The 72089-nt window shown below is 41.4% G+C and overlaps 1 protein-coding gene across 1 annotated transcript; it reads right to left on the reverse strand.

Annotated features, from left to right (window-relative positions):
• Positions 1–498: 498 nt before the first annotated feature.
• On the reverse strand, positions 499–41278 carry LOC109462122 (ephrin type-A receptor 8-like). Its single transcript, XM_019758620.1, has 15 exons — positions 41067–41278; positions 18829–19052; positions 18322–18391; positions 16583–16697; positions 14490–14545; positions 14160–14300; positions 11483–11668; positions 10392–10453; positions 6279–6377; positions 5033–5143; positions 4453–4602; positions 4288–4332; positions 3815–3957; positions 2911–3065; positions 499–2500 (listed from the first exon to the last, which is right to left on the reverse strand). The coding sequence occupies exons 1-15, from the start codon at positions 41173–41175 to the stop codon at positions 2265–2267; spliced, it is 1902 nt and encodes a 633-aa protein (XP_019614179.1). The 5' UTR covers positions 41176–41278; the 3' UTR covers positions 499–2264.
• Positions 41279–72089: the final 30811 nt, after the last annotated feature.

A 72089-nucleotide genomic window follows, 5' to 3' on the forward strand; every position in this document is an offset into this window, starting at 1 on the left:
CCTAGAAGCACAAAAGTCAGCCACCCCAAAATCAAGAAGTACCCAAAAGTTACACACGAATTGACAAAGCCACAGTTCGGATAGAAAACTTTATTCTCCATTTATAAGTGTACAATTCTGTACAGAACAGAGGAATCATGATTCCTCACGAGAAGTCAGCAAAACATGCACGCTCTTTTATAAATTACATCTTTTTTTTTAATCATTACATTTACATTGATGTTCCATCAAAAATATATCGACGATTCTTTGGCCACAAGGCTTAAGTTTGAAAAGTACACAGCGAGAAGTTTAAGTTCCACAATACTTGGCTAAATACGTTACTTAGGCCACACCAATTTAATTTGTTGGTTCTCGGATTCGCCTCTTGGTTTTCTGATTGGCAAAGAAACAACAAGTGAGAAAAGTCATTTTCCTCCTAGTTGTTACAGTTTTTCTATCTGTCAATGCAGTAAGTTCAAAATTCATTGTTTAAATATTATCCAGCCTTTTGTGTAGACTTCATGGCTCCTATTGTAGCATTTGGGGCTATAATAGGATGCCTAGACCTGCTTTTATTTTTTTCTGAAAATATCTGAGAACCAACAAATTAAATTGGTGTGGCCTAAATACGTTACTGACATACAAGCGAAGCTACGGGCACATTTTTTAATGCCCTACAGGGAAAATTATGCGTGTCAAATCATTAAACCAAAGTAGTGACCAAAATAAATAGTGCGCAAAAACAATATATACAGTAGACAAGACTTCACAATAAATAATAAGGCTATCACCTAGCATCAAAACGGAATAGAAATCTTTACTTTTTCGGAAAGAAATATTGAGAGCAAACTTGCCACTGATAAAACACTTGGATTAGCTTCATTTTACACAGCCATATAATCTCCAGAAATATTTCCTCAAGTGCATAAGTAGTTTTTAGTTAAGCACCTTTTTTTCAATTTACATCATTTAAACTGTCTATCTCTGTTCATTACACTGAATATGAACTCAAAAATTCTGCTGTTGGAAAATATATTCAGTGGACTGTATGTGTGTTAACAACATATTTCTCTCCTTACTATCTACAGATTTCATAAACGTTCTTTGCATTTACAGAGAATACAGTACATTGTGGCACTCCTGACTAGTACTTCATTTTGATATAATTTTAATTAGTCACCATGGAAACAGGCTAATTAGGATGCTGTTTCCTAATAAGGTGGTCAGTAATAAACCATTTTTGTGATGTTTCTATAATTAATGCCAATTAGAGCAAAATAATTAACAAAAATGTTGTTAGGAAATTGCAGCGCCAGATGTTGTCATGGTTTTCCGTACAACTGCCGATGTGTTAAATTTTCGGCAGGCAGCCCTTCAAATTTCATCTTTCTCACATAAATGCAACTCTGATGAACATATTTACATATTAGGGACATAATCTAGTTACCATAGTAATAATTGATTGACATGTGCAATTATAATCTTTAATTAAGCAGCTTATCTTAAAACAAACGACTAAAAAACACAACAACAGCACAAATTCACCAGAATTCCTAAACAAACTAAACCGAACTGCTGTATACTTGTGACGGCACACGTGATTGGCTACAACACTTAACTGTATTTCAAAATCAACCAATCGTGAGACACAGTGCAGAGTATGTGCAGTGAATACTTATCAAGGCTGTATAGTGAATGTACAAAATGTCTCTTTCTCTACTCGGAGCTGTTGCCGACAGCTCTAGTCACAAAACTACCTTCCTCAAATCCACGGAGAATTTAACACGTCCTACATCTGAGTTGTGTGTGGTGAGAAAGAGAATCTTTCCACGCACACACAGATACACAAACTCAAGAGTCAAATGTTTGCATCAGTTAGTCATACATAGTTGTATTCCTCATTTCTTGCTGTCATGGTGCCCTTCTCTTGCACTTTAACTGCATTTTTCTTCTTTCCCCTTCAATAGTACGTTAAATTTTGTATCTTTCCAGCGTTCCCCCGTCCGAAATTGCAACATTTTAAGTAGCAGCATCGTTGCATCATCGGTTACCCAGCATGCCTCAGCCTTCCCACGATGCACTGCATCCCGGGAGCAGCGGAGTCCCGCCACCACCTTCCCATCATGCTTTGCGTCACGAGGCCCGCTAGGCCACTTCATGGTCCCAAGATTCTTTGTGCGTGAACGGCACTTTTTAAGGTCGAGGGGTGACCTTGACCCCTGACCTTCGACCCTGCCACTGTGTCAAACAATGGGCAAAGGATCCTGGGAACGTGAACTGGTCTATACGGGCAATGCGTGAGCCATGTGTCTGGCGTTGTGGTGGGGGTGGGGGTGTAGGTTGGGGGTGCCGTGCAGGCTGCCCCCCACCCCTGGGGAGTGGATGTGGGGGAGGGGCTGGCCGTTAGGGATGGGGGAGGGGGTGCGCAGGCTGGCAGCCGACGGGCTGGCCTGGGCTCGCAGTAGCTGCACGCTGTTCATGATCTTCTTCTGGTGCCCGATCATCGTCACGCCAATGCCTGGGGAAACACAAACATGGTACATTAACTCACGGTATAGTTAACACATACATCATACAATACATCAACTTTGAAGATCAAGCAATTAAAGGAAAACCAACTATTCTAAATTAGTGTAGTTAGTATTTTTATTGACGTCAGAGAAGTAATTGTCTCAGAAATGTATTAGATAATGACAAAGTCAAAGCCCAACTTGGGAATTTTTCAGACAAGGAGACACAATTTCACTAATTGTCTCTTTATACATGTATGTTGAAACAAACAGTAAATCTGAACTGGAAAGATGAAGAGAAACTATCCATTGCTTAAACTTGATGGAGCGCTCTGTGACTGTTTCATGCATCAGAAGATCTTGGAGCTCTTAAGTCAAAGTTATATGTTGAAAATAAAGTGAAAGTTAGAAAACTCACTCTGCAGCTCCCTGAGTGTGATCTTGGCGACACAGTCCAGGTTGGTGAAGCCGGCCTTCAGGAAGTTTTCTGTGTACCTGCCGAGCGACAGGCTGTCCAACCACTCAGGCACGGAGCTGTACAGGTCTGACGACGTCGACTGGTGGTGCATCGGCCTAAACAAACAAACAAACAAACAAACAAACATTAACCACTTGTCCATGAGAAAATGTACTAATTTTTTTGGTCACACCTATAATATTTCAATGACTGAACATTGTTCAATTTGTACAATTATCTTATTGTAATCATTCTATAAAATCGATGGGGTTTAAGACCAGTTTGGGACCCATTTGAGGGTACACTGTGCAGCAGTGCTACCTGCCAGATTTGTTCAGAACTGCATGAACCATTCCCTGTCAGTTTCACTTTTGAATTCAAAGCAACTACATTACAGATTGACTATTCCATTTTGCCCTAATCTGTACATACAAAACTACTATGTTTAAGAAGAATCTACTGTTACGCAGTAATTATACAATGCCACTGGGCATACATATTAGACAACACAATTACATTAGAGTCAATGCACCAGAACCCTTTAACACCAGGCTCAGCTATCAACACCATACAATGCTGCCATGCAAGCTGCTTTTGCCATTCCCACACCTTACCGCAATCAAAAATTTGTCCGTTTTTCCCCATTAAGCTGTTAAACCATTGGCATGCCGACTTGACTTTATGCAACGCAAGCCTGAAGACATTAAGCTTCGCTTTTTTGCATGGTTAATTGCAAACTTAAAAGTCAGTCTTGGCATGCGAACAGTTTAACTCACCAAAGTCCGCCCGAGGAAGGACCCGGTAGATTGTTGTCACAGCTACGTCTACAAGCAAATAAAAAAGCGCAACATACTCAGGCAAGTACCTTGGCTGGGCCAGCACCCTCAGCACCATGGGGTTGCGGATCAGCTTGTCCAGACTCGCTACGATAGCCGTGAACTTCGGCCGAGCGTTCCGCTCCTTCTGCCAGCAGTCAGACATCAGCTGGTAGATCGCTTTAGGGCAATCCTGGGGAAACGGAAAAAGAGGGGTTAAAAATTATTGTATCTAGAACTGTCCTTGTCTAGTTCTAGGCTTGAATGGGTTAGGATTAGGGGACAGCCGGTAGATTGCTTTCGGACAACCCTTGTTAAAACAAGTTTTAAAAAGGGTTAAAAACTCCCCTTAAAAATCATCCTTTGTTTTCCTTTGTGATTAGGCTTTTCTTTTCAAAATTTCCGGAAGTTTCTCAACTATTTTTCTGACTTTTGCCTGGGAGTTTTCTTGTTGTTCTAGACAATTCTTGTATTCTTTGCCATGAATGTTATGAAATATTTACCGAAATGAAGTTTTTCTTACCATAGGCGGCGGTAGCCTGTACCCAGCTTCCACAGATTTGATCACCTACAGAATAAGGTAAATAAAGTCAATCAGTTTGAGGAGAAATGTGTGCATTAATCAGAAATAAACAAAGCAAATGACAAATGTAGTTTTGTTTTTACAAATTTTTAGATAAAAACCTACGTCTTGGTTGGACCAGTTCCAATATGGCCGCTCCCCGTATGACATCACTTCCCACACCAAGACCCCATAGCTCCACACGTCGCTGGCTGATGTGAACTTCCTGTATGCGATCGCCTCCGGAGCTGTCCACCTCACGGGGATCTTTCCTCCCTGTAAGGACGGGTAGAAAATAAATTATTTTACTACTTTCAGCTAATTTGAAATTTATGTTTTACAAAAACATTATTCACAAGACTAGTTTTCTGTGGCCTACTGTCTTCAAACTTAACATGTACCCTGGTAACATGAAAATTAAAGCAAATGCATAATGTTTACTTTCAAAAAAATTTCTTATGTATGGATTGGTGACCAGCCCTCAAACTCTGTCCTGCCACTTGCTACATAATCTAACCCAATACCACAGGGTGTCTGCTACAGCACCACTTACCATAGTAACAACCATCTGTTCCTGGTAATTGTTTGGAGAGGAAGAAACAGAGAAAAAGTACTAGTATCCTTCCAGAATGTTTTCCCTCTACAAAACATACTGGAACCTTCTACGAAGATAACATAGAAGAGTGAGAGAAGTGCCATGTCTTACCCTGGTAGTGTAAGCTGCGTCTGGGTCGTCTTCCAGCACCCTGGACAGCCCAAAGTCCGACACCTTACACACCAGGCTGCTGTTCACCAGCACGTTACGCGCAGCCAGGTCCTACAAGGACAACAGAAATGGAGAAAAACTCTCAACTGCTGATCTTGCAATGGTCATAACATTTTTATTGTAAGTTCTTGCCTGAGGGCTAATTGCAAGTACATATAACAAGGGATGACAAAGGATTATAATTATACATTATATAACATTTACTAATTTACTAATAGAATATTATGCTAATAAAATTTTTTACTTATTGGGTTAGACTTCTTTTTCTGAGACAGTAGAAGACAAGAGATTTTTTCTGTACATTTGTGATATTGGGAGGAGTACAGCCATGTGCCACTAGACCAAACACAACACTACAGTTAACCAATGCACTGAGGGTGGGAAAATGTCCATCACTCTGTGAGGAAAGTTTAGTTCTGGGTTGGTTCCAAGAGGATTAAATGTTTAGAACTTCCTGCCGAGGACAATCGATAAGCCTTTATTATTGCACCATGTAGGTGCAGGAAGGTGCAACAGAGCTGCCAGTTACAGAGGTTGTTCCTGGGATTTGGGTAGTGTGGGACCAAGAATGAACTAAGAAAATGGCTTCAGCCTCCACAAATATTGACATTCTGTCAAGGCAAAAAAACCTTACATGCAACAAAATAGTTGAGAGAACGAGAAAGATTTTATTGCATGTCATTTGCTGTCTATTTAAGGTACCTAAATAAAGGTAAACCTTTGGATAGCATTTCAGCACTAAGGACAGGTAACATTTTTTTTAAATCAGATTTTGGAGGTACTTAGATCAAAGTATGTTTGTTTGGACCTTTGCTTGTTCATTTGAAGCTCAAATTGTAGGTAAACATAAAACTTTGGATGGCATTTCAGCACTAAGGACAGGTAGTATCACCAAAAATGTTATTGTTTTTTAAAATCGTATTTAAGTAACTTTGCTTGCTTGTGGTTAAGATACTGGAGTGTTCCAGTTACCCTGTGTACATAGGAAAGTGTTTCAGCACTAAGAACAGGTGATATTACCCAAAATCATATCTTTAATACCGTGATTTGGGGTTAAGACAATGGACCGTTCCACTTACCCTGTGTACATAGGAAAGTGTTTCAGCACTAAGGACAGGTGATATCACCCAAAATCATATCTTTAATACCGTGATTTGGGGTTAAGACAATGGACCGTTCCACTTACCCTGTGTACGTAGTTCATCTCTGCCAGGTACCTCATGCCTGAAGCCACACCCCTGATCATCCCCACCAGCTGGGGCACTTGGAATCTTCCATCGTGTTTCTATAGCAACAACAAACAAACAAACACATGGTAAGTTTGGAGTGGCAAACAGGTCCCAATAAGGTTGAACCAATTCAAGGCTGTAAACATAAAAATCATTGCAAATATTTGAAGACTTACAGTAACCAAAATGCACGAAACATTTAAGAATCAAACAAAAATCAACACTACAGACACTAGTGGCATAGTCTAAACCTAACTTAAGCATCCCATTTGGATTGGTACAACTTGTCATTTATCAAAGTGACATGTCTGGTCTAGGTTCCAATACATACAAACACAGGCAATAAATCATATCCACACAACAACACTCCATTACTGGATCTCTATGCGTGAACACAAGACACTCTAAATCCCATCCCAACAGTCTGACATCCCTTTTAGACTGCGTCTCTCTAGTAGGGTGGTTTCTAAGAAACCTTGCTGCTGACAATTTGACAAGTATGTCTAACAGATAAACGTACGACTAAGCTGTAAGTATCCAGCCATCCTCGCAAAGTGACCTCGCGTAACCCCGCCCTACCGTATTGATCCTTTTCTCGCTCATTAGCGCGTCCCTTGTGTCGTTCCGCTTTCGTACGCGACACGACAAAACCCAATACCAATCATCGGAGCTGCAATGCTGGGGAAAAATGTCTGATCCCTCGAACCTTTGTCCCTTCTGACTCTATACATGAAGTAACGCATCAGAACTTCAGTTGGATCAGCTCTCAACGGAAGGAGTTTTCCATCTAAGGTGACTGTCCTTGTAATATATATTTCTTTAATCTTTTCACTGGTCTTATCATATGATCAAAATACATATTTCAGTGTGAAGGAAGAGCTGAGTTAAAAGGTCCTTTTCTATAAGTTTTCAGATGGAATACAGAGTACTTCTTTTATTTACAAAGATCACCTGTCTTGTTCAAGTGTTTGATATCTTTACCATTAGAAATTAGGCCAATCTTACAGAGTTTACTAGCTGTATTATCTAATTTTAGATTAATTTTCAAGGCAGAACAACTTCATTCCATCAGTTATATGCCTGTTTCAGTTATATACTGCCACAGGTCCTATTTTAAAAGATAAAGCATGCCTACTTCATAACAACAACTCCTAAGCACAAAATCCATTTGAAAGTTTTAGAAAGACTGAATCACTATTGATGTCAATGACCTGACAAGGTCACCCCCCTCCCCCTTAGAACACAGTGTTCTGTAAGACTATCCCTGTCAGCCATGACCTGAAGTTTGCATTGGGACATGGTACTCAGTGTAAGTACAAAATCTTAAGCACAAAATCCACTGGAAAGTTTTTAGAAAGACTGAATCAATATAGATGTCATTGACCTAACAAGGTCGCCCTCCTTAGATATAGTATTCCGTAAGACTATCCCTGTCAGCCATGACCTGACGTTCACGTTGGGACATGGTACTCATGTGTAAGCACAAGTACAAAATCCTAAGCACAAAATCCATTTGAAAGTTTTTAGAAAGACTGAAACAGCATTGATGTCATTGACCTAACAAGGTGGCCCCCCTCCCCCCTTAGAAGCAGTGTTCTGTAAGACTATCCCTGTCAGCCATGACCTGAAGTTCACGTTGGGACATGGTACTCAGCGTAATCCCCTCATTACGGCACTGTCCACTGATCCAGGCATATCCCTGCACTTATCTATTCCTGCACTTAAGTAGGGAACAGTTTCTCCACCCGTCTCACGAGTCTTGCCCTGATTGTTCACATCAAGGCGTCTGAGTGCCTTTCTTAAGACAACTCATCACTCACACGCCTTCAGACGGTCAGCCGGGACGTCTTGGGGAGCGTCCCTTGGTTACTTTAAGACTCGGTTTCTTGGAAGAAAGGATAATGTGCTTTGTCTCAACAACGGTTGGCTCTTATCAGAGACTTAAACTTTTGTGGGAAACGAAAGTCGACAACTAACAAAGTTACTTTGAACTGAAAAAACTGCCAACAGTATTACACAGTATTACACAGTAACACTGTAATGTTTTTTTTTTGACCAATATCATGAATATATAGACTTCCTGTCTCCTACAATATGATTTTGCGTGCTGAATAAACAAATATAATAAATGGTGAGCTTCTATAGACAATATCTTATCTCTAACAATGAAGGAAAAAAATGGAATTCCAAGAAATGATAAGTAACTGTTTGTCGACCGATAAGATGCCTAATAGGGTATGGAACAAGGTGGCAAAACTTTCTAAAAATACTGGACATCCTTGGGAAGTTAGTTTGTATATGACAGTCTAGAGTCTAGACTCTGTGCACAGTTACTCTGGAACATGCACTCTAACATACATGCACACAGCCTTGCCAAACTACATTACTGAGTAATTTGATTGCCCTCCCTGGTCGCCACGCTTTTTACATGGGGGTGAATCGGGCCTCAGAGGAGACCGAATTTCTTCTGCAAAAAGGCTTATTATTGATTCCATTTCCATCTGTCTGTGTGCCGCTAACAGTGAACACATCCGTGCTGATTTTGTTAGGTCCTCGGTCCAAAACCACTTCCCTCGGATTAACACCGGAGAAGCGGGCGAGCTCAGGCGATGATTGCCGATCGACCAAAACGCCGTAATCCCAATTATGCTGAAATTCCGCTTTACAACGTCGAGATAAGCGGAGGAAGCGAAGGAACATCCAGACTTAACGCGATTTGTATGGAATGAAATCATCCTTAGCGTTTTACGACGCTGTAAATTTGCCGACAAATCCATTTCATCTGCTGGATTACATGCAGGATGGCCTGGCTTCCGGCCGTGCAAACTCTGCCACACACCAACAATCAAATGTGACAAACTTTGCAACGACTTTAGGCCGAAACAAAATCATTTACAATTACAAGTACATTTTTCCAAACTTTAGGAGAAAACTTAAATCTGACTTTATCCACTCCCCAAAGCTCTGTGCACAAGGCCCAGTCTTCTGTAAAATACAAAAGATGCTACCTGCAAACATCTAACTATTTAGAAAACTTGTCCAGTTGCTTGCCAATGGTCTATTTTGTACATAATGACTGCTAGTAGGTAGTTTTCAAGCTGTGAGCACCAAGCTATAGACTTCTATGAAAGACAACGGATGCTACTAGTATCTGATACATTTGAGTCTTCAGGAAACTTGTCTAGTTGCTTGATTGACATTCTGTATTACTGTATGTAATGACTGAGAAGTTTTTCGTCTGAAAAGTTCAGCACCACTGGGGGAGCCAACATCTTCAAGTGTGATTATTCCTACATCTCATATCAATCCCTTCAATCAGATCTGATCACGAGACAGCGGAAACCGGCGGTAAAGTTACAACGCCACACAGTCCGGCCGGACAGACGTCCGAACAAGATTGGGCGCCATCGCTACAGCCATTTCACCCACACAGACTTCCTGTTTTTGTCCCGTTACTGGCTTTAAAACTGCCATCAATACGCAGGCAGATTCTCTAAACTTTTTTCTTCAATCTGCAATTTGTAGGTCCAGTTCCCCATGGGCTGATTGTGATGTGTATCTGATGGTACAAGACTGCCGGTACATTGGACATGACGTTTTTATAAGCCAGCTCTGATTGCTTCATTTATGGGGCCCCGAGTGATTGGACGGTCGTTTGAGTTTCGTGTCTGTCAATCTGCGAGAGTCAATACAGAAGGCAGGTCCGGTCTCCTGACGTCGGGCCGGGCCAATTCAATTTTCCTGTTCTCGGATTTTTTATTTGCAATAACACTGCACTAGCTCAACATGAAAAGCTTTGGGGGCAGTCGGTAAATGAGGGAGTGGATTCAAGTTTTTCTTCTAGACTTCTGTTTTCAGATTGTCCTCTTGTTTAAAAACCTTGTACTGTTGAAAAATCAAGAAAAGACACTGGAGTGGATTTACAACAAAATATGTCCGCTATATGTATTACCAACCCTTCCAATGAGGCAGTAGTAGTGTTAACCTTCTCCCTGCTGCCCAACTCCATAACCAATACCGATTCGGTGCTAACCGGGTACCTTAGCAGACTGAGAGTTAAGAGTACCTACCCTTAGGAAGGTATCCAGCGATCCGTTCTCCATGTACTCTGTCACTATCATCACTGGACGACCTGATGGCAGAAAAGGATCGGGTTACATTCAGAAAAGTATCAGGTCACATTAAAGCGTAACAGGCTACCCAAGGACACACTAGGCTGAAAAAAGTTCTCAACATTTTGATTTTTTCATGAAAAAAGGATCTTAGCAAAAAATTATCTTTCTTTTTTATATGAAAAGGCAACCTATAATGGCAGAAGAGTATCGGTTTACATTCAAACAAGCAAACTGAAGGACACACTAGGCTAAAAAAGTTCTTAACATATTAATTTTTCCCCCAAAAAATGGGTTTTACGAAAAAATATCTTTCCTACATGACATGACGAGGTGACCTAATGGCAGAAGAGTATCAGGTTACAGGAAGATGATGCGACATTCAACTCTGAACGACCTCCGGCCCGAAATCTCGGCAAATGGCCCGTCCGTTCAGAAGACTTATAACGCAGGATTGCCGTAACAGCTAAAACCGTCATTAACGGTACTTTCCCTTTCATTAGTCACTCTCCTTTCTTCTGGGGTTTAATCTGCTGATGGAGCTAAGAGGCCATCAAGGGTCCATCAATAACAGTTGCCACGGAAACCCGGCGACGTGCGAAATGTCGGCAGGGACGATTCGTCAGGAAATACAGCATTAAGAGTTGCCACTTTTCAACAGACAATTTCTGTTCATGGACGTCAGTTTGTACGTGTGCCTCGTGCCTGGCATTAAGTCCAAGGTAGTTTGCTACTAGTGCAACAAGCTACTTATGGTGATCAAACGTGTTTCTCACTCCTTCAACATCTGTAAAGGTAAGGTAAAGGTAGTCTCATAGCCTTTTTTTTAGGCTGTAAGGGCAATGGGTTGTTGATCATTGTGTCAAAGGCAGGGTACCTCACCAACCAAAGTCAGGTACACATTTTATAACTGGGTGGAGCAAGGAAAGTTGTGTTAAGTATTTTTTCCAAGGGGAACAGACTATGTGTGACATTACAGGTTCAAACCAAGGACCTTTGGGTTATAATTCATGTGGTGAATTATAATACACACAAAAGAAGTAACTCACTCTTGGTGATGACCCCCTGCAGCTTGATGACGTTAGGGTCGGTGAACTGTCCCATGATCGACGCCTCTGTCAGGAAGTCTCCCTTCATCTTGTCGTTGGATCCCGCCTTCAGTGTCTTGATCGCCACGTCCAGGTACTGTCCCTTCCCCATCTTCAGCCGACCCTTACACACGTCTCCAAACTCACCTGAAGGAACAAGACAGTTAAGAAGTTTCAAAATAAGGCCTTCTACGATTCTTGTAAGAGAACTAGAAAGCAACAGATGCAAACTAAATGCATAATGTTTACCTTTACATGGTCTAGCCTAACAAACTACAGTACCGTTCGCGTTATAGTTAACCGGGTACCCCGTTACTAACGAGTTATTTTTTCGTCAGAAAATGGTTAGAAAATCGTCAGTATTTGGTTAGATTTTCGTCAGAAAATGGTTAGAAAATCGTCAGAAATTATTTCTAACGCGTTACCGTTTGCGTTAATGTGATAGGGTCGGATTTCATGTTTGTTTTGCGCGCCGACAAGACAATAGCAATTTGCCACCTCCTGGGGCGTCCGCTAATGTGTTGCGATGTTGCCCCTTGAAAAATAACAGCACCAGAGGCAAGTGGACATGTGATTCGTAAAATAACTTTGTGGTTTATCCATGTGTCGACTGTGTGAAGCGAATTGTGCTATCTTTTAATGCTATTCTATAGTTATTTCTAGCGGAAAATTACGTTGTGTAATACAATGTATGTCAACAAAGTGTAGCAGTGGGCAGACGATGTCTTGTACATTTTGTACCAGCGGCGGCCTACCGCTCTCACAGGACGTCATGGGACGTGACGAAACAAGAAATATCTGCCGTAGAAGAAATATAAATCGTTAACTCATGCCTTAAATTCACGGCGGTTTTTGACTCAAAAGAAAAATTATTATAATTTTTGTAAGGAGCGCGGCTTACTAGTACTAGCGGCTTTAATACTCACGGTAAAATGTACCGTCACTCCCGGCGCAAGGACTCGGTTCGCCAGCTGAGGACTTTCCACAACCATGATGATATCATAGTTAATAAAGGAATATATAATAGATCTATCATGTTGAAATGATAATTGTAATACATGGTTCTATTTAATAGCGGTAGTTTTGTTTCTTATTTTGAGGGGGGAAACTGTCAAAAATCGAGGGAACGCAAACTGAGATCGGCTCACTTCCGGGTGCATAACGCCAAAATTTCTCGACGATTATATAAAAATGACCACTCATTTGCCGCCTACGGTAGCGTGTACATGGTAGTGCGATCATATCGTGCCAAAGTCAGCGTCAAACGTCAGAAAATCTCCGTAAAAATATAGTTGCAAAACACATTTCCCGCGCACTCAGGGCCGGTCGCCCTGGCCGCTGCCTCCCTGTGTGCAGCATGCTCATTATAATATGCAAGTAGCTACGCTCTGATTGGTTCACCTTAGATGACCTGCGCTGTGATTGGCTAGAACGAAGCCCGTTGCATGCTGGGGCGCCCTTCCCCGCGCGAAATGATCTCGAGAGAGCCACATTTACGCTGGTTTCTACCTTATTTCTTACGACTAATTAGCAACATCCTAGTGACGAAATGCGTACTCAAAGAATTTTCGGGAAAAAAATATATGTACATGTGGATTTGTGGTGCCTTTGGCGTAATTTTGTTGGTCACATACAACGTAATGTAACACGGAAGTGCATGGAGTCGGAGTGGCGGCACGGCTTCCGTCCCACTCTAAACAAAACTCCAAGGACATAACAAAACTCCCCAAAACTGGTCAATAATTAGCCATAAAAATGTTGGTGGGCACGTGTAAATATGCTGCCTTTTTTCGAGTGTCATAGGAGTTTTCCACGATGTTTTTGCACATCCCTAACGTTACCTCACGCCCGCCGCCCATTATGTACGGCGGACCGGGGCATTTATAACTTCAGATCATCTACTGTAGGTTTGCTTGTTCGGTGGTAAAATAAGTTAACAGAGAAAACAGCAAAACAAAGTTGACAAACTATAGAAACGCTTGCCTGGGCAACAGTGACAAAAGAAAATGTCTATCAAATTGAATTGCGCCGGTGATCGTAAAACGTTTTAAACGTTACAATATAGTAAAATGCAGGCTAGATCAACGTTCCTTCCGCTGTTCCAGCGGTGTGTATCGGTAATTTCCCGCCCCGCATGAGGTAAATTAGTACTCCTCCCATTATTCTGTGATGTTACCGCGGCCTGCATATGAATGCAGAAGTCTAACGGAAAAGTAACGGAAAAGTAACGGAAAACTTACGCAAAAGTTACGGAAAACTTACGGAAAAGTAACGGAAAAGTAACGGAAAAAAAACGCGTTAGTAACGGCCGTTAGGGTAACTATAACGCGAACGGTACTGTATTGCTCTGTTTATTCTTACTCAAAAAAATTCAAATAAATGGTGACCAGCCCCTCCAACTCTGTCCTGCAACTTGCTACATAATGTAATCCAAAGCCACAGGATGTCTGCTACAGTTACCATGGTGACAGTCATCTTGGTAAGGTCATTGACTTTGTTTGAAGAAAAAGAGCAAAGACAATATACCTTCTGCAAAGGTAAACATAAAAATCAGTGTAATGTTCTGTGACCAGCCCCTCAAAATTCTGTGCTGCCACTTGCTACATAATGTAACCCAACACCACAGGTTCTGTCTTACCTCCCCCGATGACCTGTTCGATGGTGAGACAGGACGGCTCCAGTTCCTTGGCGAACTCCAGCACAGCGTGTTGCGGGTCCTCGTAGGTGTGAGGGTCGATGTAGGTCTTCACACGCGGCGCCACAAAACCTGGCAGGCGAACTGGGAGAAAAAACAAACTTTTAGTCATTTTCTTCCTTATGAAAAGAGAATCAGAGATTTCAGACTTCCTAACAAATCTTACCTCACTATGAAACATTAAAAAGTCATTGGTAGATAAAGTAACTAAATAATTATAACATAATCTATCTTTATAAATTGGCAAAAAATTAAATCGGTATGATTGGTTACCTTCTCCATTTGAGTACTCCAGTTTGTCCATGTCACTTGGCGGCTTCCTGTTTCTTCTACAAAAAAAGGAAGAAGAAAAAACAATTAAAAATCAGGCCCATTTATTTGGAATTGGGATACAACAGCCGGGATTGTCGGAATGGAGAATCACATGAGAGCACAAAAGAGAAGAGAATTCTGATCTCCAAGCAGATATTTGGTTTGGACTCTTCATTCACTGATCTCAGACATTTTTCTGTCATTTTATAGTAAATAATACTTCATCTAGGCACCCAGCAATCAATAGATCCAACAAGCAATAAAGATTGTCACAAGAAAGAAAAAAAAAGGCAAACCAGACATCTGCTTGGAGACTTAAGAATTTGGGTTAAGGGACAGTGTGTGAGAGGACAGGATACTCTCCAAGCAGAGGTTTGGGTTTTGGTTAATTTTTGGCATGTTTTTAGACTTTTTTATCCGGGTTTCTTTTTTGCACTGGAATTTTGCTTACGTTAGGTGAAAGAAAAATTCCAATTCCAGTGCAAAAAAGAAACCCTCATCTAAAAACACTCCAAAAATAACCCAAAACCCAAACCTCTGCTTGGAGAGAGAGGACGGGACAGACACGTGACGGCACTAGTACGGACACGTACTGTTGCGGTGCTACTTACATACTACAATTATCCTGGAGTCGTCTCAATGGGGAAAAGAAACAGAAGACAGTGTGCTTGTCAATGGAGCATCGGTCATGGGAGGGACATTGGTACAGGTACATGTATGTACATGTAATCTCCAAGCAGATCTTTCGGTGGCTACAAAAGACTGTATCAAATTGATCACCAGGCAGTATCCATTAGCCAGTGTCCATTGGCCAATTCGGATACTGCTTTGGCACCGTATGATCTGCTTGGAGATTAACATGTATGGGTTAAAGCTATCTACTGACGACATATAGATAGCAGATAGTTAATACTGGTACTTTTGACTTTGGAAAGACACTGGAAGGTAGGGTAATCAATTCAACTTTAAGCTTTGTCTTTTAACTTGTTGCTGAATGCACAGCACAGTATAAAATATCACAGACTTGACTTCAAGTTGAATAGATTTTATAACTTCCCAACATCTTTTCAAACTCTAAAGAGGTCAGTGTTAAATGATCTACAATGTAGTCACAAAGAAAGAATGGGGAAAGTAGCATGACATACTAGAGCTAAATGTACAAGTTATGTACCATACACGTATAATCTCATAATATACACATTACATAAGCACAAATCTAGCATGCACAATTTCGTAGTTCATGCACATTCAGTCGTGCAATTGCTGAAGCATTTTCGCCCCCGCCAGCGAGAAACCTGCAGCGTAATCTACTCCTAAACTCACTTCCTCCCTCCCGTAGGAGTCTCTAAAATTACTTTTCATTATCGTCTACTCCAAATATTAAGTCCCACTCCTGTGGCAGTGGGGTTTTTGATAAAACTTCGTGATTAATGTCTGTGGGAGACTTCTGCTGATCAATCGGAAATAACTTGTGGTATTTGGGGCTCCCAAGTCTATCAAACGTACATCTACAAGTAGCAATTGGGATTCGCAATTACTTTTGCTTCCTGGGTCCCATATAGTGAGAAAGTCTGGCTCACAGTTGGAGGGTATTACAGGTTACAGATATGTCTGGGATTTGGTGGAATTGAAATACCTATATAGATTTGCCAGAAGATATAAACTCCACTTATATACTATGGAGGATTATCTGGACCAAAAACTCAAGAACTCTTAGTATACAAGTGTTGGAAGTTTCAATGAAGCAAAATAGATTAGACTAGACTAGGATTCATTCTGTTGAAAAGATGGTATGAATTGCTGGTTGAGAATTTAGATGAGGACACTTGTGCCCTAATCAGTGTCATTTGCCGAAAAATTTCAATGAAAAAATTTAGCCTTGCCTTTTACTTACGTGTAAAGCACAGAGAACTAGATTTGGGTGCTTGCAATTTTAAAATATGCTTGAATGCATATGTCAGGCCACATGGAGAGGGGAGGGGGTATAAGTCCTGAAGAAACAATCGTTGAGAAACAATCCTAAATATTTAAGAAACTCAGCCTTGGATGCTTACCTCCTGTACAGCACAAAGATGACCACCAGAACAAACACCAGGAGCACGAAAATCCCGGCAGCGGCGATGGCTGCTATCATCACAGGCTGGTCTCCTGTCATCGGGGCCTGGGAACCTGGGGGAGGGACAAGAGCAGGGAGATCAGTTAAAGTTACTTAAACCTATATTGTATAGCATGTGTATGTTCATAATATGTATTATCACTATCTTATGTTATGATGTATAGGACCACAGGAAGAATAGCTGATCCAAATAACATGTAAAATCATCTGTATTATTCCTGTTACATCAAATGACATCTATGGTCTATATGATATATTTGCAAACTCTACAAGTAGATGGAATTCCCTGCAAAGTTTACACCTTCGTTGCTTCTTATAATAATACATTAAACTGTATTCTGTATATTGTTAAATGTATTCAAAAAAGGCCCCCCTTATGTTTTACAATTGATAGTGAAGAGATACTTGTATATCTCTACCTCATCATCTCTACCTCACAACTGCTATTTATGCCTGCTAAGCTTTTGAGTTGCTTTTTCGATAACATAGGACATTAGGAGACACTGCAGCCAAAGACCAATGTTATGAATGTGGTAGGAAACTTCCTGTGACTCCTGCAGAATAATGACTGTCGTTATCCTCACTACCCCACTCCATTACAGTCTTCACCTTATGTTACTTTCCCCGCGTTTGAGAAGAAACCTTGCGGGACCTCTGACATGCTAGACGTCCCGGACTGACATGCGAGACGTCCCGAACCGGACGGATATATCCGGGCGATCAGTCACTGTCACTCGACAACGCTACATCCATCACGAAACATCAATGTTTAAACCAGTTTAGCAAGAGTTATGCAACACCCTTCTGTTATTATCATATCAGAAACGATTCGGATCCATCTCTATATCCTATATCATCGCGGGAATCAGATTTTAGTAGCATTTCCGGTAAATTCGTTTTGAGGAAACGTCAAGCGGCAAGGCAACATCCATCACAACGCATCAATGTTTACCAGTTTAAAGCCAAGTTATATAACACCCTACTGTCATTATCATAATAATTCATATCAGAGATGATTCGGATCCATTTCTATAACATCCCAGGCATCAGATGTCGGTAGAGTTTCCGGTAACTTGGTTTTGAGGAAACGTTGCAACGCCAGCCCGGTGTAAGCCAAGTCATCTGTCATGCTGTCTGCAGCCCGTGTGTAATAATGTCACCTCGACAGGCAGCCTTCAACGGCCTTAATCAATCCACCAAGGTGGCAGATTCATCATTTATATCTAACTCAGGCCACGTGAACACGATTCTGTGGATCACGTCCATGAGTACATTGAGTTTCTCATTTTGTACAGTAACTTTATTTCTCAGACTGAACTTCTCAGACTTTAAAACAGCCTTAATCAATCCACCAAGGTGGCAGTTTCATCATTTATATCTAACTCGGGCTACATCAACGCGATTCTGAAATTTCTCAGACTGAACTGAACTGCTTAGACTTTAAAAACCTGCTAACTTTAAAGTTAGTCTTGATCAATCTACTGAAAACACAGCTCCATCATTTACATCTAACTTCGCAAATCAATGCAATTCTGTGGATCACATCCATGTGTTCATTGAGTTTCTCTGACTTTGAACTTCTTCTAGTTAAGGCTACCTTTCGGTACCAGATTTGTATTGGTTATGGGGTTGGGCAGTAGGGATAAGGTAAAAGTGAAGTGAAGAAGTGTGACTTACCATTGGCATCAGTCCTCATGGTCACAGGTTGGCTGGGTAGGCCGTATCCCGCTATCGTTCGGGCTTGGATCTGTCAATGGAAAAACCCAAACCATTTACAACAAGAAAAACAAAGAAACAAACAACCTAAACCTATATGTTGGCAATGTTTTCGTGTCATATCATATGATGATTGTAAGTTGTTATGAACAAAACAGATATGGATTATTCATTTTTCTTTTTATCTTTCTTTCAGCCATTCTTTCATTTATCTCTCACCTGCACATGATGGTGGTTATGAACAAAACAGCTACGTCAGTCATTTTTTATTTCTTTCGTTCCTTCTTTTTCTTTTTCCTTTGTCTTTCTTGTATCATTCTTGTGCTTCTCTTTCTTTTTCTTTCGTTCAATCCATTTTTCTCACCTGCAGGAAGTATTCTTTCTTTCATTCTGTTCCTTTCCTTCCTTCCTTCCTTTCTTCTTTATTTTATTACATTTTCTTTCTTTCGTTCACTCCATTTTTCTCACCTGCAGGACGTACTCCTCCCCCATGTCTAGGTGTTCCACGGTTGCCTGGGTAACCAGCCCGTCGACCTTGGCAAACTTCACCTGCGTGGGACCGTCCCGTAACGGGTAGTACTGTACGCGGTACTCCAGGATCACGCCATTCGGCTTCCGCGGGGGGGACCAGGATATCGACAGCGACATCTCCGTCGATCCAATTTGCGTCACGCTCTCGACTTGGGACGGAGCTGCAGAATAAACGACAAGAAAGGAGAATATCTCTTTAATGAAAATGTCACAAGTCGTACAGTCAGACATTGTTCATTCATTCAGAAATGCCAGGTTTGGAATGATTCTTTTATTGGCTAAACGAACGTTCCGATATTTCAATTTCTCCAAGATTGGACCTGCCAACACACGGTTTTCAAGTGTCAAGAGAAAATGTCAGACTTCGTTTATCTAAAACTTCAGCAACTTAGACAGAAAGCCTGGTGAGAAATATACTGGGCATTTTCAGCACACTTCCTTTTTAAAAAAGTTGAAAATGCTTCTCGACACAGTCTGAAAAGTTTCTGAATCTTGGAGTTTCCAGTATTTCCAGTACATTAATCAATTCTGGGATTCAATTCTCACATGACTGAAGGTCATAGTAAATCTCCCAAGGTCATCTACCTACTCCCTGAGGGACTAAACCACCAAGCTCGGTCTTCCCCTTTTGACATAACCATTAAAGTTACCGCACACGCGGCTCCCTCTCCTAAACCTCTTTTATTACAGGAGATACGGGCACAGGTGGTATCTCACGCACAACAACTGTTGCCGCGCCTTTTCCAAGCCCGGCGAACCGTTTTCAATTTACTCAACAAGTCTACCCTGTAACGAAGAGGCTAGACTCGAAAGGGCAGGTTATTTACGACTCGAGACGGGTGGCATTTTGCCTCTGTTCTCAGCCAAAGATTACATATCGTATAACCAGTGATACTATCAGGTAAACCTGCAATGCATGTAGTTGTATATTACATGTATGTGATTGTAAACCCTGCATCAATTCAGCGCTATAAAAGGCTGCGATTGCACGGGTAATGTTTGACAAAGAAATTATCTATTTCATTATTATATTATTACTAATAGTTGTGGCTACAAGAACGATTTTGTTTACATTGTCATCATGCACAGATACATGTTAATGTATGACACTACCATTGAAGACAAAACATGGAATTATGTTGTCATATTAAACAGAAATGTAAAGCAAAATAAAGCAGCTGTCGTAATGTTATCAAGAGCAAGGATCAATTATTGGGCTTGTCTCGTGTGTTCTCTCTTACACTGAGCACAACACATAAGAATTATTTCTATTACAACTCAAAAATATTTATGGGACTACTACCTATACACAAACGTATTTTATTAATGCAATATAAGTTTTTTTTTCTTTGTAAAAACAGCCTAGTAGCCTTTCCTACAAAGATCACTGATACAGATGTTATCAGAGCCCTTTTGGCTGTTTCTATGCTATTTTACCATTGTACACCCCTCCTTTGAAGCTAGGGGTGTGAAATCAGCAAATGTGCCACAAAATCGGTGAAAGTAGGTTTTCTGTCTCTAGAAATAAATCAGTCCCTTGTTATGCAGAGCTAGTCCCTCCCCTCTTGAAGAAAACAAATTCATGAGTCGAAAAATGTGCTTTCAATTACAAAACAACTGTTATCATAACTCATAAACAGGATATGTTTTTGTTGCTTTTTTGTTTCTCTTTTGTTTTGTTGTGATACAGACACTAAAGATCCTGTTAGTATAAGCACACTGCACATATGTTTGATACAGATTGAGATGTCACAATGCCTGTCACACTAAATAGAGACATCACTAGGCAAAAATGAAGACATCACTATTCAGAAACCACTAGGCAACACTATTCAGGACAAATCGCGAAATTACAGGTTTCGCATTGAGTGAGTTGTCATTCGAACCTCAATAGTTTGACTGATTTGACTTTTAAACACTCCATTGTGTGCAAAGTGGTACTACAACATAGGGGGCATCGCTATACAAGGTGACTTATGGCAGACCGTTTCCATCACCATATGGCCGAATATGATGCCAGTTTTCCTGCTGTTACGACAATCCCTGACCCCATTCCTGCACTCCTCGGGCATTTCAAAACCCACTAAACAATCTCTGCAAAAAGAAGCCGATAAAACAAGATAAAACAGGAGGATCCATCGGCAGATGTTCGGCGGGTCCACTCTAGGATAGCCCGTGGCCAGTTAGGTTATTGATTGAGCGGTCTGTCTAATGGAAATGTCTTTGTCCTGGAGGTTAGAGGAAGGTGGCAAGCCTCCCCACAGTGGCAAAGCAGGGCTCGAAATTAAAGGTGGTCCAATGGCCAATGACCACTAAAATTTAGGCTGGGACAACTAAAAACACATTTTGCGACATTTTTGGGACAATGGAAAAATAATCAACATCAGAATGGCAGCCCTTCTTTTGTTTATCAGACACATGTCCCGGCTTTTGGCTCCAGAAAACACCCCTGAATTTCCTGTCTACGCAATTATAGTGCGCCTGGGAGTGAACAGAAGCAAAATAAAGTTGACTTCAAGTTGAAATCATACAATACTTCCCGAAAAAACAGATTGGGACAGTTCATCCTCACTTCGGGACAATCAAAATTTATTTTTGGGACAGTGCTGGGACAATAGGAAGAAAAGCTAATTTCGAGCCCTGTTATAGGAAGGTGGCAGGCCTCCCTACAGAGGCAAGGCTGTCAGGTTGAGAGAGGAGCGGGTGACAGATGCAGCTACTGAGCCTTATCTGGACCACAGGACAGTTCTATTCATCATACAGGGTTTACAACAGGCTGCTTTTCACTAATGGCACCGAGTAAAAGACTTAATCTTGTGATGGGTTGGTAGGTACTGTGGGGGACTGGGGAGAATGGACTGTGTGTGTTGAGGAATGGGGCAATAAGCGAGGCTGTTTCGCGCAGTTTGAGTCGAATCAAACGGCGAGAGTGAAATACCGTAGGGTCAGGTGTGCCGCCTCGCACAATCATTCTACTGAATGGGTCTACGGTACAATATAATGACTCGGAAATATCATTCTTACAAAGCTTTTGAACAATTTTGTACTGAAAATCACTGTTTTTCAATTGGGAAATATTCTTAGGAAACTATTCAAGACATTTTGTACTGAAAATCACTTTGATTAGGGAATATCATTCTTACAAAGCTTGTCAATGTATTTTATATTGAAAATCACAGTTTGACAATGAAATATTCTTGGAAAGCTTCTCAATATATTTACTACTGATACTACTAGTCTGGTAGTACTTTTTCTTGTATAGCAAATGTACAAAATACATATACTGACAATATATGCAATTTTTTTAACATTCCAATTAAGCGAGAAAAATTACACTTAAATTTTCTTCCAGCTGTTGGTTACAATAATCAGTGCCTACCATCTGGTTTGTGCATCTTGATCCTTATCACCTTTTTCCATTGTTCCAAACAATCAAAATCTCGGGTAAAAAAACTCTGACATAATCCCCTCAATTTTTCTTCTGCAATATTGAAAATGTCTTTCAAAAATGCAGACTGCAGATGGGTATTTCTACCACAGATAAAGCATGCCTCCAGCCTGACCCATACCTCACCCCTATGAAACCTAACCCCACCTGTCTCACGCCCCATTGGCTATTTTCATTCCACAAAAGCCGCTCCAGCAATGATGTCACCCTGCCAAAAAAAGCTTGCCATTCAGCTTTCCGAGAATATAATGGAGCGCCTGCTGACTTTATTAGCCACAAGCTGGCACCCTTTTCCGCGTTACGGAAAACGTGATTGTCTCCCACAATGGATAGTCTTTCAGGATGACGTTCACCACAGGAGTGCAGTGATCTCATCAAGGAACGCTGTTAATGAGGCAGAAATGCTTCAATCTAATTTCTGAGGCACTTCTTACGCCATTACAGTCCCTAATGAATGTTATAACGACGGGGTGCGGATTATGATGGGAAAAATGCTGACGGTATGGTCGGTAATCGCTTTCGATGAGAAAAAATTTGATCAGCGCGATCGGTCCTTGCTGTGGACATATCTTTTTACACCCTCTGACAATAATTGAAATGCCGCGCGTCGCTTGGTGGAGTATCAGGCATGTGGGGAGCAAAATTAACCCTCACTACCCCGAAGTCGGCATTCCTACGGCTTCAGCACTGTTTTGTCAACAAAAACGGCGACACCTCTGCCAAAAATCCTGTCCTGACTTCAGGGTGGCACAATTGGTTATCAGTCTAACTCATCTACCGGTATCTCTATTTCATTCATACATTGTAAAGTACATGCATTAATATGCTTGTTGGTATCACTTGTAAAATGCAATGTTCATCACCGAAGCCACCCTAGATATTCATAGACTTACAAACAAACAAAAAACAGGGGAAAAAAAAGAAAACACAATCGAATACAGAGCTGTCTGATTTGATTTGGGGTAATATTTAAGTTTTGCTTGCTTTTATATCACTTTCTACATGTAATAGCTTTGACATTACAACAAATCCCACATTTACATATCAGATTTTACACCTTCAACAGGTCATGACTACATTTTCAAACACCTTTGCAACAACCTTTGCAAGTAGATTAGATAAAAACCCAGTGTGTGATTCGCACCAAGTTTGATCTTCTCTTATCACTGATTCTCACAAAACTACACAGAACTACTGTACAATAATCAGATACCAGGGGGCAAAAAGCACACGTGTTATACCCACCAAGTTTTTTTTTCTTATCACTGATTCCAGCAAAACTACACAATACACTGTACTACTGCACAAAAATCAGATACCAGAGGGCAAAAAGCACATGTGTGAAAGAGGCAGACTCGTATCAGAGCTTGATAGCGAAGTTCTCGTGTGCCTTGGGGAGCAATCGCAGTCATTTGAGCGGCGGTGTTGTTAATACCGCCTATCTATGTGATGTTGGCTTAATGGCGGCATTATACCAACCCTTAATGACACTTGTAGCGTTAACGACTGGTATCGCACCAGTGTCTGCACATCAGGGGTAATGGCTGAGGCAATATCTCCGGTTATATACGGCCGAACGGTTTTATACGGCGGTGTCGTAATTTGGGACGGAGGTCAAGCCAACATCTGATGAGTTTTTCCTCCATCTTCATGCATTTATGAATATATGAGAATGTTATGAATACTGTATTCATATTAATGGCAAGTTTTAGCTTCATTTGTGTAAACTTAGAACTTAATAATATGGTAATACTTGGTGGCAAAGTCCAGCCTGTCATCTACAGCATTCTATCTACAATTTAATGTTTTGAAGATCACTTTGCTTAAATCTTTAGTTTTGGGTTCGTTTGTGTTAGCTTAGAACTTAGTGGCAAAGTCTAGCCTGGTATCTATAGCATATTAAGTTGAGTTAGCTCAAATCTTGAAGGGCACTTTTAAAAAGCTATTAAACACTGTTAAGGCATGTCAAACTCTTATCTTGTTTTTAGATCTCAAGTTAAGGAAATCTCCCTCTTTGCGGAACATCTGAAATATGGAAACACCAAAAGGAGGGAGAGGCAGTCTACCCATAATCCCTCCCATTAGTCAGCTGACCCCTGACCTCGCTGAGTGGATCATATTTCAGTTCGGAGCTCCAGAATTCGCAAGGTCGTGACATGACACACATGGTTTTGAACAAAAATGGTGTCAAGTTTTGCTGCAAATTCTTTCTGCAACAGAAACTGAGGTTTCTCACAGGTGTTCGCAGTAGAACTGAGATGTCACACAGGTGCTGTTTAATCATATATGGCTGGATCATGGTTCCGGCAAGTGTGCAGAATTTCAAAGCAATTATACCCTGATATTAAGCTTATATCAAATTCTTAAGGCCAGCTGTAGATCCATATGAATCTTTTTGAAAGGAAATTCATGTACTGTATTGTCCAAGGAAGCTATAAAATAAATTTAATGTGACTGACAGGTGTTCTTTAATCGTATATGGCTGGGTCAGGTTTGGGCAAGTGTGAAAAATTTCAAAGCAATTCTAACCTGGTATTACAAATGGTAGGATTATTATTGAATACTTTAGACCAGCTGTAGATCCATATGAATCTTTTCGAAAGGAAACTCCTGTACTGTATTGTCCACGGGAGCTATAAAATAAACTTGAGTGACTGTGTTCTTTAATTGTACATAATGTACATGTATATTACTGGGTCATGGTTTGGGCAAATGTGCAAAATTTCAAAGCAATAATATACCCTGGTAATACAAGTGGTAAGATTATATTAAATTCCTAAAGTCAGATATAGATCTCAGTATAAATCTTTTTATAATGAAATTCCTGTACTGGATTGACCAAGGGAGCTATAAAATAAACGCTCTCAACCATTCCATACACACGGGACTAGAACCCCTAACCTGGCCAACAATTCCGGCACCCTTGGGACTAGAACCCGTAACCTGCGCAGGTAAGGCAATGATGGTTAACTGCTCCCTTGCGAAGCAGACTGGATGGCTAAATCTGGTCGCAGATTAAACCGGAGACCTGTCCGAACCTCTAGCCAATCATTCAGACACCTGTTGGCGATTATCAGCTATTGGAGATAGAAATGCCTTCACCTGATGAAAGATCTGCCTGTATTTCTGCTAAATCGGTGGAATATGTTTTGGCATCCCGACAGCTTACTTCCTTCCCTCTCCAAGTGGGAGGTAGTTGAAGTGATGAAAGTTACAATCTAAGTTCAGATAACTCTGCAGTTTTTGGCTCGAGTTCATATTCCTTGTAAGCTAAGTCCCTGATATCACAAGTATCAGCTGCATTCACTTTAGAGGGGATCAATGTTACTAAAGCTAAGTTACTCATACACCAGTCCTACAGTATTGTTTCATAAAGACAAAAACATCCAAATCTGTGTTCCTGGATACGCGGAGACTATCCAGAACGATTCTAACCCTAACCCATTCAGGCAAAGAACTAGACAGGCACAGTTCTGGACTATCCAGAACCGTGCCTGATCCTAACCCTAACCCATTCAGGCACAGAACTAGACAGATAGGCACGTTTCTGGAAGCAATAAGTGGCAGGAGTCCAACACCATAACCTAGCATAAAGCCATCAGGACTAAACTGACAACCATTAGCAGTACATTTACGACATGGACATGTCCCAGACAGCTGTAGCTATGGCCCTGCAGTTTGGGTTCGTGCCAAGAGCACATTTACTTCCATGTACAACCATCAATCCCAAACTCAAGGACTATCTGCCTTCCTAAACAACGAACAAATGCCCAGAAAGAGATTTTTGTACAAAATGTCTAGCACCTGGAATGATATGATTATGAAGCTGTAATTATTTTGTATACGGCCTTATGTTCAGTTGTGTTACACTATAATTTCGCTTAATTGTTGTCAATGTATTTTTGTTTTGTATATTTCCCTGTGTGTCATGTTGTGTGTTAGGACAGACCACAGGAAGAATAGCTACTGTCATGTACAAAATGTACATGTATGCTAAATGTGGATCCTAATACCCATAGTAATAAGCTCTAACTCAAATCTACCCCCAACCCCATGCAGTTTGGGTCCTTGCCAGGATAGGAACACATCCACATCCATGTACCCCCCCCCCCCCCATCCATCTCCTTCCAACCACATGCCCAGCTTTCCCTGCACTAATTCCTTTCACTGAAATTTATCCCTTAACAGCTGCTCAGTTAATTACTTTCACTTTCCCAGGCTAATGAAGTCTTCCTGAAATGGAAAGTCCTTCTTTAAGATGGATGGTGACCTTTGTATAAGGACAAGGCAGACCACACATGGCCTTATTAGTTCTTGAGGTGAAGTCTTAACTAGTGTAGAATTGAGATTTCGTGGATTTGCTAAAAGGGAGTCCTGTGCTCCCAGGAGTTTTGTGTGTGGAGTTTTTCTCACAGCTCAAATTTGGGGTGTTTTTGACTTCTTCAACTCTAAAGTCTGTTTCCTTTGATCAATCTGATGTACTCTACATTAGGCGGATTCTGTAACTTTTGTTTTGAGCATATATAAGAGGATATTGATTTAACCAATTTTAGGTTGACAATACAGATTGAGAAAAGATTCCAAAAATTATGTGTGATTTTCCATGTTTGTTTTTATGAGTGCATTTTTTTCTTGACAATTTGCTGTGTTTATGAACAACTTAACATGTTTGCCTAAAATTATCCTTTGGATACAAATTTTCAATAAAGATTCAATCAATTTGGCTACCAATTTTAACCTTTACAAGCAGAGAGTGATTCATATATTCAGCAGCAAATTTGGGCCATTTCAGTCTTGACAACACAGAAATGATTCAACCGTAAAGTTAAAAGGGTTCAAGTAAGGAGCACATTGCTGCCCTGAATGCAATCTTTCTACTGATACGTGTGTTATAATGTCCTTGGCAAGCTGTGTTATTACATGAGCAAGAAATGGGGCACTCAGTGTGTTAAACTTAAATTATGTCTGTGAATATCAGTGTGTTAAACTTAAATTATGTCTGCAAAAATACCATAAAAATTGCTCTCAACGGTAGCAAACCGTGCCCTATATGTTATAGACCGTTCTCGAGTGAAAGGAAATTGGGAAAGATGCTGGAATGTCCGACCATCCCTGCCTCATATTGATGGATGTGATTACGGGTTATGTGGAGCTGCCGGATAAATAGAGCATGTCATAATAACGGGATATGATGCTTAACGTCGGTGTGCCTCTCCTGATGGTATTGAAGGGCATTCGAAATGCTCATAAACGAAAATTTGCTTGTGATATAAACCCTGGAAAAATTGTTTGCATAATGACATAATGAAGTATGACTATGAAGATACATGTATTAGTAGAGTATTGGATCGAAATGGGTTTGATAAAATATGTAGGGAATTTCGTCAGGTTTTTATATGATGAACAGAATATGAAATTTGAAATGTTCATAAATGAAAATTTGCTTGTGGTCTAAATGCTGAAAAAACTGTCGGTAACTGATTGCATATTGGCTTGGAGAGTATGAGTTGAGTATTGTACTGAAATGGTGTAAAGGTTTGATTCAATATGTAGGTAATTTTGTCAGGTTTATAAGATGAACGAATATGACGGATGGATGGTTCGCTGGTCCTTCATCCATTATAGCCAAACTCCAATCTCGCTGCCTCTCACCTTTGACCTTTTAATTTCGGAATCTTCCTGGGGTTATTTATGAAATTATGCAAATCAGCTTCATCAGTTCATCTGGGGTTTCTTCATCTTAGGTCGTGACCTCAATCTAACCCTGTGTCGGGCCACACTTGGTCAATTTATTGGTTGTTGGATGTTGAATATAAATATAGCAGTGCAAAAGGTGATATTTGCTACTGTCATGAAGGTTAGACATCCAGGTAATACGATACGCCAAAAAGCAGTTACTCAAGCAACTGGATATGATTTTGAAAACGTCAGACGTTTCAGCTAGTATCCACTAGCTCAGTCACTGACGAAAGGTAGTGGATGCTACCTGAAATGTCTTGACCGTTTCCAAAATCATATCCAGTTGCTTGAGTAACTGCTTTTTGGCGTACATTTTCTATCGCCTGCTCAGGGTCTGTTTTCAATGAATCCATAGTAGATTACTCTCAACTGGAGACGGAAATTAAACGTACAAAAGTCGTGTTTTGTCCTCTGGGTGTCAGCTGTCATCAAGTTAACCTTAAATCTGGTGACTCAGTCTTACATAAGTCTAGATTTGGCCTGAGTTTTCGATCAGCAGATTTTGCAGGAAGTTTGTCTAGACATGTCCCTAAGGTCTGGCTGTAAAGGTGGGAAACGTCAAGTATTCTGTATATGGAGAGATGATGGTTGTACTGTGAAATGCGCCCCAGTGGGAACTTTTATTTTGTCTGGATTTGTCATATTTGACAGCCTTTTCTCTGTAGGTTTGTCTTTCCAGCTGTTCAATATTGACTCTACATGTATAGGAACTGAATGCAGCATCTTTCATTTTACATGCGTAACCACACTGGTCCACTATTAAAAGTTACGTTAAGCCAATGATGTTCAGAGGTCTGGTAGTAGACTTTCTGCTCTGACCCTGGCATTGCACGGTCGTGGATAGAACTGCCGTAAACCTGATCCCCTGAGAAGTTTGTGAACTTCAGGTCAACCTCGTAAGTCTGGCTCAACCTTACGGCACTCTGAGTGCTCCAGCTAACTCTGAAAGGTAAAGGTAAAGGTTGTGTTCCCATGCTCTGTGATCACATCGTACAACATACTGCACCTGCGCGAAACCCTGATTTTTCATGGTTTTCATTGGATGTTTGGTCAAAGTTGCATCAGAATTTTGCCTGTTACAGACTATATCTTCTCCAACATAAAACTTGAAAACTTAAGATGGAATGTCATCCCTACTACATACCCGAAAACGTTCTGCCAAAGTGCTATAGTATATATGAACATAATACTTTACCCTAATCTATGGATGCATTGATATAATATTTGGTATGTTGTTTGATCTTGACCTATTGAATAAATGAGCACATTTTGAAAGTCACCCTAGTGACTCTCTTCAGTACTGCAATCTGGATTTTTTTAAGTTATGCCACTGTGCCTATTATATATTGTATATCCCTGTTATTCACCAGTTCTTTACAGTAGTGAATAATTGTTCCCACCCTATACAAACCCTGGTTCCTCCCTTCCCCCACTGGCGCCAGCAGTAATAAATACCATCAAGGTTAATACGGGAAATTGCATCCGTTTCACTTAAGGTACTCCGGATGCAAATCACTATTTTGATGACTCAGGTACCAAGGGACACACAGAAACAAGGCTAAACAAAATGCCTAGTAGGGTTGTACAGAAAAGTACCGTTTTAAACTTATTTTCTATCTTTCATCATTATTTAAAGCCTTGTTTTCTTTGGGTAATAAATATGAAAGGTTTATGAAGTCGTTAAAGTCATGAAGAAATTATTTATTTGTTGACTCATAAAACAAACACTTGTGGGAAAGACATAGCACTTTCAAGGGAAATCGAAATGCTAATGAGAATTTTCGAAGACGTGCAAAATATTCTGAATATCTTTATGTTTATTATCACCATTTCCCATGAAGGTAGGGTAGACAGACATCGTTTTTTTTACCAGGCGGATTGTGGACATGAATACCTTACACAAATCCCATCCTTGTGGGCACACAATGCCTTGTTTTGTTGGTGTTAGTGGCAACAGACACCAACATAAACATCCCAATGTAGATAAACAGTCACTTGTTTCTCTAGTAGAGTCCGCATTCTTTCTATCCTTTATCCACCTACCATGCGTGTGCTTTAGCCAGATCAGCCTGCCTTGGAAAATTCCGTTCAAAAATATCCCTCAACACTCTTCTTACCGTGATATTTTCTATCAACACATGTCAAGGATGCTCTGGATAAAAAGGCGTTAAAGTTTATCTATCAAAATTCCTTCCAGCTAGCTCCTCCTCTGTGGGTACAAGAGATACTGCTGGGAAGTTGATCCATGAAAGACCCTGTTATGAGTTTTTTTCTTGAGCCTCAACTGAGATCAGAGGCTGAAATAACACATGGCAAATCCTGGTATAACCTGGATATGTGTACAATTAAAATTGGTGGCACATGTAACAAGAAGTCAGTTGAACTATAAAGCTACGGAAGATGACAAGCATTCTACACCTATTCCTTTCTTGCGGTATTTTTGGTGGTATTTTGTGGTATTTTTATTCCTTTCTTGTGGTAAAATTTGTGGCACATGTAACAAGAAGTCAGTTGAACTATAAAGCTAGGAAAGATGACAAGCGTTCTATATCTACATGTATTCCTTTCTTGTAGTATTATACTACAAGAAAGGAATACATGTAGATATAGAACGCTTGTCATCTTTCCTAACTATTTTTGGTGGTATTTTGTGGTCTCCTTTCTTGTGGTAAAATTTGTGGCACATGTAACAAGGAATCGGTTGAACTATAACGCTTAGAAAGATGACAACCGTCCTATATTCATTCCTTTCTTGTGGTATTTCAGGGTATTTTAAGGATGAGGAGTTGAATAGACATTTAATTTCCTGTTTTTCACAGCAGGATTTTGAAAACGTTTCTGACAGTTTTGGGTCATCGCTGGATAAAGTACTAATCTTCGCGATGAGTAGATGGAGAGATCAATTTTGTTTTGCTAAATTTCTGGGTCATTTAAATGACTTCATCCCCTAAGCCACTCTGTCTGATACCTTTAATAATCGACCTCGAACTGTCTCGAAGTCTTGTGCGAAAACGTCTTTGGGAGAGCCGAGAGAGAAGAAACCAAATCCATTCTGTCAACTTTCCTAATCCACCAAGTATCAAAACAATGGATCAAGTAGAACAGGAGATGGACGTTTTTGTTTAGAGGAAGGATACAGGCTAAAGTAGTAATCCGCCCCCCTTTTGTGCACTGCAAGTCAATTTATATCACTCCTCTACACTTACCATCAACAGTGGAACTTTAACAATAGGAGTATATCCCCATGTTGGTTTATAGCAAAGGTATATATTGTTGTTGTATAAATCAGGCTCAGGTGAGAATAACTGTAGGATGAGGATTGTTGATTTTGCGTAGGTACCTCCCACCTGGTTGGCAGGTGTTATGGGAAGAAGAGCCACCCTTAAGACAGTCTCTAACCTAACATTTACCTTTAACTGGGATTGGAGTTGTTTGTACAGCTTGGGTCAGGTATTCTCTGTGTGTAGTCTTAGTGGGAGATTTCAGCATCGCATGTCACTCAAACGTACAGTCCGTGGCAACGTTTCACAAAGACCGTTACCAGTTACCAGACAACAGTGCAAAGGAGAAAGGGTTTCAAGTTTACATGTACCTGACTACCATAAAGGTACATTGTCTTCTTTCAAAGTTTTTATAATCTTTGATAAATTAAAATCACAAGAAATCATTACTCAAGCAACTGGATAGATTTTCAAAATATTTCCAGTTGCCTAAATAACAATTTCTTGTGTCATTACCTGGATGTGTAACCGTCATTGACATAACACTGACAATCTTACAAAAGGTGAACATTAAGAATTTGTAAATCTATTTTTCTATATTTCTAATCAGGTTTTCATCCAATCAAGCACCGTGAAACAAGGAATTGACTTGGCCTGTCCCTAAGACCCCATAAGTGAAGACATCATCCCCTGATGATACGAGACAGCTGTCTGAAGACTGGGCAGCCAAAAATCAATTACTTATCTCGAAAGTCGGGATATCTCAGGAATTGGTGGGAATCTTGGCCGCCATATCAGGCCAATCCAAACATGGCAAGACGCCTCAAGGATCTTTAAGGCCAAAAGCTGCCAAGGAAAGTGCCGCCAACTGCTTAAGAAGGCTTATAATTCCTTGCAGCCCTACTCTAAGACAATTAGTGTAGGGAGTGGATGCCAAGGAGTTGGTTATCTCTGATGAAGGAAGTCAGGTGATCAACGCTATCACAGAACCGAGACTTGGAACAGATGTCCAGCTTACTGACCAATCCTTGTTCTGATTGCTAATTAAATCTGGAAACACTCGTTAAAATCTGAAGGGCAAACGAGGAAAAACAGCAAAGGGAAAAAATTAATTTGCTGAGAGAAGAATGATGTAAAACAACTAAACTGGTTCTGAAACTGTCAAGTAAGAATGTTCAATTAACTTTGTAATTATAATTAAATCAGAAAACACAAAATTTGCTATGAAACTACATAATAAGAAAGTCTAATTATCAATCAATTACAAAGTGTAACCAAATCAGGAACAGCCTTTAAAAATCTGAAGAAGAACAAAAGAGAAAATCACCAGCGATGCAAACAAATCCATTTGCAGATAGAAGAAGATGTAAAACATCCTTAAATTGGCTCTGAAAGTGCCGAGAAATAATTCCAACTCCAACTGCGTGTGGTGCTAGTGTCAGCATGGGTGGCCATTTCGTCCAATCAGGCTTCATTCTTAGTATGCATCACTCTGATAAGAGAAAAGTATCCAGGATTTCTGTCTGGAGATGGATTAGGCTGTTTGGGTAGAAACTGTCTGGAAATCTTGGAAAATCAATTGTTCTCTTACAGATTTCAGAGATTAAACTCTAAAAGATGTTGTACATATATCAGAAAACTTGACTTTCAAGGAATAAAACTCCTTGAAGAAATTACCACAAATTATATTAATACAATGAAGAAAGCTTCCTTTAGGACATTTTAATCTGCAAGACTAGAAACTGTTGAAATTGCATCTTGCACTTTTACATTGGGAACTTAACATTGGGAACTTTGCTTTGCACGATACTTTTAAAAAAACTTTTGACGAATAAAACTTGTACAGTGAAAAAAGTTTCAGAAAGTTTCTATTACAATGTAAAAAAAAAATAACAACTAGGAGCTGTCGAAATTGTATCTCAACTTTTACATCAGGGACTAAAACTTCTACGTTGGGGGGGATGGTTGCTAGCTCAGTGCTGGCTCTATGCCGAATCCCCACACCCACAGAATGATTGGTCATTGATTCGTTCTCCGGTTGTTGCAGATGTGATCGATAGTTTTTAATTATTGAAACTCCCTTGTTATTGCTCTTGTCCTTCTCAATATTGAACACCTCGAGACCTTCGTCTTGGGACAGACACATCCTTCCCTTGCCAACGCTTCCTTGGAAGTTTCTTGACAAGTCTTAGAGGAAAGAGGACTCTTTCAAAGTTTAAAAAAAAAATAGTTTCTTACAGAGTGTGAACATTTGCTTGGAAGTTTCTTGGCAAGTCTTTGAGGAAAGAGGACTCTTTCAAAGTTTAACAAATAGTTTAATCTTACAGAGTGTGAACATTTCCTTGGAAGTTTCTTGGCAAGTCTTTGAGAAAAGAAGACTCTTTCAAAGTCTGACAAGAAGTTTCTTGCAGAGGCTTTCAAAGTTTTAGAGGAGTTCTGATATCGAACTATGGTAGACATGCCTGTATTTTTACACACTTAGCCTTAGACGTTTCTTGACAAGTCTTTGAGAGAAGAAGACTCTTTCAAAGTCTAACAACAAGGAAGCTTCAAGCTAACTTTTAAGACATGCAGAGGCTTTCAAAGTCTTACAGAAGTTCTGATATCGAACTACGGTAGACAATGCCTGTATTTTTTTTACACACTTTACACTTAGAACTTACTTGCAACTTTTTGAAAAGCTTCTAACAATGTTTCTATTACTCAGCAAATTAGGCTATGAAGAGCAGGTGAACAACATTCCTGTCTGTTTTAGTACTCAAAGTGAAATTTACAAGGTTGTCTATATACTTTGTAAACTCTCCCCCAGCCAATCCATGACAATGTTACCACTATTGCACTGGATAATCTTTTTAAACATATAAGAGGGTCATTTCCCTTTAGAAAGCAGTTTTCTAATCTGTGTATGACCTATAGACAGAAAAATATGGCTTAGTGGAAGACTTGCATTCCTATTGTCGTGTAGTGCTTTGTTGCCCAGGCAATGCATGACGATGTTACAACTATTACACTGGATAATTTTAACATTTAAGAGGGCAATTTCCTTTCAGAAAGCATTTTTTTCTGATCTGATAATCTGTATATGACCTGTAGATGACTTGCAATTTGCATTCCTATTGTCGTGTAGTTCTTTGTTGCTCCATAAAATTTACAAGCCGGTGACTCTGGTTTGAATCAAGGACCTCTTCCCTCGGGCTGCCTACAACAAAGTAGCGACTGTTCTGTCGGATTACCTGTCAATTCAGGAGGACCTTTTCCTTAAGAAGACGGACTAAGAGGGCGGAGTCCTTAAGTAGGTAGGAATCAGTGTCTTGATCTGCCCTAAAGTGAAAGTTGTCGAAGGGAAAGTGAGAGGCGTGGAAACAACTTGGAGACAAATCCTTTCCCAAGGCACCAAAATCCGCAAGACTTAGATTTTGTCATGTACAGATTTTCTGGAATTCCCTGATCAAAAAGAAGATCCCTCTCTGAATTCTGTGATCACCCTGTTATTATTGGTCTTTACATCCATGTACATAATTTACTGCAAAGCTGCACATGTATGCCATTGCAATTCAATGGAAATATACATGTTTCTTCCTCAAATGCCCAGATATTTTTCTACTCTTTCTATCAGCTTATCCAAGGTGTACATGATACAATGTATAATCCTTTGTGGTAAATACTAATGAAGGGCAGCCAATGATATCATTTACCAGTGGATAAAAACCTATATTATAGATTCAAAATATTTACTGGCACAAAAATAACTAAAAAAAATCAAAGGAGTAAACTCTAAGCCTGAGAAAACAGCCTACATCCATGCAGGAACCATAAACACACAAACATCCCCAACCTCAGGTGGGCCACAGCACCAAACGCATCCCCACTGTTTACTCTCGCCTTCAGACACTTGCAAATCAAACATGAACCAAGACGCGAGCCTCCTGCTTAATCCTACCCTACAGGTAAACCTGTCCGTCTCCGGGGTTTTAGGAGCGGAGATAATCCGTCCTACGTTCCCGGTGCGACACCTGGGACCCGAACCCGTAACCTCACGTCCAGACAACGGCCCTCACAGACGCCTTTTAGTAGTTTTACTACTGGCCTTACGTAACCTGAGGTGTGCAGTGGAAATGCAAAATACTACATTTACAGCTCCTGTACTCAAACAAACTATTTTTGTCTTCATCCGATTTATAGATTAATTTATAGATTTTGAATAAATACCTGCTGACAACAGATCTTGTTGGATGCTATTTGAAATGTCTGACCGTTTTCAAAAACTAACTTGGGATCTGAACCCGTAACCTCACGTCCAGACAACAGCCCTCACAGACGCCTTTTACTACTGGCCTTACCTAACCTGAGGTGGAGTGTTGTAGAATGGATGCAGTGGAAAATGAAATACAACATTACATAGTCCCTGTACTCAAACAACAGATTCTAACTTGCTCACTTCCGTCAATTTTGTCATGACTCCCTCTTATTTTCTGTTTCTTAACATTTCTCTCCACTTTGATTTGTATTTTTTTCAATAAATTGTCTACAGATTTTTTTCTGTCATTGATAAAAGGTAGTGGATGCTACCTGAAATGTCTGACTGTTTTCAAAATGTATTGAGTTGCTTGAGTAACTGTCTTCTCAGTAGCAAGAGTTTGCTACATTTGATTGGTTGCAACTTGAGCTGGTTAGCACCTACTGGAGCAAACATAAACTAATCAGGATGTGACACAGGTTGGAAAATGGGTTTACACTATCCTAACTAGAAATGCCAGAGCCCAATCAAGGAAGACCCTTTGGCTACAAACAACTCATCAGCCACCTTGAATTCCAACAGACCAAGGATACAACCCAACCATACACAGGTCACTGGTCAATACTGTAAAATGTAAGAATTTTGCGGTGGTTTCATTTCACTGTAGGAAGAAACAGGGGTGTTTGAATTTCGCAATTTGAAGCAATAATATTCTATGAAACACATACTGGTTTTGTATTACATATGTATTTTTTGTGGGTCAACTGTTATCAACTGAGTCTGCCTGTGCCGACCCAATTAATGATGACATGTATCATTGCCAATGAACAGAAAATACAAATACATGTACTTGATGTGTGGACTTTTCATTAAGAGATCACCATGAAAACTGCGAAAATAAAACCACCACGAAAGTTTCCGACTATACAGTATTCATGATATCACAGACAAGTAACAACACTATTTTTTGGCTCCTTGCTACACACACTAGTACAACCCAAGTGACTGGATAGGGAAGATAGCTCCAGGCTAGACCACATACCTCCCTTTGATGATCTGATCCTGGCTGATCAACTGGATAACAAACTTCATTCCCGACTTAGAGTCCGAGCCCTGTCTTTGATCGAGTTTGACAGTTCCAATCCAGGTGAAATCCTGTCCCAACGATATGTGCTAAACACACCCTAACCACATCCAGAAGCAAATGTCACGTTAAACCACCTCAGCTTCCACAGGAAAGGTTACTTACTGAGTACCAGTCCCATGTAGAAGTGTGTCAACTGTATTTCTACTAGCCTAAAACCTTGCACTAGCTACAAACACTTGTCCTCCTTTTAACAGTCACTGTAAGACTTATGGTAGCTCACATTTCGCACATGTAATCAAGCGAGACTTTTTCCTCAAGCTATACATAAGTAACCTAATTCCATTTTTAAAGACATAAGCATCGCGTTGCAGAAGACATATTTCTTTACCCCACAATGACAACGAAGCTTTACACAGCAAATTTGTTGTCTTCTATACATGTATGTATCATAAAAAATGTATCATAAATTTCTAATCTTTCAACACTGATTCCTTTTCATAAAGCCTTTAGTTGTTATCTACATCTGTCCACTTGCTTGAGTAACTGTTTTCTTGTGTATCTGTGAGTCTATCTCATTACCTGGAGGTCTAACTTTCATCAATGTCTTTCGTTATCAAGTTCTGAAGGACAGATTCCTTCATTGCTTTAGGGGAGAGATGAGAAATGAGAATTCTCATTACGATTCCCTCAGCGTTTTGGGTCTACCGGAGGTTAGTCAACTTCTGCAGGCTTTCAGGTGACACGAGAACACCTTTCCAGCAGGTGAGCAGGGCGTTAATCACACAGGTAACCCCGACAGACACCGCAATCAGCACACCTGGCAGGTAACTCACCTGGAATCACCGCCGAAGGTTTCCCATCTTACGCTTGCCGACAGGAATTAGTTTAGGGTGGCTGGACCCGACTTTAGCACCTCCACCCATAACAATTCTGGCTTTAAACTAATGCTGTACATTTTGATTACTTCTTCCTTGGATTCATGAATAACTTTATCATGGAAAGTAAACAATGCTTATTCCTATACCAAGAAGTCCAAAAATCCTGACAAAAAGCTACACAAGTCGAAGGTTAGACATCCAGGTAACATGATACACATCAAGAAAACTGTTTTTGAAAATCTGTCCAGTTGCTTGAGTAACAGTTTTCTTGTGTAAAAGGGTACATAGCATCCAAAATCAGTATTCATGACATTGTACCTGGAATTTAACCCCCCTCCCCCATACAAGAGAACTTACAACTGCCTCTGACAGTTAAGAATTATGCAATAAGTTCCCTTTTATATAGCTACGCCACGGCCTATGCCCAGCCATCCATTTTGAATGGGACTCCCATTAATTTTGTTTTCGTTCCTTTGGCCACATCCAAATATATGTACCCTGTAAATCATGCATTAAAGTTGTATGCCCTGACTACGTTTTACAGCCAAACTGCACACACATAAACCTAATCACTAGCACTATACTACAACCCTATAGCCCACCATATAAACGTAATAAAACAAAGCTGGTTCATTCCTGTATCCACATATAAACAAAAGAATACTGTCAGTTGGGGACAAATCAAAGAATATGTCCGTCTAGTTTTTAAGGTAATAAAAGGCATGTATACTTCACTCTATTAAGACCCCAGGGTCGTAGGTTATGCTACAGAGGTCATCTTGATCATGACCCCTCTCCGTGACCTTTTTCGGAAAAGAGCATTTCTAGCCCCAGGGTAGGTATAGACTGAACCTTTGAGTCTGAACTCCATTTTAAATTTAATGGAATCAGCCCAAATACAAGCCAATGATGGTTACTGTGACCGGAAAAATGCTACTAATAAATTTCAATGTTCACAAACATCAAAGAAATACTGTAAGTTTGACATTAAATGCCATAAAAATGTAAGGCAAGACCTCGACGTTGCTTCCGAGGATGTGCCCTGGACCTGAATGTACCGAAAATGTCAGTAATCTTGCAGTGGCCTTTCTACTTTTGACCCCATTACCAGCCCTTTCTGTAAAAGTTAACCGTTTCTGTACATGGATCATAACACAAGTATGTAAGGAAGTGACACTGAAAGTAGTTCAGGTCTTGGTGTACCACTTATTACCAGAAAATGACTCTCTCTGCATTAAGTTTGATTTAACATTATGATAAACTTGCTGAAAGGTTTCCATCACTAGTCTAGAGAAAGAATTACAAGGCCCATCAGCAAGATTTGAGTGACACTGAAAGAAGTTCAGCTTTTTGGTACACCATTCACTACCCTAAGTTTGATTTATCATTATGATAAACTAGCTGAAAGTTTTCCATCTTCACTAGAGAAAGATTTGTGAGGGCCATCGGAAAGATTTTACTTTTTTTTTAGTGACACTGAAATTCGTGAATGATAATGATGAAAGAAGTTTGGGTTTTTGGTGCACCACTTATTACCACAGAATGGCTATTACCACACTGACTTTGATTTAACAATATGACAAACTGGCTAAAAGTTGAGAAATATTTGCGTGGGCTATCGGCAAGATTTGATATGTCGGTGGCCGCAGCTGTGTGTCCTGAACCGTGCACTATGGAGTGAGATGAGGCTGTGTATCCTCGGGCACCGAACGCGGTGCTAATTTTACACTGCACTTGGCCGGTGTGCCGTCGCTGATTAAACACCGGCCGACGCATGACCACGTCTCACAGACACATGTTCCACTACATCATGGCAACGTATGGCCGGGCAACGTCAATAGATGCAATCACTCACAAAGTTTGGGCAAGAATCCACAAATCTTAAGACAAACTTGCTGGCTCAAGATTATTCTTTTCAGTATTATATAATATTTTATTCAAATAGTGAGTCAGTATTCTGTAATAGCTTGCAATTTAAGAGTAGATTTTTTTCTGAAAACTGTATAGATTACATTAGGATATTGGGATTTTCTTACACACAACCAGTGTTTCTTTCAACTTTCTTATATTTTGATCAGACATCTTCTTCACAGCTCTAATAGACATTGAAACATAAGCAAGGCTAAGTTTTACCAACCGAATGAGATTATTTTAATATGTATAGGTTGCAAGTAAGTTATTGGAGTCTTGACTTTTGTTACAAATTTTAAAAAAGATAAAAGAAAGAAACGACTTTTCCACCTTTGATCTATCGTAGAGTCAAGGTCACGCCGCACTTGATAATTATCGATCGAGACAGCGAGGCAGACAAATCGTGCGCTTAATTAGTGCCGGCCATTTCCTGTAATCGGTTTTGTGGTGGCTGTCATCCCGGACAAAACTTATTACCGAATAATTGAATCTATAAAGTATTTCTTATTAATCAAGGGAGCCAGAGAAGTTGGCTTCGGGGCCGCAATCGGTTTTCTTGCCCCAGAATTGATACCTTCTCTTCAAATTCTTTGATATTTCTATTCCGTGGAGCAAGCTGGGAGAGAAAAATGTAACTCCTTCAGGCAGAATAGCTGTACAGATATTGATCGGGGTGTATATTGACCAAGTTGATGCGTTTGCCCCACTTTGAGGGACAACAGGGGGGAATCAGAGTGCAAAACTACGATCAGTTACACGTATATGTGGAGTACAGATTGCTCTTACATTTTTGGACGTATATACCCGGGTGGTTAGAATTTAAGGCTGGTTCTTCAGATTCCTCATTAGTGTGATTTTGAAAGTATTTTAAACAACAAAAGAAATACAAGCCGCAAAAACATTAAACACTAATATACAAGCACAGATTGCTAATGAAACTCAATTTACATTTCGGACGTATATACCAGGGTGGTTACAATTTATTTTAAGGCCAATTTCACGTTAGTGTGATTTTTAATGCTTTTAAACGATAAAAGAAAGTAGAAGTTGCAGAAAACAGTCGACGCTAATCATTGCCCCTTGATGGAAAGGAGACAGTGACTGGTATTGAGTGGTCGTTACAGTTTTCATTACTTCAATAAGCGAGGCTTAGGGAAATAAATTACTGTATTGATCTTTGTCTTAGTCACTTCTAAGATGGTAAGCCCCTAGAACAAGCCTGGCTAATTAAGTGTCTTTCCCGATAACCTTCCAAACCAAGTCAATCGAAGAAATTTTACAGGTAACAGGGGAGGTATATTGCTACGAAACTCTGTTTCTACATTTTGGACGTATATACCCGGGAGGGTAATTTTAAGGTTGGTTCTTTTAATTTCACGTTAGTGTGATTTTGAAGTGTATTAAATGATAAAAGAAAGTACAAGCCTACTATGACTACCTGGAAGAAACTTTACACATAAAAGTGATGGTTGTGCTGAAAAATTTGCCTAGCCTGCAACATTGGTCTTCAGAGCAATGGACTCAAATCGGTCAGAAGAAGCCTTGACTTATTAAAAGTCTTTCTTGATAACATTAACAAAGTCCATTCCTCATAACAAAGTCTATCGACTACCTGGAAGAAATTTTACTGGTAAAAATGAGAAATTCGCCCTACCTGCAACATTGGTTTTCAGCGCAATGGACTCGAATCTGTCGGTGACGCCGCTTTCTTCCGAAACACCGTTTTCCGCATGGACTTCGAACTTGTACCGCGTGTGCGCCATGAGGCCCTGAATCTTCACCCAGGTGGCTCGGATGTCGTCCTTACTGGGGACGTACTGGACGGAGTCGTCACACTGCGTGCAGACCCCGCTCTCGGAACACTGCTGGCACACGACCTTGAACACAAGGTCGTCGCGGCCGCCATCGTCAAGGGGCGCCTCCCACGAGAGGTCGACGGTTGTCTTGTTGACGGTGGAGACGATGTTCCTCGGCTTTGAAGGGGGTGCTGTGAAAAACAACAAGATAAAAAAAAATTATGAACAACTTGTAAAAAATTTACTCGGTCTTGTTTCCATGTTCCTTGGCTTCCTGAAAAGGTGACAGTCAAGATGAAACGAATTGTGAACACTTTGTAACGATTCATTTAGATGTAACTGTGAACCAGGAACCAGTTTTGATAGCTGTCAATCAGTTTCATGAACATTGTTTTTTTTATTCTGTTATTAAGTGCTTTTATTTTTTATTCAGTGTTTTTAAATTGCTGAGGGAATTTGATAAAGAAGTTTTAACGACAGAATTGCTTGTATTGTATGTACAAACTCCATGCCACAGGTGCCCCAGAGAGGCACTTAATTCACTTGCAGCACATTAATATCCATCTCGGTTCGAACCAGTCATCCGAGAAACGCGCGTTTCCACCTTCCCGGGGTTTAGACTTGACCTTCCATTGATCGCCATTTCTGCGAGGTCAGGTCACGGCGGTGGGGTCGCGAGGATGATGTTTGTGCATTATGCTGAGGCATTATCCGGCGTGTATGGCACGGGGGTTTGTCGACCCCGCAAATGGAATCATCTTACTACAAATATGTCTTCATAACGGAGTTTAATGTGCATCGATTCTCTCCAACATTCTAGCAACTGGTTACAAGAAGAGGTTGTAAATCAACGATGCTTTCTAGTGTCTACTACGGATTTTTGGACGAAAATTATACGGGCATCAGGAGCCTAATGCATTGTGTATTTTCAGGTGGGCATCATGACTTGAGCTAGCTTGGAAACTTGTATACATGAACTCTTTGGCTTTCATACAAAGTACCCCTGGTAGTCATACATAACTACATTACCCTTCAAGTTTTAAAAGAAAACTGCAATAACACGTTACATAACAATATATTAGAGTAGCCATTTACAAACTAGCATTAGTGTGTAAAGTACTGGATTCAATCTTACTCTTGGTTTCCTTCCAAGTACATTTTGTACCTTTGACTTAGTTTTAGATGCATTGAGTTATGGTTACTGTACAGTCTAATATCTGTGTGTGGCGTCGAAACATTTTATCTCTGCCATTCAGAATCCATTCAGTTCACTTAGGCAGCCATCATCCATTTTACACATGCCCACATGGCATGGGCTGGCGTCCGCCCAAGCCAAACTGCAACTGTGTAATGTTATTTCACAAGGTCGTAGGAAACACCCACACAAAGTCACCCATTTCGCCTGGCAAAGTCAAATCGCACATGTTCTAAATCTATTTATGTGTGGGATGGCTCCTGAGGACAAGACTGGATATGTTTCTTTAAGGCAAATGGAACCTACAGATCGCACAGGCCATGACCTTGATAAGCCCCCCTCCCCCCTAACATAAGTTTCACGTGTTCTAAATCTAGTGTGGGATGGCTCCTGAAGACAAGACTGGATATGTTTCTGCAAGGCAAATGGAACCCATAGATCACACAGGCCATGACCTTGAGAGCCCCCCTCCCTCCTAACATAGGTTCCGCGTGTTCTAAATCTAGGATGTCTTGAGCAGACAAGATTGGAAAATGTTTCTTCAAGGCAAAAGAAACCAGCAGACCGCACAGGCCAGGACCTTTAGCCCCCCTCCCCCTAACATTAGTTCTGCCTTTACACCTCCAAATCAGTGCCAATCTCTCGAAGGAAAGTCTTGAGTCAAGATGCAGGCTTGAGGTCAAGGTCAAAGCAAAGGTCAGACTCTTCAGGCAGTTCTAGCCCCATCTGTATTCACCCAATCGTCAAGGCGGGTCGGAGGTCACCGGTAGTGATAAAGAATATTGCGAGCAACACTAAATCAAGTGCATTTGATGGTACGTTACGTAAAGGTTATGTTCAATGTCGCTCGCTTGAACTTGAACTCCATAAACTACGTCCTGTTTACAGGCGCAGCCAACTGGTCAAGCCGCAGAGCTGCGATATTTTTAAACACGCTCATGTGACCGTAAGATCAGGTCAAGACAACGAGAGGGCTTTACGTTAGAAAGGGAAAAAAAAAGTTTCGGTTCATTCGAACTTTCCCGAGATGTCTGGAGTAGATATGTTTGGAGTCAAGTTTTGATCACGTATGCAACGAGGTACGGACGGCCTTTTGCAGTTCGGCTTACTCAAAAGTCAGCATGTGCCAGGCATGAAATAACAGAGATGATATCTGTTAACTCGCTCCTGAAACAGCCTGCTTTTCCGAGAGCCAGTCTGGAGCCTGTGAGGTGTTTGCGAATGATGCGTCGGTCCCCTCAAATGAAAAATCCGCCCCCTTTACTCGGGAGCTTGCCATTTCAGGCGGCAAAAATCTGGGAGGCGTCGGAACGATAGAGTCAGCTGCTTCTAACGGATGGGTGAGGATTTCTGATCGCAAACTTTGATACGAGTACAAACGAGGGCCCAGGGTTTGCTTGTGGAGGACACAGTCTGCTAGAGATTGGACCACGTAGCATTCTGATACGACACAGAGGGTTTCGAAGGCTGGAAACAAGTTCTTCATAATTGTACAATTCCTAGAATTAGAGGATGTACAAAATGTTTCTTTGACCAGAAATTCATGATTGTGGGTACTAGATTGGACCACGTAGCATTCTGATATGACACACAGGGTTTCAAAGGCTGGAAACAAGTTCTACATAATTGTACGGTTGCTCATAAAGAATTAGACCAAGCATGGTAGCTCTACAATACTGTTAGATCTTCTCGATCAAAATGTTTTTTAAGACAGTCCACCAGAAATTCACCATTGCAGCGATATTGATTGTGGTTTTTACTGGAATACGCCAGCTTGCTTGTATCTATTAGGTGCTTGTCAATGTAATTTCCTATTTATATGTACTCTATTGTGAGTTTTTATAGAATCCCTGAAGAGTAACGATTTTTACCATGCTTTCAATTACCCCGGGCTCTCAATAAAAAGAAGTGAGCCAAGCAGACAGGTAATATGTACATTGTACTTTGTCAGCATATCTTCGTATTGGCAGCCTTTCAAATTGCTGCCTATATCATAACTATCTAGTAAAAGGCTCGGAAGGACTTTGAAAGGATCTAGCTGTTCCAAGGTTGATGGCATAAACTTTTCTGCCCCAATAGGCCCAAGGTCACTCAATCCCATGTCTGAAAAGTTTTTTGGCACGAGGTAGGAAATCTGGGCGAATGGCTACTTTTTTAATTGATTCAGGGTCGAAACAGCCTTTGGGTGATCCTTGAAAGTCGTTCTTGAGACATTTAGGGACGTCTTTAAGGGCTAATCAAATGACAAATCCTCGGAGATTACAGACACTAAGCCCAACTGGACCTCAGACGGAGCCATGAGTCCGAAAACTAAAACCCTTCATCAGCCTTGTTACTGCCATTATTACTGTCCAATCGTTGTCTAAAAGGCAGGGACATCGCTTTTAAAGCCCTTGGAATACAAAATGAAAGTTTGGCCCTTAATTTCACAACTTTTTAAGTCCTTGTACAATGAAGGAATTTGCTGTTGATTGACATTTTCATAATGATCTCAACTCAACAGCAAGATTGGGGTACTTTGGGCATGTCAGTGAAAATGACATTTTGAAAAGTTTGGTCCTATTTCACAACTTTAAAGTCATTGTACAACTTAGGAATTAAGCATTATCTGCATTTTCAAAGAACTTAATAATATGATGATCTCCTATTAAAGATTGCTAAGGAGCATTAAGTAGAATTCAACAACCAGTTGTGGCTACTTTAAGTATGTCAGTGGCAATGACAGATTTACATACCCAGGATATAAACTTTAGGGTCGGTTTGTTTTTGGAAAGACGAACGGGCCACAGTGGTGGATCGGGAGATACATAAACTGTTATCACGCTCATCAGAAGTTTTCTCGACGTAATCTTAATGGCGAAATCTCGCCCCTGGCACTTTGTTCAATTACAGTCGAGCAGCCAGGGTGAAATTTATAGCCGAACGGGTGCATATCTACGCTCGGGCCCCATAAAGAGCCACTGTTTGCTTAGTACATCAATCTCCAGGCTATAATGATTCCAGGATGTCTGAAGACCAACAATAATAACGGCTGTTGGAGAGAAATTATCCCGCTTTTGGGAAAACCGAAAAACTAACAGCTCCAAAATGTACGGCCACACTTTTGTACGACAGGAAACTTTACGATCGTTTGTTTAGGTAGCCCTCGTGTGAGAGCGAAATTGCGCTATTATAGCAGAACCAATTCTTTAAAGGCAAGCATTTAACTCGAGCTGCCATGCTGCCCCTACGTTCTCAATTTTAGGAGAGGAGAAGAATTGCTTGGGTTTTTATAGCCAGCCATAGGTCTTGTGTGGCCGGGCAGGTTTATTGGACCATCCTGCCTGGAGGCATTGAATCTACCGGAGTTTTTCCTTGTATTTTACAACTGCCGTACACAAAAGTCGTGATTAACACACGCACTCTTCGCATTACACTTTCCCACTAATCCACAAAAGAGTCTTTTACAGTATCAGTGTTGGGGCTTCTCTCTTAGGGCTTGGTATTGAAAATGGGGCTTGAAATCCTACCTGCATATATAGGCTAGTGCAGGTAAAAAAAGTATTTGGAACATTGAAAAGGTGTTCATTGCCTTTCCCAAGGGCACAACAGTGGGCCTGTGAGAACCTTCGAATTCAGATTCTGAGTACTAGTCAACAACCCTAACCACAAGAACACCTTGCCACCTTCAAATCCAAGCGTTGGTGCTTCTTTTCAGGTGTGTACAGGTTTGCAGAAGAAGCATTTCCAGCCCTGTTGCTGAGTATGTAGACAGAGGGTAAATGTCTCACGTGCGGGCGGAGGAACGAAGCGAGGCAGAGTTAAAGCGGAGCCGCAGGTGTGAGAAAGTTCGCCCCACTACACAGGTAATCAAGGGGCAACCTGACTGCGCGATCCATCTGCCAGCTACAGAGATAAATTAGCTCGGCTGCACCACATGCCTGCTAATGCAAGAACCCTGCTGCAGAGAAACATGTCCCCCCTGTCTACGGTTGTCCTTTTTAGCTGGCTCCCTGGCACCCTTGAAACCAATGGTACTAGACTACTAGTTTGATGTTGCTTATTTTGGCCTACTCGATCCATCTGCCAGCTACAGAGATAAATTAGCTCGGCTGCACGACATGCCTGCTAATGCACAAACACTGCAGAGGAACATGTTCCCCTTGTCTTAGGTTGTCCTTTTTACCTGGTTCCCGGGCACCCTTGGCTATCCTAACAGCCTGAAAATGTATCTTTTGCCCTTGTGTCTTTCAACTATCAGTACGAAAAAGTGGAAACTGGAAAGTGAAATGTTGAGAGGAACAGAAAATGAAGAAGGGTGGAGAAAACGGGTTGTCAGATCGTCTGTGGTACCACAATGGTTGAATATTAATAAAGACTAAAAGAGATAGATGATAGGAGGGATGCAAAAATGTGCCAACAAAACTTCCCTCCACATCTACCAGAACTAGGCAGGTGTTCCTAGAATGTAACTCATTACAGACCAGTTTGAGTCAAACATGAGTGGAGAAAACTGGTTGTCATATCCATCGTGGTGCCCCAATGGCCATACAATCAAAACTAAGAGATAGATGAAACTATAGATGCGAAAATGTGCCAACAAAACTTCTATCGTAGCTGGGCAGGTGTTTCTGAATGTAACTCATTATGGACCAGTTTGAGTCGCTTTGTCTGCCAGAGAAACCGAGCGGAGACAAATTGGACCGTGCCTCGGCAGCCTTCACAAATTACCGCTCCGTCAAACCTTCTATCAATGGCGCTCGTACTTACCATGCACGGCGGTGTCTCTAATAACCACACCGGCGCACAGGATATCCATCAGGGAACGGGGTAAGGAGTGATCGGTGGGGGGTAGGGTAAGGCTGCTAATGACAGATGAGTACATTTACTTAAAGAAAAAGAGAAGAAGTTTTTTGCGCAGCATGAGACAATGGTAAGAAGACAGCCTACGGTTTGAACACTACTGGGTTAATGAGAAACAAGACAGATCAGTTACTGTAGCTGTATAGGCCAGAGTGTCTGTTGCTTTTGGGATTTGAAGTTTGCGCACAGCATGAGACAATGGCAAGAAGACAGCCTGCCATTTGAGCACTGTTGAGTTAATGGGGAACAAGATCGATCAGTAGCTATACAGGACAAAGTGTCTGTTGCATTTGAGATCAGATTCTCATTTTGCAGGAAGGCTGTGCCTCACTCCCTCCTTATTGAGAGCGCACAATGTGTGTATTATGATGGATCCGGTAGGAGTAAAGGAAGTGGTTAAGATCCCAGCTGCTCCTAACGTAACCTCGTAGCTTACAACGCCGCTGCCTTTCATGCGGCCCAATCTTCTGCCATTATAGGGGGATCCGCGCAACAGAAACAACGAGATAAAACCTCATTACGAACCACGCAACCGGAGCTTGATTAATAGCTTCTTCCCCGACACCGCGGGAGGATATTAAAGACTTCGCTCGTAGCCTGCCCTTTTCTGCATAGATCCAGCCGCATTACACAAGACAAACGAAGTGTATCCTTCTTGATTTCTAGTCTACGGGAGGCAACGTGGAACCCTGATGTTGTCGCCGGCGCCTCGGGGGCACACGGAGCCTTCTCAGCGGTTTGTTGCGATAGAATTGGGAGGCGCGCAACATGCACGTAGCCGATAAACACGTCAAGTAACGAAATTAATTTCGTCGGGTAAGACCTGAGGCTGTTAACATGTAAATGAGGTGCTCTGTCAGGATGTGTGCGGAATAAATCCTCAGGGGTGTGCCACGGGGGGCTGGGAAATAAAGAAAGACAAATTTCTTAAGAACGAGCGAGAAGAATTCTTCACTTTTCCTACACGATAAGGAAGGACCCTTTTAAAGGGCAGTGTTAGATTCAGAACGCTGTGACAGATTGTCACTTCCTAGGAAATAAAGAAAAACAGACTCGACAGAAAGTCCTTCACTTTTCTTACACGATAGGAAAGGGCCCTTTTCAAGGCCAGTGTCAGATTGCAAAAGCTGTGACAGATTTTTGCCGTCTAGGGAATAAAGAAAAGACAAACTTCTTAAAAAAAAAGACCACAAAAACCCTATAAGGGCCCTATGGTATGGAAAGGTAGTGTTGAAAGTATTAAAGGGTAGTGTTGGAAGGTCTGAGTGTTAGATTGCAAAAAGCGGCAACAGATTGCCACCTCCCTCCCCAAACAGATGGGTTTGGGACGGTAGAACGAAAGACCCGCCGGAAAACAAACAACTCGGGGAATTAAAACTCTGCGACAGAAGGCTGGAACACCAGTTCGCTCACATCGTACCGGATTTTCAATTACTGCCAGGTATCGAATTCCTCTTTAAAAAGCTGCATTAAGTCGGGTTATGTTTGTCATTTGTCTTATGTGCCGTGGGAGTCACAAAACCTGGGTAATATGTACACTAATCTGGGCTTGCTCAAGGAAGCATGGAGAGAAAGCCAGTTGCTCACTGGGTGGAAAGTCGTTCAGCACCAAGGATGACGTTTTCAAGATTTTTGTCTAAAAAGCTTTAACAGTGTGTATATTAACTGTAGTTTATGCAATAGGACTTAATTTGGAAGAGCTTTAAAGTTCATTTTCTGCTCTCTGGTTGGAAAGTCGTTCAGCACCAAGGATGACGTTTTCAATATTTTTGTCTAAAATGCTTTTCCAGTCTGTACATTAACTGTATAGTTTTATCCAATATGACTAAATTTGGAAGAGCTTTAAGTCCATTTGCTGCTCACTGGTTGGAAAGTCATTCAGCACCAAGGATGATGTTTTAATATTTTTGTCTAAAATGCTTTTCCAGTCTGTACATTAACTATATAGTTTATCCAATATGACTAATTTTGGAAGAGCTTTAAAGTTCATTTGCTGCTCTCTGGTTGGAAAGTCGTTGGAAAGGATGATGGTTTCAATATTATTGTCTAAAAAGCTTTTCCAGTCTTTATCCAAAATTAATTTGGAAGAGCTTTAAAGTTTACAATTCCCTCAAGTTTTAAAGACCCGGTTTCCTTGTCTACACACTTATCTTTTCAAAGAATTTTTACTGAACTTCAAACACTGACACAAGAAACCTTCAAATGTGCCCTAAGTAACTTCTTTAAGGAACTAGTGGCACGTCTTTGCACTTGTCTCCCAACGTCGTCCTTCAAACCCAGACGGCGAGCGTCTTCCTAAGGAATACGGGGACCTTCTTAAAGAAATGTGGGTCACCTCGGAGTACACCCAGGGAGCTTCGGCGTCTCCGCAGCACAATATTTACCTGCGCGGCTGTCGGCAAGAGATCAGCCTCCATCAATCATTCCCCCAGAACGTCTCCTCTCAATTATCTACAAGGGACCAGATTTCCCAGCGGACGGACCCTTCATCATTCTTGCTGGAAAATCAAGCCCGGAATTCTGCGCGGTCCATGCGAATACCTTCCAGGTATTTCGGTTCTGATGTGGCAACAATGTCGCAAATTTCATTTGCTGCCGTCTCCGAGGAGGGCAGTCTGGTTGGTTTTTCATTTTCCGGGAACGGGCATTACTATCCGGGAAAATAGCGGCGTCACATGTAATAAGGAACGGCTAACGGAAAAAGGGTAAAACGTCCCCAACGTGCTTCTTCGAATCTGCGTTTCCTCGCTTTCTGACTTAAGACGTTAGTCTGACTGTCTCCAAGACTGAGCCGGCGGATTCTTAACATCGGCCAGCAGACGTAAGAACGAGTTTTCACATCTGAGTAGACTTAATGTGCAGACTTTCGACGCAGACAAAAGAAAATCTCCATCCCATTTCTACCTCCCTTGTGCATTTCCGATGCCACTTTTACATTTTCCAACCACCTTTTATGATCCGTCTGCGATTCTGCAGCTTCCCAAAGTTTAATGGAAAATTTCACCCCTTGCTCACACGGGGACAAACTTTCCAATCTCAGCAGCCCTCTAAGACTTGGAGTACTGAGGCTGTAAATCGTTTTTGCAAATTTCCCCCCCATTTGATTAACTGTTATTATTATTACACCATCTGTATTCCACTACGCCTACACTTCGCAATGACTTCCCTGACTCCGGGAATTTCCCTCTGGAATTCACCTTCATTCCCGCACGTTTGTAGCAGAAAATTAGGAATACTCTCCAACTCAGGTGTGACTCCCAATGGCCGCTATTATGGAACAAAACAAACCACTTCGCCTGAAACACACGCGAACCCAGGATGTGACAAACCTACTAACGACTTTAATTACTCACCCACACAGAAAGACGTCAGGCGTTAACTTTACTCTTCCTCCTCTTCTGTACCAAATCTAATCAAAGTCAAAAGCGGTCCTCAACAAATGAACAACCAACCAAGTCATTTCATTTATACCATTATCATTGTATGAATATTGTATCTACTTGTGGGTTACTATTTCGTATCACCTGCACTGTTTAAATATGTGTACTGCAATACTTTGCAGTCTTTTTCACTTGAAAAATTCATTTTCACCAACATAAAATTACAACAGGTCTCAAAGCAAGTAGTTCCCATGGTGACAGCTTGGTTGCCATGGCAATAGCTCTGTTGCCATAGAAACCACACCTTTCTTACAGACTGTATTTTTACAAACGAGGGTCCTTGTGGGAATAATGCCTTACCCATCACCATTATAGATGTAAATATAAGCGACGCCGTTAGGCTCCATTAGAAGGTGTCTCGTGTTGCGTTTGTGACGGGGCATTTAGAGTACCGAGCTGCTCGTTAGCGAGGCTAAACGAGGTATCAACGCGTCGTTATCACATTTCAGGAGTGCGGTGGGGCTCCTTTCGATATCGAAACTCAATCCGCCGTAAAAGAAATGTTTTCTTCGACTCGTGTGGCTTTTAGGATTGATCTGTTGAAGTAACGGGCAGGATAAGTATGATTTGTGTATTCGCATCGACGTTTATATGAGAAATGGGCACATATCAAGCATGTCTGGATATGACGGAAAAGGAAACGATATTCCATTTTTAAAAGAAATGTTTTCTTTGACTTGTATAGCTTTTAGGATTGATCTGTTGAAGTTACGGACTGGATAAGTATGATTTGTGTATTCGCATCGACATTAAAATGAGATATGGGCACATATCAAGCATGTCTGCATGTGACGGAAAAGAAAATGATATTTCAGTTTTCCAGACTAAGCAAAACCGAAATGAGTTATGGATCACCAGCTGAGTAAAAGCCATCCCAGACTCGCAAATTTCTCCCCTAATAGAACCATCCACAAATTTCCTTTCTATACATCAAACTAAGGTGACACCGTATCCATGGAAATGAACGTAATTTACGCCGCTCGCAAAAACACATCAACGGCGTTCGAAGACTCAGCGAAAATCTCAGGGCCAAGGTAATACGAGACGCCGCGTATTATTTTTCATCAGGAACGCACCTTTGCCCTGGCTAATGGAATATCTGTCAGTGTACATATCTGGGTGGGATAATACAGACACACCGAGGCAGACTATCACTACATTAGGGACTAGACATTGTCGGTTGTATAACCGTTAATAGGCCGGAGAGAGAAACCAGGGACAGTGGCGGGTTCCCTTGACGGGAATCATCCGCAATAAGGAGAGTCTGGTCCACTGAAAAGCGGATAATTGGAGGCTGTAAAAGCGATTCGGGAAAATCCGGGAGATTTTCTTTGTGAAATCAGACGGAAGTATGATTCTATGAAGTACACGCTTGGGAAAATGTGTCGGAAGTTTGCCAGGAAGTGATTTTGGTAGAGTTGCAAACAGGCTACGCATCAATCAAAACTTGTTCAGGAAACTTTTGAGTCAAAAGCATAATTGGTTAAATACTTCTTCTCTCATGGGAGAGATGGGGATGTGGCTTTTTATGCCCTATTGTGTTGGGTTACATTACGTTGCAAGTTGCAGATCAAAGTTGGAGGGGCTGGTCACCATATACTAGTATATGAATGTGTTTGAGTAAGAATAAACAGAGCAGAAGTTTGTTGGGCTAGACCATGTGCAGGTAAACATTATGTATTTGCTTTGCAAATTTAACCTTCTAGTATTATACATTTCATCAAAATCCTTGTCTGATAAATAGTTGAAAAGACAATTTTACTGTATAAATGCAAAGGCAAGACCCTTGACTTTAACACGAACCAGACCAGAGTTGTGTTAGGCCAGATTGATAACGAAAGCGGAGTGAAATCCCCGGGAGCTTCCCGAGCGGATTGGTTACGGTCGGAGGTTAAGCCGCGTTTAGACCCAGGCTTCTGGTGGAGAGGATGGAGATTTACATTCACCTGGTGGTGACGAAGCTGCAATCAGCTGCCACAAAAAGGCAACCTGTGTGAATGCAGACTTGTTTTCAACATTTGTGCACTGTTGCACTGTTGGAGTGTAAGATTTGTATCATATCATTGGATTTTAGTTTTAGGCCACTGCTCGCAAGTCAAAGCAGGACAATGAAATGTTTGGGAGTACACATTCTATGTCCCAAACTTAACATATTCACACGTTCATTCTGTCAAACTTTTTGTCCACCCATCCTATAGCCTTATATGGATTTTACTTCATACAATTTCCTGGAAGAGTCCCTAATGCCCTTTTATGGACGTGACATCATGTGACAACCATTTTCCGTAATCCCTGTATTAATCATGTTCAGCATCTGCACCAGTGGTTAAGCCAGGATTCAAACCCTGAACCCATGGATCCAACATAAATCATGTTCAGCATCAGGACCAGCGATGAATAAGATAAGCCGGGAATGGAACCCTGGCCCCCCGGATCCAACCTAAATCCCTAATCGTCAGACCCACCCTACCCTAACCGTCCCAGTCCTACCTGTGACATGCATTTTCCATAAATTATGTGACATGCATTTTCTGTAATTCCTCTATTTTTCATGTTCAGGACCAGTGATGATTCAGATATGCAGGGATTCGAACCCTGGCCCCCTGGATCCAACCTAAATTCCTAATCGTTAGAACCACCCTACCCTAACCATTCAAACCCCACACGTGACATGCATTTTCCGTAATTCCTCTATTTTTCATATTCAGCATCAGGACCAGTGATGAATCAGATAAGTCAGGAATAGAACCCTGCACCCCTGGATTCAACCTAAATCCCTAATCGTCAGAACCACCCTACCCTAACCATCCCAGCCCCACCTGTATACGAGTGATTGATGTCCCAAAGGTTCAACTCCCCACATTTTTCTGCCGGGATTCGAACCCTGGACCCCTGGATCCAACCTAAATCCCTAATCGTCAGAACCACCCTACCCTAACCGTCCCAGCCCCACCTGTACAGAAGTGATGGATGGCCCGGTGTTTGACTCCCCACATTTTTACGCTCCGACGATATCGCGTCGGCCATCTCAGCCATACATCACCCAACGCCAACCGAACGACGACTCATTATCTACAAGACACCGGCGTCTAATGGATGGGCAGGGCTGGAAATTTGGGGAAAAGGTGCACTCGGGTGCACCCAACCTTAACAACTGGGTGCACAAAACTTTTTGGGGTGCACCATATGAGATAAAATACGTACAATGTCAGCAAAAAATAACCGTTTCATTTCGAAATAAAAGTACTACAACTGTGATTATAATATTTCTCTGACACTTAGATGTTAAGAATATGCTGTATATATACTAATATACATTTGATATTTTTACATACTAGGTAAACCAAAGAAAATATTTGGGTGCACTGGTACATCCACAGAAAAATATAGGGTGCACAGCTCCAAATTTGGGTGCACATGCAGCCAGTATTTCGAGCCCTGACATGACACCAATGCCGGATGAGTACTAATGGATGGGACTGCTCTTTGTCAAAAGGTGACATTTGAAAAGCCCGGGAGTCGGTCGTATATTTCCGTTAAACCCCACCCGGGCACCCAGAGGTTGCTCGATGACTAAAGACGAGGCTGTATCCTTCTAACCTTGGCCCTAAATTGTCCCTGGGTTCGGCCGTACAAAACACTGATTACTACTCTACAGCACCGCTGGGGGGAATCGGTCGTTTGTCGACCGTCTTTGCCCGTCCTAAACGGACGCAAAGCTGCGATAACGCTGTTTACTTTTAACCTGGGAACGGCAATTTCCACCTGTAGAAAGTCTTATCTGGCTTCTGTTTGGGTCAATTTCAAAGAAATATCCGTATAACTGACTTTCCAAGTCTAGGGTGAACAAACATTCTGTCTCTACAGGCCCTTATTGTAACCTAAAACTTGTAAGAGAGAGAAAATGGTTTGTATGAGCCTTTTTTTTTAGGTAAAAACTGACTAAAAAATATGTATATAATTGTGCTGGATTGTGGGCACTGGTTGCCATATTTACCTAAAAATGGGAGGGGGCATAATTTAAAGTAGATTAACTGTTGTGGAAACTCTTCTATGGTTTCAGTTTGGGATATTTTCAAAGAAATATCCGTATAATTGTTTAGGATTGTGGCCACAGGTTGCTATGTTTACCATAAAAAGGGGGAAGGGAGCATAATTAGAAAGAAGTAGATTAACCGTCGTAGCAGTTAATTTGAATCACTTACATGCTCTCCTAATTGTCCTCCATGTTCCAATGTTGACATAATTAAATTTCCTCCCTCCTTATTTTCCCTTGAGGGCATGTATATGTAAATCGATATCGCTTATCTCTACGTGGATAGAATTATCATGTAAGTTATGAATTCAATTTTTAAAAAAAGGTAAAAATCAACAACTTTAACCATTGAAGCACAGAATCAATCGTATCCATGTAGCAAGTTTGTTCAATGTTTAACGAATCAGATTCGTTAACTGACGGGTGTAATTAAAACTTTTAGTCTTCCCTGGGAGAAGATCAATAGGTGTCAGGCCAAAGTTTCCGATGCTCCTAAGTACCAGAAATGAAGGCCGCTGAAGACAATCAATCGTTAGATTAGTGGCATACGCGAATGTACTGTATCTGTTAAGCAATTACGTGTTTAAAAATGGCTTTGCAGATTGGATATTAGTTAAACTTGTAGCCAGTTTGTTGTTGTTGTTTTCGTTTATCCTAGGCCAGCCCAGAGTGTGGTTACTTGTTCATATGTACATGTAGTGAGTGAATAACTGGATTATGTAGTTAAGCTGGTATGTTATGCCAAAGGGTGATTATACCAGGTAATATAATACAGAATCTGATACAGATACAGGCTTTCCACTTGACCACAGCTGAATATTCCTGTACATTGTATCTCCATCATTCATACTATACAAATCCATCCACCCTCTCCCGCATATATAGACCTCTCCTTCCATTAAAATCTATTTCTGGCCTGAAAGATCCCGACTTTTGACGTGGAGGCCGGCTTAATGGCATCTTTTGATTCCCCACAAAGGTGCAAACGGTTCGTATCACCTGTTTTTGTGAGACTCGGCGATCTAATTGTCGACGCAGCGAGCCCCCCCTTGGAAACGCTAACCGCCCGAAAGCTCTGATATTCGAAACCTCTCCCTACGCCATTAGTTTCCTAATGGCCTGCCCGAATCTTTTGTGATCATCAAATATGCTGCATTGGACGCCCGGGCACTCGTGATGCACTGCTCTATACCCGTTATTAGGCCAAGGGAAAAAAAATTGTGTTTCCGATTTCTCGCTCGATCCTGGAAAAAAATGCCGACCCTAGCCTTTTTTAGGGGGGTGTATTCCTGCAAGAGACATAAATTTTTCAAGCTGATCAACCTTTTCTAGCTCCATGATCTGACACCTGAGTGATGAAACGTTGTACAATCAGTTTTCCAACGTTGATATTGAAACTATAAGTGTCGTCATGAAAGTTTTACTTTCATTTTGTTAAACTGTATTGTACAAGTTGGATCCCTAGAAAAGTCTCACTCAAGTCTAAAGAAGTCTAAAGAAAAGATAGAAAAAAAATTAGATAATCCCTACCTACCGACCCTAATTTTTTCAGGACTGAAACAGGAAACACCACATTTTTTCCCTAGGCCTGACGCACTGCTGTATACCCGTTATTACCTTCTCATCGACAGGACAGCATGCGCTCGAGAAATCATCTGCAAGCACAATACTGTGATCACAAAGGCTGGGAGACGATTTACGCACACACAGAGCCGGGAGAATTAAGTGGGTACCAGGAGCGGATTGCGGGTAATTTTCTCCGGTTTACAAGCTGAGGCTGCCGCCGCGCGATTGTGTACACAAGGAGTTACACGGTCGATACGAAATGTCAGAAAAACTTAGGCCTCTTAGGAATCAGGTATCACTTCTATACCGTCTTCTCTGAATTTACTACAAAGATTTTCCGTCTCGATCGTGAAAGAAATTTGACTCCATGCCCTTTTCTTGAGCTCTTGGTGGCTACTTGTTTCAAGTTGTGCCATACGAAATGAAGGAAAAAAGACATTATTTAAAAGTCAAGTATGTTCTACCCTAGAGTACAGGTGTCGAGATATACTTTGCAGTAATTGTAGTGGATATGAAGAGGGTTACACAACTGCAAGACTGAATAACACATCATAAAGCAGGTATAGATTTTCACTGCTAGAAGATATAACCTGAACTGTTCTTATTGCCAAGAGACATTCCTGACAACTTTGCAAAGGGCATCGAAAGCACTGGGACTAAAAATACAATTTGACAGGTTTCTGTAGCAAAGACGTCGATACCATCCTCTTCGAGCAATCTCTTGTACAAGAGCGAGTTCAAGACCTTCTTGAAGAAAGATCTTTAAGTCTCACCAGCCTTAAGGGCATCTCTTAACATCCAACAGATGATTCGATGAGGGCGGCTTTGTCACGATTCAAATTGAAGGATAACATCTAAAGTCACAACAAATGATTGAGGGATCAAAACGCCAACTCAAGGAGTCTTCATATTCCCAGACAAGGTGAAGAGGTGGCTTTGGGTGGCCTTGCTTACGTCTTAACCTTGAGGAAAACTTGCTTAAGATAGCACCAGCAAGGTCAGATATACCGTAGAGGGTAACAGAGTATGCTAGGCACCTGTCTTAAGGGGAGTGGCCATACAGGAAAAAAAATACTGCCTGTATTTTGTTGAGCTTTTGGTAAGAAGTACTGGCAATTGGTAAAAGATACTATGATTGGATACAGTCTCTTTAATTATCTTTTTTTCTCTAATTTGTATAATCATTTTTCCTGGTGCGAATAAAACATACATTAATGACTGTCTTTTGTTGCTTCGAGGCAAAGCACAATACCACTTATTTGACACATTCCCGACATGAAATGTAGATGGAAGACAAGCGTACTACACACCACTGGCACCCACCCAGCAGTCACAAGGCCACTGCTGAGTGCTGGGGTTAAAAGGGGTCGGCTACAAGCCCATAACTGCCACATTTCGCAACACCTGCGTCTCTGGCCTTGTCCAACAAAAAAAAAGTCACGACTGCAACCTCTAGGCATTTCCAAAGTAACATTTCTCCATCAGTTTGTCTGCTCAACAATTACGTATTCCCCAGACAGCATAAAATTGTACCCAACAGACAACATTGGCATACTCCTACATTCGATGGCACTTGCATCTCTGGCCTTGCTCCGCAAAAAAAAAAGAGAAAAAAGTCACGACTATAACCTCCCGCCACTTCCCAAGTAACATTTCTCCATCAGTTTGTCTGTTCAACAATTCATGTATTCCCCAGATGGCACAAAATTGTACTCAACAGACAACATTGGCATACTCCTACATTCGATGGAACTTTCGTCTCTGGCCTTGTCCGACAAAAAAAAATGTCACGACTGTAACCTCACGGCACCTCTGAAGAAACATCTCCATCAGTTTGTCTGCTCAAGAATTATGTAGTCCTCTGAAAGCACAAAATTGTACTCAAGAGACAATGCAAAAAAAACACTGTCATGACCGAAACCTACTGGCATTTCTAAAGTAACATCGCCATCAGTTAGTCTGCCCAAGAATTTATGTTTTCCCTTGACAGCATAAGATTGCACCCAGCAGACAACATTGACATACTCCTAGTACAGCTACAGAGCTATATAGCCCCTGGTGGGTACTAGAGTTGCCTGGGCGTTAGCCAAGTTTGTCAGCCTAATGAACGAAGCACCTTGACTTGTTCTTGGCATCTTCAAGATTACTCGATATGTTCTTGGCATTTGTAAGGTCACTCCTCCGCAAACTTCTAGCCTGGAGGGAAACAAGTTGGGAGCTAATTTGGCTTCTGAGTAATCCGTAATTCAAGGACAAAAGGCTACATTTTTGTAGCGTAATGCATTTTGCAACACTGTTGCTGTCGCTGCTTTGTTGTGGCTGTTGCCATTCCCTGAAAACAGTTTGCAACAGTGTGAGACAACAATGCTAGATTTTCTTTGAGCAAATTCAGAAAAAAATTACATATTTTCTGAAAAAGAAATAAAAAGGAAAACAACTGACAAATTCCATCAAAAAAGTTGGGTCAACCATGCAAAAAGTCAACACCACAGAGCTTTTGAGGACAACAATTTGATGCCTAACTTGTTTGTCCTTGGGCCGTCACAATGACACCAGAACAAGACCCTGACATGCCGACACCTAGACAACCTCCTTAACCCCATGTCTTACGTCTGCCAGGTTCCTCCAAGTGTCTGCATGCCTTTGAAGAAACAGGTGTTGGGTGTCTTTGATCGTAGGCATGTCATCCCATCGCATGCTACCAAGATCACAGACTTTCAGTCCTCGGATGGTCGACCTCACAGAGCCCGGCTCTTTAAAGCGGCTAAGTTGGTGTGAAGTTGCTTGAAGTGGCCACGTCTGTGCCACGCACATTTGACTCTTTGATCTCTGGGGTTAAAAACGCCTTTATAGCCCGACCGGGAGTCTCCCGAGACCATCACAGGGCTATCTTCCCCATTCCCGGACGTCATATGACACTGGTAACGAGAAAAGGCCACTGTAAGAGGGAGGAATCTTGCTGTAGGGTGAATTGAGATAAGGGTACGCACACCCTAATCTTAACGTACGACATCGTTCACTGCGCATCTGATCCCGGGATTTCGTGTGGAAGCGGGCGGGCGACCGAAATAGCCGGCCGGCCCATCAAGGGGTGATGCGATATTTCACGCGCCCGCTCGACGGTTGATCCCCCAACCCTACAGCCAGGATTTCTCTCCGTCAGGTGGTTCTAAAACGGCCACCGCTATCGCGAGGAGCGATCTTAAGTGCTGCCATGACACGGCAATCTCCCCCATCTATATCATCAGCAGACTTCCTGCAAGCCGTGTGGAGGAGAAACTGATGTGTTTCACCAACTCAAGACTGGGAGATGTTCTGCTGATGGACTGGCAACGATCGGAGCCAGTCAATCACACGAAAAAGACAGGCAGTTTTTTGTCATACTGTGTTACAAGATATTCATCATCATGTATTTTTCTAACTCATGACTATGAAACGTTCTCCTGACGGACAGCCAACAATTGGATCTAGACAAGTCAAGCTTGCAGACAGGACAGGCAGTTTCTCGTTATTATTATTACTGTATTACTAGACAGTCATGTATTTCACTAGCTCATGACTGAGAAATGTTCCTCTGACAGACGGCCAACGATCAGATCCAGTCAAGCTTGTACACAAAACAGGCAGTTGCCCATCGTACTGTGTTACAAAACATTCATGTCATGTTTTTCTCTAACTCATGAATGAAGGACCTTGCCTCTGACGGACAGCCAACATCAGATTTAGTCAAGCACGCAGACAAGATGGGCGGTTGCTCTTCAGACTGTGCTACAAGACATTCATCTTCCTTTCTTTAAGAAGGAACCTCACAAACTCAGGATGGACTCGCAGACAAGACGGGTAGTTTTCGTCAGACTGTGCTGCAAGACATTCATCGTCCTTTCTTTAAGATTAGAAACCTCCCTACCTCCCCATGGACTGACAGACTGCCAACGATCGAATCAACTCAAGCATGCAGACAAGACAGGCAGTTGTGCTACAAGACATCCATCGTCCTTTCTTTAAGAACGACCCTAACAGGAAACGATGCACGAGGACACTTAAAGATGGCATGGGACACTGCCTGAAGAATGGCACGGGAGGGGTGTAAGAAAGGAGCAGGCCAGATGAAGGATAGGGAAGTCTTTTGGGTGCATCTTACCGTGCAATTGGCCTTCAGAGAGAGCGGCAGACAATATATCTTAGTCCAACCAACTCTATCTTTAGAAAAGGCATCGCGGGGTGAAAATTTTATAACTATTATTCAAGTTGCTACGTATGTGTTTGTTTGTCCAGAGCAATATGTTCTTAGAACTGAAGTTCTCCAAAAGATATTGCCTTATTTCTAGAATTCTATTCTTAGTATCATATAGTACATAAAATTAGCAGTCATAATTTCATAATCAAAAAATTTATGAAATATAATTGAAGTCAGAAACTGAGAAATAATTTGGCCTGTCCAAATTCACAAAGCCCACCCAAGAGTGTTTTTATTTGTTTACCACAGGTATGTTTGTTTTTCGTACATGTACATCACCTGAACATTGTTGAACATTCACCTTCAACTCTGTCGCGCTCCGCTGCCAAGCATGGCGCAATTTTGTTCCCTTCCTTCGCAGCGTACCTCGTGGACAATACGAACCCCGCCCAGTTCAAGTCTACATGTACAGTAACTGCATATCTTCTCCCTGAGCTGTCTGTGCTTGCTTCCTCCCTTGAGTGGACATCTTTTGTTTGGCCGGGCCCACGGAACAAATTACCGCATGCCATCCCGGTTACAACAACAAGAGTGGGAAGGTAATGAACCAGGCTGATAGCATCTACCTACAGCATAACTGTGTACCAAAGGTGGGGAGGTGGTATTGTGGTTAGGGTAATGTTGACTACCGGTACTCAGAAGCTGAGGGTCCTGGGTTCGAATCTCTAGCAGGCCCCACTGTTGGGGACAAGGTGGGCTTGTGGTTAGAGGTGTTGACTCAGAATCTAAAGGTTTAGTGTTCGAATCCCTGGCAGGCCCCACTGTTGTTGTTGTGTCCTTGTGAAAGGCACCTATTTTCTCACTCAACTCACATGACTCAGGTGAAATGAGTACTACATATATAGCTTACCCAGTTAAGTAACGGCCTAAACCACCATGCAAACAGTTATATATACACAATTTCATACATAAGACACAGTCAGCAAGATTGGCAACAAATTTATAACAGGGCAGAGGTTTTCCTATGACAGAGCCGATTGTAAGACAGAGCCGGCTCTACGTAAGCCAGAACGACTGGCAAGTACACCCTGCAAATGGTTATATTACATTACACCACCCTGCATAACAGTTACAGACTTAAGACAGTGTCAGCAAACGTTTTCCTAAGACAGCGCAGGGTCTAAGATAGCACCAACTCGCCAATGTAAGCCAGAAGGGCCAGCCTTAACCAGAGTTCATCCAGTCATTTCATTGCCCTTCACGGAAGGCGTAGCAATGCAACAACGCAGGGCGGCCTCCTCACCCCGCAGTTTTCCAATATGTTTTGGCCACTGGTCTTCATCACCCTTTAATCTCGCAGCCTGCCGCGATCGATCACGCAGAGAGCCCGCCCGGACGCTGCCAGTCAGATTCTGCCTGGAGCGAACAGTGTGTTAGCTAGTCGGCCACACGAAGGTGATTTTATGCACCACGTCTGTGTGTGTACATTGATTTTGGGCTGTTAGGATTCAAAGATGCTGCTATCTGTTAAAAAGGGTTTGTCTTAGAATTTTGCCGACACATGCACGACTGACCAAAGAATAGCCTAGGTTTATGATCTTACCCTTTACTGGTACATGTACATGTAGGTCAGGGGATAATAATGGGAAATTGTACTTTTGTAACAGTTCGCAAGGCTGGCCAAGGTAAGAGAACCTGTGCACATGTGAGAAGCCTGTGAACTGAATTCCCCATTACTCTAGAGGCGTTTCTACTTGTTGTGAATGAAAGGTGATCTGTTACAATGTTTCCACACCTTGGAGTATATGTATGAAGGTGAATGAGAGAACCACTTGTACAGGTTTAACTGTAATTCTAAACCACAAATCTATGGGTTTCTTTTTTTAAAGCTTGAATCAAACTTTGAGTCTCTCCAGGATGGACTCCACAAAACCAAGTTTGCTGGGCCTAATGCAGACCACCTGCCGGCACGTCTGCATTGTCGAGATGCATCTTCGCTAATCACTCACTCTCCCAGAGCCCCCCTCCCGCCCGGCAACCTAAGCCGCTTACTGCTCAACTCCGCATCTCCACGGAGATCCGGTTGCCATGGCAACGGGATGATGGATGGGATGGAGCCAGCTTCCCTCCTGATGGCCCTCGGAGTAGCAAACAAGCTTATCTCTGGGAGAAGAAAGTTTGGCCCTCGGAGTAGAAAACAAGAGGGCCTGCATGGGGGGATCCCAACAACGCTCGGAGTAAAAAACAAGAGGGCCTACATTGGGGGTCCCAACAATGCTCTGCGCTAAATTTTGAGAGCTGGCTACGATTTATTACGCGGAGTTCAGGAAGCCTCCTGATTATGTTTTACAACAAATTCTGGGTAGCTGCAATGCTTTAAGTAGAATCAAAATGAAGAATTATGCTCTGCACAGAATGTGAGAATTACGCTCTATGTTGAATGAGAGCGGTCCGTCGACGCTCTACGTAGAATTAAAACAGCCGATAATGCTCTACGGAAAAGGGCATGCGGGCCTCCAAACAAGCTTATCTCTCAGATAAAGTTTCTGCGCGGCAATTCCATGGGGGGGTCCGACAACTTTCCGACACCATGTCTTCGCCGCCCGCAAGCGAAAACGTGTTGTTATTGATCCAACAATAATCTTATCTCCACAGGAATCGCCACAAACAGGATGCCACACTGTAGCAACAAAGAGCCACAATGTAGCCAATTGACATACCGACATGGCAGGTATCAAAGAACTGGTGTATCAAACAACGGAAACGTATCGATCGATTCCGACCTTCGAGTTACCGAAAATATTTCGTTGTTTCAGTCGGATTTAGAAAATCGTGCCCTTGTCACGAAAAGGATGTCTGACAAATTATGTCGCGATGTAGCGATAACAACGGTTGTGTCTTCTGATTCAACTAGAAATACTTTGAGGTGTCCTTGCTGATAGCATACACTGATAGTGTGTCTAGTGCCGCCTCCCGATTTGTACAAGTGACGAAAGATTTGAAACAGAGAGATCTTGTAGCGTGCCAAGCTGGCATAGACCCAGGTACCAGACCCTACCAGTACCTTTCACCAACCACTACCCTCATTTCCACATTTTCCTGCCCTGAAACACTTACAGGCACCAGTAAACCTCATAAATCCACCACAGAGTGCATTTCCTTTGTATTCAGAAGCCAGAAGTATTTTAAGAATCTTAGACAACAGACTGATATCACAAGAGCTTTCATTAACCCCTATAACCATTTCCATGTTTTTGTTTTGGTTTGAAGCCATGAATAGTTATTAGTATCTGAAACCTCATAAATCTACTTAGTGCATTGTGTTAAGAAGCCAGAGGTATCTAAGGAACTTAACGATATCACCAGATTTTGTATACCTTTCATGAACCAGCATGAAGCCATTTCCATGTTTTTATGTATGGTTTGAAGCCCTGAATAGCTAAACATATCTGAAATCTCATAAATCTACTTAGTGCATTGTGTTCAGAAGGCCAAAGTATTTTGAGAATTTTGCAATATCACCAGATTTTGTACATCTTTCATCGACCATCATAACCATTTAGACGTTTTTGTTTATGGTTGAAACCCTGAATAGATGAAAGTACCTCAAAACTCATAAATTTACCACTTATTGTATTACCATTGTGTTTAGAACTCCAAAGTATTTCAAAAACTTGGACTGACATCACCAGATTTTGTACACCTTTCAACGACCATTATAACCATTTCCGTATTTTCGTTCATGGTTCAAAGCTCTGAATAGTAAAAAAATCTCAAAACTCATAACTCTGCGACCGCCAGAACATATCCATTATGAAATTTGGGCCAAAAGTATTCAAAGAACTTGTGTGGTTATGACATCAGATCTAGCATTGTCTGCGCTCGACCGAGCAAATCTGACAAGGACAGTTTCTGCTTACTGAATCCAGGTGGGGACAGTTTTGGCAACAGACATACAAGCTGAGTTTTCTTTCAGTTCTTCTATCATTAACATAGCTTCAGGCCATATTGTCTGACACGACGTGTTGTGACAAAACGTGGAATGCATGTCCAGACACCGTACGACTGTTGACGAAAACAAATCCGGAGTCTGTCAACTTGGATGTTTGTCCGCCTGTCGGCACTTCGCTGTTTGGTTATGGTCGCTTTTTGTGTTTCGACCTTGCCGCAACGCATCCTGACACCCAAAACCAACCAGGCAAATATACATGTAACCTGACTGAAGCAATGACGTAAGCTAAGCATGCCAAAGAATCCTTCGTTTAAAGATAGTGACAGATTAACTTGAATAAATTTAGGTTGTACAAGTACAATGCACTTTCTGCATCAAGCTCTCTCTCTGATTTTGTACACGCCAATCTAGATAGCATACCAGTATCTTGATCAAATCAAGGTCCAACTCAATGACATTTCTTCCCATGTAAGTGAACAGATGGTCAATCAAAAACATTACAAGCACGGGATTGTCCAATTCGATTTTTTCCCCCACCCAAAGTTCAGAAAACCTGCTCTTTTTCCCACCAAAACGAATACTTTGCCCACCTGTGTTTTAACTAAAAACATCCCCACTGCCCTGTACAACATTTTTCTGCAAATTCACCAAACAAGGCAGAATTCTTCCTGTCTGTGCGGTTTCTTTCCTTTAGCCAAACCCTTGACTTCAAATTCTAGCCAAACCTAAACCATTACCAACTGCCCTGCGCAGCATTTTTCCACAAATTCACTAAACGAGGAAGAATTCTTTCTGTCTACCAAAGTGCTTTTATTCCTACAGCTAGACCTTTACCTTCAACTTATACATAAGGTCAAATACCATTTTGTGTGTTTGCTTCATGAAAGTATTTTCCATGTTTTTGTTTATGGTTTCCTGTTGCCATGGCAACAGTTGATTGTCACGGCAACAGGAAAAAAAAGGTAAACAAGTCCCATATTGTTCTCTAGTCTCACCGCAGCCCTAATGAAGGGTTATTAATGGATGGATCGCGACAAGTTCAACCCTCGGAAGCCGTCCTTAATTACCGGGACGTCCGGAAGAATTTACCGAGAATGCACCGCCCTTGGCTCTGGTACATAATTGCAGCTACTCTCCTCACATTAGAGAGATCCGTGGCTACCCCTGGCATTGCTTTTCGTCATAAGGGGACGGGGAAAAATGCAGCAAGCTGGTTTTGACTGTTCTCGCTATGCAGGCAAGGTCCCACAACTCTCTCAACAACTGGTTCTTACTCCACTCACACGACAGCAAGGGTCTTGGCATAACTTCCCACACATGGATGTAGGGTGCTCACAAACTCATTGTTCGGTTTAACGTCAGTCGTTCCCCTTTTCCTTCAATTTTCACTTCAAAACAAGGCTCATACGAATCACTAACTGTCTTACATGTTTTGGGTTACATTCAGGAACTGTAGAGACAGATGTTTGTTCACCCTAAACTTGAAGAAAAGTATAAGGTTGTACGCATTTGGGAAGCATTCACTGGGAAAGCTTGTACAGTGATGTAGTTCTAGGAAAGAAGATTTCAGAATCAGACATGTTTGCACACTGATGCTGAGGCTTGTTAAAGGTTAATTAAGAAAAGGCCCCAGGAGCAAGGTTTTTCTTGGTCACTGTTGGTTGCAAAATGTTCCAAGTAACAGCACAGAATACAATCATTTTTCTCAGTTTCCTGAGAGTTAGAACTGCTTGCACACTGATGCTGAGGCTTGTCAAAGGTGTCATTGTTAAGAAAGGTTTCTTTCGATTGGTCACTGTTGGTTGCAATGTGGTCGAGAAATCACACGAAATGTAATCAAACTGGCCACAGTCCGTAACCTACTTGCAGTGGGCTGATTGATGTCAACAAATTGATTTCCGATATTGTTCAGAAACAGTGAGCACTTACGGCAACACCTCATTACCTTCTGATTGACAGCTGTCAATAGACTGGTCCCAGCTCGGATGAATGAGCGTTTCATGATGATAGTGTTCATTACCTTTATACATACAAAATTCACAATCTCATCAAAAAAATTTAACTACTTTTCAAGCTATTCTGCACACAGCATATAAACTTCACAAGAACATATTACTTAGATCATGGGTGGTATTTACTATATAATAAAGAAGAGATGTACTGTTTATGGTTTTTTTTTCAATTAAGAGCAAAACTTACGATATGACAAGAGATAAATGTTAAAAAGTTTTGCACTCTCTTCTTTTGAAGTACCAAATAAATAAGTAGCCTGAAGTGTAAAGTAAGTCATTTTGAACACTATTAAATGTTTCTTGGGACATTTTGTTACGATTTCACTTCTGAGCAATTTGGTTGACTTTTGGTGACAAAAGCTTTACGATACAAATTAAAGGTTTCGCTTGAAAACTAAGAAAAGGTGTGAGGTTTACGACTGTGACTAGATTGTCATATAAACCGAACAATAGCTTTATGACATCTCAGTACACAGTCATAAAGTGCGACAATGGTTATACGATGTCTCTATCAAAATCTGGCATTGCAGCTATTAAACAATTTACGATTGAAAACAAACTTTAGACCATTACCTTCTCATCACATTGCCTTCATGGCTTTATTAAAAACAGTTCATGATTAAAAACTAAAGATGGGTAGTTTACAGGCTCTAGTTTAAGAGCATGAATAGCCTGTTTTATTGCCTTCATGGCTTTATGAGGTGTCACAATGGTGTTATGACTTCATTATTGCGATCGAAAAAATCCTTTACAAGAAAAGTTTAAGACTATGAATTGTAGTTGAGCATACAAAGGTCTGTAGTTGTGTCAATGAGGCTTTTTATGAAGCAAGTTTGAACAAGTAATTTCCAACACTACTTAGCCAAATTTACCTGTGGATTGCTCATTCCTTGACAAAAACTGGAGTTGTGCAGTCAAATAAATTGTGTTCGAAATTAACTTTCGACGTAATAAAACTTCTTGTCCTAATAAAAGGATAAAACTATACAGCATGACCTAACAAAAGAAGGACCAAACTGCAGTGATACCTACTGAGTTGTGAACTTCTTGTGTCAATAAACTTGTGAACGTCCTAATAAAAGGAACAAACTACATAGTGATACCTAATAAAAGAACACGCAAACTGCGAGGTGACACCTACCTGTGCAGGGGTCGCCTGGTTGGTCGGTTTCGGCGCGGTAAAACCCGTTGTGGCAGGCGCAGATCGTGGCGGCCGCGTAGGACGCTTGGCTTCGGCCGGGACACGACTGACAGGCATCGTTTCCGGCCTCCGGTTTGAACGTCCCGTCATGGCACGCTGTAAAACAAAATGGCGGCAAACTTAGCAACAAGGTCACGATGTATAAAAAGCAAAAAAATTAAACATTGTTCCATCGTACAATCAATGAAGCATGGCATGCTGTAAAACAAGGGGTTGCAAACTTAGCTTAGCAATAAGGTCACGATGTATAAAGAAATGCATCAATTTAGGCATAAAACACTGAAAAGCTACTTCCTGTAACCTCTACCAGGCTTCGGGAGGCGGCTGGAAAGAGTGGAATTCGGCCAAATAGAGAGATAACATGCACTAGGGAGTTGGTCCGCTAGAAGAGCACAGTTTCCCGCACTCTCTATTGGGCCAATTTCTACTCTTTCCAGCCGCCTCCCAAAACCTGGTAGAGGCTATCTTACAGTACTGGTCACAACAAGACTTTTTCATCAGTAGCATGAAAGTTGGTAACAGGCAGGATTCGAACACTCAACCTCTCTGTCCATTGGGTCACAAACCTATACCCCTCAACCACACACACACTATTCAATACTCAGTCCTCGGCGAAGCCAACTCGCTGTGGTTTAATACGATTATAATAATCACGCCATGATTTTTCCCTCTTCCCGCCGTTTTATAAAAGCTGCTTTAACGAGACAAGCTGTCAAATCCGAGGCCCCGAATCGTTAATAATGCAAAATCCAATATTCCTCCGCTACAGAGACAACGTCAATTATTAAAATTTCATTTCAGTTCCCTGACACAAACTAATTCGGTTTGGTTATAATCCGTCGTCCCGTCGGGAACTGCCTGGTTAAGCTAGTGAAAGAAACAGTTGTACAACATCATGGGCCTTTTCACATCCGGCTACCCTGGACAACATTCAATTCATCTTCTGTATAACCCATTCATGCCTGAAAAATTATGCTAGTACACTGTAAATCCGTCTCTTTTGCAGTGGTTTCATTTCGTGGTAGTAGGAAAAAGAGGTTTTTGTTGTATTTCAACTTCACAATTTTGTAGTACAGTAATAGTGATACATTGGAAAACATATTTGCAATGTCATGAATTTGTATTACCACTACAAAGGTCTTGAGGCTTGCAGCTTACCACTGTTTTTGGTCAAGGTTCTTGAATTTGAATCAAATGGACAGCAAGAAAATCTAATGCTAAGTCTATTTTGTACACCTGCATGCTATTATGTAATGCCTTTTATGTATCGTGCTGTATTGCATGTTATGATATAATTCAGTGGTACATTGTACATGTACATACTGCACCTTACGTTATATTCATGTTGTTCAATTCAATAAACGGCACTACAAATTCCCCTCTGCCGTAGAATATGCACACGTTAAAGCCTTAGAACATGTCCCATGTGTGTTGCTGGCCATTACGCCGCACCTCCATACACTTTTATGGTCCTTCCGTAATGTTATTAGGGTTTTTATCACGAGCCTTATATAGGGTTACAGAGCTAGCTGGTCTCTATATAAAAACATAAATAAAACGCACGGCATGAATTGATGATATAGGATTTTATAGGTATCTCTCTCCAAATCGTTATGATGTGTAATGGCTCTTATGGTAAGAGCACTGGTTCAGTAATTTCATGGCATATTTTGGATATTCTGTTGTGCAAGCATCGAACAGAAGACAATGATTACAAGGATTTGGAATGGAACATTGAAGGGCTACATTGTACAACAACCACCACAGTCACAACCAAATCTTCAAGAATCGTCGCAAAAAAAAATACCTCCTATGCTTGATAATGAAGAAAGGATTTCGACAAGTGTCGAGCCTAGCTCTGTTTAGTTTACGACACCTTCATGCACAACTACTTCTGACATATCTACAACTCGTCACAGATTTGGCGATACCTTTCCTCGGTGGGCGCATTTGTAAGATATAATCCACCGGGAGTTGTCCCATAAATTAGATTGCGTACGCCAAGAATATGTTGGATTTGATCCAATTGCATGCTTCTCTCGCTGACAAGGACGACGGAAAGTGAATTACAGTTTTGTAATGAGAAAATTACTTGTAGTCTTGTCACTTTTAATGGACTGCCTCAGTTGAGTAGAAGGGAAGGGCTTACTTTTTACAAAATGGCAAGGGGGCAAATACAAAAATGTACATTTTTCTATGTATCATATATCATCCCTCTAGAGCAAACTTGAGTAACCTTCTTCTGTCGCCATGACCTTGGCGACACCGTGCCCCCCCCCTCCTGACAGCTCCCAGAGAAACAGTGAGGATTTTCATCATCCTTATATACTATCAATTTGATGTTCTGAAAATCACCATAATACATCATAGCTTTAGTCTTTTAGAACAAACTTGAGTAACGCCCTTCTGTCACCGTGACCTTGGCGACACCCTGCCCCCCTCCCCCTCCTGACAGCTCCCAGAAGAACAGTGAAGTGGCGGCCATTGATCGCGGACGTGCCATGATGGATTGCACCAGGGTGATCCTTACATCCCCTCACAGGAGGCGACGCGCAAGCCACCCTTATTTAGCGGCCACGCCGGGTTCGATCCGCCCCCCAAAACATTGATCAGCCGACGCAAAACCTGAAACGAGGTTCCTCACGCGGGACCTCCGGATCAATACGCCCCCCACCCCCCTGGCGACGATTCCGCCTGACATCATTGTCTGCGCACGAAAGTTCAAAGGATGATCTACGTACACAGGAATTACCTCAGAGCATCCCATAATAGTCTGCCTATCAGACGAGTTTTTGGAAAAATCGTAACTAACCATTACATGACATCATTGTCTTTGCACAAAAGTTATTAGCGGACAACACCCACAAGAATGATTTTGAATTACCTCAGTGCATCCCATAATAGTCTGTTATCAGACGAGATTTTGTAACTAACAATCCTACACAACATCATTGTATTTGCACAAAAGTTAAGAATGGCCTATAATGTTACACCCACAAGAACGATTTTGGATTACCTCAGCGCATCCCATAATAGTCTGTCCGTCAGACGATATTCTTAGTTACATGACATCACTGTGACCAAAAGTTAAGGATTGGACCTACACCCACATTTAGGCGGGAAATGCCTCAGTGCATCCCATAATAGTCTGCCTATCAGACGAAATTTTGTAAAAATCATACATGACATCATTTTCTGAGAACAAAAGTTAGGATGGCCTACACACCCACATTTTGGCGGTAAATGGCTCAGCACATCCCATAATAGTCTGTCCATCAGACGAGATTTTGTCCTTGCTGGCAGCATCAGGTGTTGCCCTTTCTGTTTTATTGGCAATTTGCGCTAAATAATTACGGTGAAGTGGTGACGGTGGGATCATATTTACACTGTAGTCAGCTCACTAAAGGTTATCGAGCCGGGCAAAGAGTTATAGGTCTCATATCAAAAATAGATTGTGGAGCAAGGAGTCATATAGTGCTGTTTATGTATGTTTTCTAAATCTAAATTTCATTCCTTCATTAAAATAAAAATAGTAGTCTCTGTACCAACTGGCTGTGTAACACATTTCAGCCATTTTACGCCCTTAAAATATTTGTAATCATACTAGTTTTCATATGCAGAATGAGGACAACATTAACTTATGAAGTTAGACCCAAACTATATTTCAGAAATGCAACAACTCTCTTTGTCCTTTTATTTCTCTCTCTCTCTCTCTCTCTCTCCCTAAAAGTACATTTAATTGCAATAAAGATATTTGTAATTATACTGATTTTTATTTATGCATTGAGGAAAACACTTCAAAGTTAGGAACGAAGCATAAGTAATTTCAGAAAAGCAACAATTCTCTCCCCTAATAGATCCCTGTAAGGTTCCACAGCTACAGCTGGAGTCCAGGTGTTGCAGAAATCCCTGGGGCCTCCTGCGATCCACTCCGGTTTGTGATAGGCACACTACTTAATGCGTGGGAGGGCCAACAGGTGACAATTAACAACAGTCGACACGCCTCATCACAAAGCACGGTGTGATCTGCGTAAGCAAGTGGAAGAATCCACTCTAGTTCTGCTCCAAGGCATTCACTGATGTGTTAGACCTTAGAAGAAGATTTAGATGGTAGAATGTATTATCAAGTGGTTCCTAAGACTTTTACGTTATTCTTTCATCCTTTTATCTGATGTACTTATGTATGTTACTCAGTATTACATACAACATCATACTTTGATGTATGCATTTAAACCCACGGGCATGAACATGCAAATAAAGATTCATGGAAATACCCATCTGCAGTTACCTTCAATATTGCAGAAGAAAAATCATGCAACCTACAATTTTGCAGACTGAAAAAATTAGGCTAATAAAAATTTGGCAAATGGCTATGATACACTAATAATTTTGAATGTATCTGCAAGTAAAATGTTTGCCAACCTGCAATTTTGTATAGTTGCCATTGTGTTTAGGTCCGC

Source organism: Branchiostoma belcheri, unplaced genomic scaffold, assembly GCF_001625305.1.
Source record: "Branchiostoma belcheri isolate BF01 breed outbred unplaced genomic scaffold, Haploidv18h27 scaffold99, whole genome shotgun sequence".
In the NCBI taxonomy this organism is placed as follows: Eukaryota; Metazoa; Chordata; class Leptocardii; order Amphioxiformes; family Branchiostomatidae; genus Branchiostoma; species Branchiostoma belcheri.

Excerpts from the sequence above, each read along its gene's own strand:
- LOC109462122 (XM_019758620.1), bottom strand. The coding sequence starts at position 41,175 with ATGGCGCACACGCGGTACAAGTTCGAAGTCCATGCGGAAAACGGTGTT. Across the intron at positions 11,669-14,159 it reads CGAACAGGTCATCGGGGGAG|GTGAGTTTGGAGACGTGTGT; the intron begins GTAAGACAGAAC and ends TTGTTCCTTCAG. Across the intron at positions 10,454-11,482 it reads GCAGGGGGTCATCACCAAGA|GTCGTCCAGTGATGATAGTG; the intron begins GTGAGTTACTTC and ends TTCTGCCATCAG.